The following is a 72,089-nucleotide window of genomic DNA, read 5'->3' as shown; positions in this document are numbered from 1 at the left end:
AGTCCTGCTTGGTGGATGTATTGAGTGTACTTGAGCTCTCGAACTAGCTACGAATGCTGCATGGTTCGAAAGAGACGAATCCTTTTCCCGTACGCCATTGGCCTCCTTTTATAGGCAAAAGGGGCTGCCACAGTTGCACACAGGAGGTGGAAAGCCTACAGTGTTGCGAGCTTATCGCTCGTTATTACAGGACAAGACGCATTTAATGCGTGGCTTAGGTGTCCCTTTGCTTTATCGGGGATGGGGGCGAGGCCCGTCCCATCCGTCGCCGCTCTTCCTCGCTTTGACACGCGCCCTCGCCAGCGATGCAAGCGGTGTCATGTAGGCAGGCAAGAAGCTGAGGTGGCGCGGTGGTGGAGCCTACACGAAGATCTGCATGCTGCCACGCAGGCATGTGCTGAGTTGGCCTAGAAGCCGCATGTTGCCACGCAGGTGCCTGCCCAACTGGTTGGGCTAGCAACTGCATGTGAACGGCGGTGGGGATTTGGTTGCTGGGGGCCTGGCAGCGGCCCCACTGTCGCCTCTGGCAAGGGTCTTGTCGGGTTGCCCGACAAGGGTCTTGCCGTGGCGCGCTGGCGTCCCCGGCAGGGATCTTGATGGGGGTCTTGTGGGTTTCTTTGGCGAGAACCTTGGTGAGGATTGTTGCCTCTCCATCCCCATCTGATCTCGAGTATTCTTTGTCTTCACAAAGATCTGCATGCCACCATGGAGGTGCCTCCCGAGCCCTGGTCCAACGTGGATGTTGGCGTTGGAGACCGTGGGCTCGAGGGTGGCTCGCTCCACTGGTGTGGGCGAGCTGCCCCGGCAAAGGGCTTGCCGGGGCTGCTGAGGCTGCCCCCGCAACGGTCTTGCCGGGGAAACCTGCTTCGTCCATCCGATCTCTGTGGCCTTGGGCCTTGGTGTTGCCTTGTTTGTCTTGAGCCTTCGGCTTCTCTCTGGCTTCCCTCCTTTGCTCTGCTATGTGCGGCCGTGGCGAGTGGCTCCGACTGCCCGTGCACAAGTAAACGGGTCAAAAGGAGAGCCCCTGCTTTTGTACACTGACAGGAGCCCCCAGTCCTAGGCCACACATAAGCGCGACACGTTGTTAGGCCAGGCCCAGAACGGTGCGCGGGCAGGCGAGGCGGATTTTACCGTGGTAATTGCTTCGTCCGCTGCGCTTCCCCACGAGCCACATTTGAACGCGCATCGTGCTGAAGCGTGCGTGACGTGGGAGGCATGTGTGGGACGGTTCCCGCACGCATGCATCGTATCACAGTTAATGGGAAAGGAGGCGGCCGGCGCCTTCCCCGTAAAAAGGAATAACCGCGGGCGCGCTGCTCACTTTACCCCCCTCCTTGCGCCTTCTCCAATCTTAGAACCGCCGCCCCATTTCTTCCTCCTTCTCGAGCCCCCTGCCTCCGTCCACCCTTGCTGCGTTTCTGTCATCTTCTACTCTCTTGCCTCTCGCAACCTCCATGGTGCCCAAATCCACCAAAAGCAAGGGAGTGGCTAAAGATGTCGGGGCGGCGGAGCAGCCGAAGAGCGAGCTAGTGGCGCGACGGGTGTAGTTCGCCTACTTTCCCTCGACGGTCAAGGTGCCCGAGCTCCGGTAGTTCTTCAAAGATCTGTGGGGGGTGAAGATGGGAGGAGAGAAGACGGGGCATCCAGCCAAGCACGTCGTTCCTGCCAGCGCCGGGGGCGCCCCAAATCGGTACCCCTTCTTTGTCGACTACTTCTCCTGCGGGCTCTGTCCCCCCTTTTGTGATTTCTTCAAAGACATCATGCACACCTACGGCTTCCGCCTTCTGGATTTCACCCCGAATGTCATGGCATGCATGGCTCTCTTCGCATATCTCTGCGAGGGCTTCGTCGGGGTGCACCCCAACACGGCGCTCTTCCGCCATTACTTCTCCCCTCAGATCCAAAAGGGGGGCGCCATCTATGGTTGCGTTGCCTGGATCCCGAGGGCCAAGGGGGCGTACCCGGATGGCGCCACGAAGGAGAGGTGGGAAGAATGGCGGGGCCGGTGGTGCTGGATTGAGGAGAAGGACCCGCCAGCATTCTGCAAGGTTCGCCAGGAGCCGCCGGTCCGTGGAAGCGATTAGGGCGACGTCGATGCCGACGACGCGAAGCTCACAATCTCCACCACCCAGATTCTTCGTCTCACCCAGGCCGGGCTCACCCTCGAAATGATCGGGGCGGACTTCATCCACCGCCGAATTGCTCCTGTGCACGACAAGGGGAGGCCATCCTGGCTTTTCTTGAACGCCTCTGACATCATGAGGCTCCGCTCCGGCCTCAACCACAACCTGACGGTGCTGACGCACACCCATCTTTGCCAACGGATCTTCCAGCTCAAGGTTAGTGACGAAGGGGAGGTTGAGCGGTCCGGCAAGGTCACAAGGGCTGCGGCGAAGGCCGGCAAGATTGCCAAAGAGGTCGTTTTCAAGTTGCTGGCGGGAGTGGTCCCGCTGAGCAACAAAACCCGCCGGTATGAGATCATTGCCATGATGCCGCTCTTCAACGCGCATGGTCTTGACCCGAGATGGGTCGAGCCAGACGCGCTCAAGGTGTAGGAGTTCTTTGACACCTTGCATGAGGTGTACGTCACCGCCGAGCCGTGGCTTATCCAGGACGCCTCTCCGGCGGAGCTGGACTACATCGCCGCCAAGGTGGAGGAGGCGAGGCTTGCCGAGGAGGAGGCGAAGCTCGTCGAGGAGGCCGGCAGTGCCGGTGGCGTGGAGGACAAGGCCGCGGCGGAAGCAGAGGACAAAGAGTTCGCCCAGTGGGCGGCAACTATTGGGGAGGCCAGCAACGCCGGCATCAGGGCTCCCCTCGTCGAGGATGTGGTCGAGGGGTCGTTATAAGAGGAGGGCAAGGGGGAGAAGACCGCGACCTCCGACGCTCCAATTGCCGGGAGAGGGCGAGTCCTGTGGCGGGCCACCTCCAGCCAGCCTGTCCGCCCTGACCGGGCTGCACAGCTTTGGTGGGCTTAGGAGGCTCCTGTGCGCCAGACGAGGGCAGTGGAGATGAAGAAGGCGTTGAAGGCCGTGGCGTCGAAGAAGAAGGCATCCGCTTCTTCGTCGTCGTCCATGCGCGTCGCCAGCAAACGTTGGCGTGGGGATCGCGTTTGACTTCGGGCCCCTCATCCCGGAGAGGAAAAGGAAAACAACAGAGCAGCAGGAGGAGGAAGAGTAAGCTTTGCTTTCTCCCTTCTCTTGTTTTTTTCTTGTTCCTCCAACAGTGCCGCCCATTCTGAATTATGATTATCTCGCATGGACGTGGAGACGCTGGCCCTGAGGGTTAAGAGGGCCAAGATTTCGGCGAGCGGCCAGCCACTGGCAGGCACCTCCAGCACGCCACTGGTGGTGTTGAGCAGCCCGGAGAGTAGCCCCCAGCCCAGTACCCAGCGTAAGTCCATCACCCATCCTCCTTCAACGTGCGCAATGCACGATGCTTTGGTACTGACCCTGCCGTGGATGTAGGAGGGGAGCAGCAACAAGGGGAGCCGCAGAGGGCTTCTCCTATCGTGTCGCCCCGAGGGGCGTCCCCGGCAAGGGCACCAAGCGCCGAGGCCATGCACACGGAGGAGGAGGAGGGCACGAGCACTGGCGGCTTCACCTTAACGCCAAACCTTGGTGGAGAAGGGACTTCCGCCTCTCGGCCTGGCACGGGTGAGCCACTCTCCCTCCATTTCTGCCCGCGTTCTTTCTTTCTTCTTTTCCTTACTGGCTTTTGATCTTGGTTCCGCCCCGCCCCCTTCTTGGTATTTCAGACTTCTCCTTGATGGACCCAGAGGACGTCGACACCATCATCAAGGACGTCGCCGAGGATGCCCTGGCGCAAGACAAGAAGATCGCTGCTGAGGAGAGCGCCAAGGGCGCTGCTGAGTACGCCGCCAAGGGGCCCGCCGAGGAGCCCGTCAAGGGGCTTGCCGGGGAGGCCAACAAGGCCGCTGCCGAGGAGGTGGTGGTCAACAACCAGCCCTCCTCCTCCGCTGCCTCCGGATCTGGCAGGTACTTGAGGGTGAGCGATGACCTCTTCGTCCACCTCCTACGTGCGTCGAGCACCGGGGCTCCCCTTGAGGGATAGGTGTTCGATGAGGAGGTGCTTGCCGCTGCCGGGCTCGAGATCGTTGATGAGCTGGGCGTTGGTGGCGACAGCTCCCAGGAGGAGCGTCTGCTCCAGGCCATGGGTGCCAGCTTCCGGAAGCTCCAGCCGCTCCATCGCGCTTGTTTGGACAAGGCCAAGTCCAGGACGGCGGTGGTGGAGAAGGCGGAGGCGGACTTCGAGGGTCGTGTCGCCGAGGCGCAGGACTAGTTCCGCCAGGCTCAAGACAAGCTGATGGCTGCCCAGGGCGAGCTGGCCAAGCATGACATGGAGCTCACTATGAAGTTGGCTGATGTGGAGAAGGCCCAAGAGACGGTGAAGAACTTGGCCGCCGAAGCCGAAGGCGTCCGGACCCAGCGCGAGGCCGCACTGAACTCCCAGGAGGAGGATCTTGCCATGCGCGAGGAGAAGATTGCCGCTATGCTCTGGGGCAAGGACGGAGAGGTGGACAATCTCGATGTGCAGTGGACCCAAGAGCTGGAGCAGAGGCATCAGGAGGCACTCGATGCCCAGGCTCTGATTCACGCCGGCAAGGTGAAGGAGCTGGAGGAGCAAGCTTTGAAGCTGTCCAAGGAGAAGGAAGCGCTCAACTGGCGGAGGCGCAGAGCATGGTCGTCAGCAAGGCTGGAGAACTCTCCGAAACCAACGACTCCATCAGAGACCTCAAGCTAAAGCTGGGGGATCTCGAGAAGGTGCAGTCGAAGGCCAAAGCCCGAGAGGCGATCCTGACCAAGGACCTGGAGACCAAGAAGCAGCTGCGGATGAACGAGACTGCCAACCTCAATGACCACGTGGCGGGCGAGAAACGTTGGCTCGAACGCCTGGCCGCCATCGTGAACTCGGCCGCCACGTAGCTGGGCACCATGGGGATGCCGGACATGAGGTACGCCTCGGAGACGAGCCTGAGCCCCAACGCCAACCTGACCCTGTATTTTGAAAGGGTCGTCGGCACCCTGGAGCGGCTTCACTCCAATCGAGTGGCCTACCTGGCCGAGGAGTCCCGGATGCTCTGCCGAGGTGTCATGACCAAGGTGCTTGCCAAGATAGCGCACTGGTATCCTGACCTCGACTTCGAAGCTACGCTGAAGAGCTTGCCGGAGGATGCTGACATCACGACGCTCAATGACCGTATCAAGCCCATCCTCAGCCGCATCGACAAAATCAAGAGGATGGAGGGCCAGCGCCGGGACTAGGCACCCCGTTCCTTATCGCCGTTGCAGGTTCACGACCAAGACAATTGCTATCTTTAGTTAGAACCGTGACGGCAATTTATGTAATTTAACTCTGCAATACCCTTGACATTATGCATGTTATTTTCCTATTCGATTTCCCTTTGTATGTCCACCCCACGTTAACTGGGTAGGCTTGCCAGCGCATAAACCCATGGCGGTGTTCTAAGGACGGATCCCCATTATCCTGCCAGGTGTGCTTGCTGCCGGGCAAACCACCTTATCGCCGTCAACGTGGCCGCTCGATCTGTTGAGCTTGACTCGAGTCAGAGTCGAGAGCGTTGCTGGCGGCGGAAGGCTACCCTGCCGCTCTCTACGCGGCCACTTGAACTGTTGAGTGGAATCAAAACAGAACAAGGGCATTGCCAATCGTGGGAGGACCCCTCTGCGTACAGGTTTTCCATACATAGGCGGAGTCTCCGAGGACGATAACCTTATATTAAGGAGAAAAGTTTAAAGGTTGGCATGACTTAGCTTTTTGGTCGCCGCCTTGGCACCCTCTGTGCTCGCAGGCGGCGCCACTCTCTTGGCTGCCTTCTCCAAGGGAGCCATGGCGAAGAAGAACTGCTAGGTCAACTACTAGACCAGATCCTCACAATTGCGCTCCCCTACCTGGCGCGCCAAAGATGTCGGTGGGAAACGACACCTATGGGATCACAAGAATCCATACTACGATTGCGGGGTGCGGGGTTGTGAGAAGAGCAGGATTAGTAATTGGCACAAGGATCATTTACCCAGATTCGGGCTGCGAGGATGCATAAAACCCTAGTCCTGCTTGGTGGATGTATTGAGTGTTCTTGAGCTCTCGAACTAGCTACGGGTGTTGCGTGGTTCGAAAGAGCCGAATCCTTTTCTTGTACGCCATGGGCCTCCTTTTATAGGCGAAAGGGGCTGCCACAGTGGCACACAGGAGGTGGAAAGCCTACAGTGCTGCAAGCTTATCGCTCTTTATTACAGGACAAGACGCATTTAATGCATGGCTTAGGTGTCCCTTTGCTTTATCGGGGACGGGGGTGAGGCCCATCCCGTCCATCGCTGCTCTTCCTCACTTTGACACGCGCCCTGGCAAGCAATGCATGTGGTGCCATGTAGGCAGGCAAGCAGTTGAGGTGGCACGGTGGTGGAGCTTCCATGAAGATCTGTATGCCGCCACGCAGGCGTGTGCTGAGTTGGCCTGGAAGCCGCATGTTGCCACGCAGGTGCCTGCCCAACTGGTTGGGCGGCAGCTGCATGTGAACGGCGGCGGGGATTTCGTTGGTGCGGGCCTGTCGCCTCTGGCAAGGGTCTTGTCGCCTCTGGCAAGGGTCTTGTCGGGCGTCCCGGCAAGGGTCTTGCCGTGGCACGCTGGCGTCCCCGGCAAGGATCTTGCCGGGGGTCTTATGGGTTTCTTTGGCGAGAACCTTGGTGAGGATTGTTGCCTCTCAATCCCCATCTGATCTCGAGTATTCTTTGTCTTCACAAATATCTGCATGCCACCATGGAGGTGCCTCCCGAGCCCTAGCCCAATGTTGATGTTGGCGTTGGAGATCGTGGGCTCGAGGGTGGCTCACTCCGCTGGTGTGGGCGAGCTGCCCCGGCAAGGTTCTTGCCGGGGAAACCTACTTCGTCCATCCGATCTCTGTGGCCTTGGTCCTTGGTGTTGCCTTGTTTGTCTCGAGCCTTCAGCTTCTCTCCGGCTTCCCTCCTTTGTCCTGCTATGTGCGGCCATGGCGCGTGGCTCCGACTGCCCATGCACAAGTAGAGGGGTCAAAAGGAGAGCCCCTATTTTTGTACACCAACAATAACACGTCAAGTCGCAATTTGTTTGTTTAGCCGCGGTAGACGATCCTCCCTCCACCAAGTGGATAACCAGTACACATATCAAATTACCACGTGGGCTGCCTTTTCGTACATAAATGAGCTCCACCGTGTTCTCGCGTGGGTGTGGTTGGGAAAGAGACGGGAGTACGTGCGCCGTGCGTGCACCTCTTCTCTTCGTGCACGTCGCCCACCTACGTGGGTTTGTGTGAGAGAGATACAAACCTAGACATAATGCATCGTCCATCCCCATGCCTCTGCCCAGTCCGACCACCAGTCACCACCATGCCCCACTCCTCCTCACCTTATCTCTCATCTTTCTCCCTCCATTTTTATATACAAGGGGCCACTATCAAAATTACAATTTGCAGATATACAAGGCCACTAACACGAATCGATGCAATATTAATGGTGCTTGGCTCGTGGTACTAGCAAAGGAGGACATTAATTATCCCTTGCATGCATGAAGGAGTTTGTAAAAAAATGCATCTTGATGTTCCGTGCAATGCACGAGCATCTTGCTAGTCCATGAAAACAACACATGGCAAAATTCCACGACGAACGAGGGATTTGAATCTGTTGGGAGGGGCTGTTTGGATCTTGCCCGGGGTAGCCAAAATATGGGCGACCCTTTTGTCCACCGGTTCCTTTGTCACCGATGAACGAGGAATGGCTCGGGTGCTCATGCTGTCATGCATCCTCCAGCGCGCACGTTGGAGACGAGCTCGCACGAGCTATGTTCTTTTTGTCCCACAACGCCGCCTGTGCCACCCGCAGACTGACCGGCGACCCGCAAATTACGCCATCCAACCGTAGGAGCACACATTATGACAGCAACTCAACCAACCGGACGAAATTCATGCAAACACGTAGACAAACTGATATTTCATATAAACAACGACGGAAATCATATAAAATACCGGATTTTCATACAATCATGACGGATTTCGTTACATTCAAATGAACTACGCGGTGCTAGTTCTGGACAGCACAGGTATATAATACCTGTCCTAAATGGTCGCCCGCCGATCAATTTGTGTTCCTCATGTCCGGCAGCATGATCACCGGACTGCCGGGAGCCCCGAAGGTATATGCTTCAGCGCAAAGGACGACTCGCTTCCCCACTACCCATCTGATATCACTGGCTGATGCCGAACATGATGGTGGCCGGCACCGGTTCGAGTTCATCACTGACCACTACTTTGCCATGGCCGGCACCAGCTCGAGTTCATCCTAACCTTCCCCTCTTCTGTGGTGCCCATGCGCGGTCGACGAAGGTCCTCGCAACAAAAGGATCCGGCAAGACACCTGTTGTGTACGCCGGCGTCGCCTCCGCGGTGGCCATCATGGGACCCAAGCGGCAGCGACCTCCGTGTTCTACTTCTCCTAGATGATGGTGGCAGACGCGGAGGTGCTGGCCACCAACTCGTCGCTCTCCGTGCACCCGGCTTCTGTCGCTGCTTGCATGGCACGGCCGCCAGCATGGGAGTCTCAGTCATAGAAAAGGGAGATGCAGTACGAGGCGGCGGCGGGGACGGCAGCAACGATGCCCGTGCGCTGTTCCTCGTCGAGCTAGCCTGGAGTGGCGAGTTGCTGAACCGCGCGCTGGCTTGGGGCGGCAACTGGCTCCGTGGGCGAGGGGAGGGAGGTGGATCAGCGAGCTGCATAGCTCGTATCCGGCGGGCTACCCAGTCGGCTTAGATGTGGAATAACTACTCTTCATAAGCCATTGTAAGAGTGTACAAAATGGTGAAGGAGGAGATAGGGGAGCGGCGGAGGTGTGCGATTCTTGGCTGGCATTTGGCCTCGTTTAAATAGGAGATTAAATAGACGGCAGATGGGAGGAGCTCGGCCGGCGTTGCGTTTAATGCTGGCCCAATCATGAAAGGATGTGCGTCTAGAGTGGGTTTCTTGACTTCCACACAGGCGGGTTTCATGGAGGCGTTTGAATGCAGCAAGGAGGTGTGTTCAGCCGGGCGTGCAGCGAGTGGCGCTCTCGACTCTGACCTAGGACACCGCGTCGTTCTTCCACTCACATGTGGGCTCTTTGGGTACATGGCCTGCATGTCAGTGACCCAACACATGCAGCGCACAGCAGAGGAACCTTTGGTGGGCCAGGGCTGTCAGAAGCTGGCATTTCATAAACCGATGATTTTTCATTGAGTGTGATGTCATCTTTTTCATCTAGATAAGCCTAGTATGTTGATAGCCCGTTCGATACGTTGTGATTCATAAAGACCGCTGCAAACATCAATGTTCTGCTTATCCAGATAAGATTGATTAATACCCGTAACAATACATCTCCTTAACAAAGGGTGCATGCACGTATAGGTTGAGCGTGTATCTTGTGTCATGTGTTGTGTGCAGGCAGGCGTGCGAGTGTTGCGTGCGTGCAAGGGTACGTTTCAGTGTTGCATGCATGGGTGCGTACGTGCGTGTGTTCGTGAGTGCATGTGTACGTGTCAGTGTTGCACGCCAGCACACGTGCATGTGTACGTTATGTGTATGTATCAGTGTTGCATGCCTGAATGCGTGCGTGTCTTGCGTGCGTGCATGTGTATGTGCGGGTAAGGCTACACGTTAGTTGACTGACCTTTTCATCTCTGGTCATTAGATTTTCCAGCCGGTGGATACGAAATCAAGGGCCTCTGGTTTATCATCAAACTCCACCCCCCTGAGCCACCACTGGCCGAACCGCCAGCCCCCGCCGACCGCGGCTGGCCCACGCCGCCACGCCGCCCCGCCCTTCCCGAAACCACTCCCCACCGCCGGTCCGCCGCCGCACCGGCTATACCTCTAGCCCCCCTCCCCCGTGCCGAGCTTTTTCTCCGGCGATTCCCACCCCACCGCCCAATCAAGGCCCCCCAACCGCCGTAGACTACCAACCAGAGGTCTCACGACTTCGAATACCCACTAAGCGCTAATTTATTACCATTTCTGTCCTTCACATACGCACTGACGGGTGGGCCCTATGGTAATGTGCGCTGTTGAATGTGGACCATTTGACTGGTCAATTGATCGTGTTATCAACAAATTACGGAGCTGTATGGTGAGCCAGTGACCGTATGATCACCCTAAAATGTACTCCTATTTTATTAACACAGTACAGACTCAAACTACCATTTCTTTCTTTCATATATGGGCTGACAGGTGGGCCCGACAGTTATGCACCCTGATGGTGCAACTCTAGTTGCGCCGCGTGGAACGTTTGACTGGTCAATTGATTGTGTCATCAACAAAATATGGAGTTGTACAGGTGAGCCAGTTACCGTATAATTATGACATGTATGTGTTTAACACGGTACAGACGCAAGGGCTCATATTTACGCGCAAGCACTCACCGCTATAAGCACACACACGCAAACCCTACCCCTATGAGCACCTTCGAGAGAGTGGGCCAGCATATATGATCTTGAGATTTTACGAAGTCACCGTAGGTGCCTCATAGTCGAGTGGAACGTCTCCTCCCACTCAACGCACATCACCGGAAAATACTGATATTAACACAAGATAAATGCGAGCACCGGGACTTTAACCTTTGTGGGGTCGAGAAACCACTATCCTCCTAACCATCCAACCACATGTTGGTTAGCACGACAAAATGTATGGGCTGACCGTGATGAGCTTATTCTGAAGTCCAGTGACTATATCGTGCTTTCGCTTCAAATACAATGACCGTAAGTGTCGTCAACAAAATACGGAGCACGCATCAAATGCAAAGTCCGTTAGTGTCATCAACAAAATATGGAGACGTATCATGAGCTAGATACCGTTGTACTATTGTATATGCTTATTTTCTTAGTGGCCGATTGCGTGTGTGGTGTGGTGGGCACATAATTTCTAGTTGTGGTGGGTCAACATGAAGACTCATGGGTCGGTTCCATCCTGCGCCACATATAGGTTGGACCGAGACGCGTTATACGAAGACCCATGTGGAGGACTCGGCGTAAAACACGAAGCTACCAGAGTCGCGGAGGACTCTATCCCCACTGATGATAAGCCGACTATATATGATTTGTAACCCTAGGCCCCAGTATGTTATAGAAGCTTGGGGCCTAGTTCATCGATAGTATACACACACGCACAATGCTTGGTATTCACGTGTACTTTGTACACACCCCTATCACTAATATACAGTACCAGGAGTAGGCTCTTTCTTCAACTGCAAGGGTCCGATCCGAAATAGGGTAAAACTTTGCATCGTATTACCATCCAGCCTAACAGCCAGGGATATCCTACCGAATGATATGATGAAACCATATCTGCCAACTACTAAGAGAGAGGTGTGTCTGGGGGGGCAATGTGTGCAAGAGAGGCCTAAAGATAATGTGCGTGCGGGAGACACGTAGGCACATATATGTGCGTATAGAGGACTAGTAGAGACCATGCGTGTGTATATATGCATGTGAGACAAGTAGTGTTTTCCAACTGAGATTAGTGAAAAGAGTGGTACATAGTAGTCAGAAAGAGAGAGAGACAAACAGAGAGAGCATGTGCATGAGACACCCTGAGAGAGATTGTGAGCATGTGTGAAAGAGAAATGCCGATGCATATAAAGTGTGTGCACTTATGTGTTAAATAGAGAGATATATAATGTGTTTGTGAGAACGGGCCGAGGCATAGTGCATCTACGTGTAAAAGGCGGTTCTACGCATTAAATTAAAATATAAATGACATTATTATTTTTGGATGAGATCATGAATTTTGCAAATTGCGTATGGACGAAAATCGGTCTATCAGACACCCATACTCTATTGAATTCTAGCATGTGCATGTGTTTATTTCATATTATCGATCCATAGAGTGAGAGCGGCTTGAAATACAGGCAATGGATGCTTTTGCAGTTCATATATAAACATTAATTGGCGCACTCCATGTTGTTAGTGTGAAGCACTTTATACATTTGTCACTTGCATGTATACATTCCAAATTTCTAGCTACGAAATAGAATACATGTAGAATTCAACATAAACGGGGTTTCGAAGATTCGCATTCATAGGAAGTGCATTCATCTATTTGAACCCGAGATAATGGCATTTGTAAATAATATGTAAAAGGGGGCATCAATCTTTGTTGTGAGTTTTAACATGCTATATATATTCATACGCATATCTAACTTTTTTTAGAACCAAGGAGATTATATCTGGAACCATGCATGAACTGAGGTAAGTTGCATATTTTTTAATATATACTCGTGTACAATGTATATTCAAATGTACCCCCTCCATTCCAAAATAATTGTAGCTTTAGGATTTTCAAGAGTAAAGATTTGTGAAGTTTGACAAATCCTGAAATTTCAATTCAAGAGAACCAAAAATGTTAATGCTTCTGCTCCCAAATATTGAACGAAGCGCCAAATAGGCCTTTTGTCACCCGAAACTGCGCGAGACTAATGTTTGGTGGTAGGAAATTACTGTCCTGACTCTGGCCCGTGTAGCCTATCGGCCCGATGTCCCAAGGTCTAAATCGGGGTAGGTTTGTAACTTCACCAAGACGCTAGTCTCAACTGCCTCCGAGAAGCATTCATACGCCGTGGCGCCTAAGCACCCATGCGCTCCGCCAAAATCTATCCCGCCCACATTTGGGACAGCTAACATGACTGTCCTACCCCCAACCCGCAATATGTCCGAAATTTTAGATGGGGGCAAAGTTTGTAACTTTCCCCAAATTTCAAACAAGCGCGTCTCAAACCGAAACATTGTTCCCCCTTAGTTCCCCGCCTCCCTCCATTTCCCCATTCATACTCCGTGGGCGCGAAAATGCCCTCTCCACCAGCCGCAAAACCCCAGCCTCCTCCGTCCTCCACCCCATAGCGGCCAATCCACCGTCGCCCTCCTCCATCACGCCGGAGCCGGTACCCCGACGTCGTCGTCCAACGCAACCGCAACCGCAACGCCCTCAAGGACTTAGCAGCTGAAGCCGAGGCAGAGCTGCCTCCACGACACCAACACCGACATGCCGTACCAGAACCACTCCGAGCACGCCGTCCTGCGCCTCACTGGTGCCGCTCCACTATTGCAACCGTCCACCGCACCGCAGCTGTTCCCGCTATGCTGTCGTTTGCCGCCTCAGATCTGGTTCCCCTCCGCCGACAAACGGCCACCGCACCACACTCAACAACTTGGCCATGGGTTCGTCCAAGGCTCCACTGTCCTCCACAACTTCTCGTTTCCAGCGAACCACAAGAAGATCGTTAGAAAAACAGAAGGAGGACACATCACTGCCAGCAGAAAGAGGTACTCCTCTTCCCTTATTCGTGCAAATCTTACGTCTCTTCTCACACCGTATTCATCCCACGAAATAAACTAGTTGATCGCTTCTTACTGCATCTTCTTCGTGATACTAAATGCACAAGGTTTCCTCCCTTTACTATTTCACCTTTGCTTATCCCGCCTAGATCTCAATTCAGGGTCAGTCGAACCGCAATTAAAAGAAGCAGTACCCGCTTAGGTGCACCGAGCACCTAGTCCACCTGTTCCCTGGGGAAGCGGCGCATCGGTGTCTATCATAGGGGAGTGGGGCATAGGAGCTGCTTGCGCCTGATTTGGAGGTCGGCGGGGCTTGAATGGATGGCCGGGGGGCAGTGCGAATTACGGGGTGCGGTGAGGTTAAGGGGAGGGAGCAAGCAGGGGAGGAATACTAGGCCGATGGTCGTTGGCGTTTCGAGGAAGATCGTCAACAGTAACTGGCTGGAGGTAGATGAAGGCGATCTGCCCGTTCTTTGAACATCGAACGGTGCAGAAAAAATGGATTGACCTATTTGTTTTCAGTCGACTGTTATTTTCATAGAATCCTATAGTAATTTAGTGTGCCATGCATGTTGTAATGCTATCATATCTCTCCTGTCATTTATTTCTCACCGACCTGCTATCTGCTACCTTTACACTGTACTAATTGTGCACACACTTTACCCATACTCACACTATTGTTTTTTATGCATGGGTATTACAGACTCTGACGCAGTGTTGATGAATGCAGAAAAGAATAGACAGAAGTCGCTCTAGTGTAATTCGAAGATAAGCACTAAGCGTTTCAGCGCTCTAATGGGTGAAGTGTCAACAATTGGAGACAATAAACATAGCTTTGTAGTTGATGATCTCAATTGCCACACACAACCATCCCAGGTGCTTGCTTTAACTTCGTGCTGTAAAATGTGGTTGCATGTTGCATATGGTGTCTAGCTTGTATTGCTTCCAATTTGGTTAAATTGCGTCTGCTTACTTTACACATTATTCCTTTGATAATGACATGCCTTCCTGTTTTTGATACATACTACATGTCTATTAACCATGTTCATACATCAAATTAATGCTCTTTTGTATCCCTCGTCAATCACATATGATGAGGCAGTCACCCAAGTGGGTTACTGTGAGACCCCTTGCTCGTTTAAAGAGTGCAGTGTCATCCTCCCCACAGGATTCTCAAGAAACAGCAAGGCTAAATGAAGATAGTCAACGTAGCTCTCTAGTTGATCACCGCAATTCCCCCATACCACCATCGCAGGTGCTTGCTCTTACTTGGCAGTGTGATATGTGGTTGCATGTTGCATATGGTATCTACCTTGTAATGCTTCTAATTAGGGTAAATTGCATCTGCTTAGTTAACACATTATACCTGTGAATATGACATGCCTTCCTGTTTTTGGTACATACTATGTCTTTCTATTAACCTTGTTCTTACATCAAACTACTTTTCCTGTGTATCCCTCATCAATCACTTCTGACGGTACACCTTCAAGTTGAAAGTGTAATATTGGTTGCATCTTACATATCATTTCAAACATGTATTGCCTCTAATTTGTTGAAGTGCCACTTATAATGAGACACATCTAACTTGGTAGAGTGATTTTGGTTGGATCTTTCATATGGTGTCTAGATTGCATTGCTTCCAATTTGTTTAAATGCCTTCTGCTTAGCGTTTTTCATACACATTCCATCATCCTACAATGTGGTTGCCATACATAAAAGTTGTGTTCGTCAGTATCAACGAATTTGGAAGTGCGAATTTCATTCCTTTTTCTTGTGTGTTTACTTGACAAGGAAAAATCTGAAAGGACAAAGGCACGGAATGGTGGTGGTCCTCTGGAACAACTGAAACAGATGATCTCTGCAGATTCTCCTACTACTCATACTACAGTGCTAGTTCCAAATCTCATCTCCCCTACTCCACAACCCAAGGTGCTTGCTCTAACATGCGAGTGTGATATCTGGTTGCATGTTGCATATGGTGCCTAGCTTGTATTGTTCCTAATTTGTAAATTGCATCTCCTTAGCTTACACATTATGCATGTGAATATGACACGCCTTCCTATTTTTGGTACATACTACATCTGCCTATCACACCATGTTCTTACGTCAAACTATTGTTTTTGTGTATCCTGCATCTATCGCTTATGATGAGACAGTCACACCTGTGGGTTAATATGAGACGCAATACTCTTATAAAGAATGCAATTTCATCCTCTCCACATGATTCTCAAGAAATAGCAAGCCTAAATGAAGATATTGAACGTAGCTCTGTATTTGAAGACCGCACTTCCCCTACACCACCATCACAGGTTCTTGCTCTAACTTCGCAGTGTGATATGTGGTTGCATGTTGCATACGGTGTCTATCTTGTAATGCTTCTAATTAGGGTAAATTGCATCTTCTTAGTTTACACACTATACCTGTGAATATGACATGCCTTCCTATTTTTGGTACACACTACATCTATGTGTTAACCTTGTTGTTACATGAAACCACCTCTCTTTTGTATCCTGCATCAATCACTTATGATGAGTCACCTTTATTCATTGCATATTTCATATTATTTCTAGCCTATTGCCATGTATTACTTCTAATTTGGTCAAATACAGTTGTTAGGGCACCCTTTTAATTTGGCAGAGTGATATTGGTTTCATCTTTCATATGGTTTCTAGCTTGCATTGATTCTAACAAGTTCAAGCACCTTCTGCTTAGTTTACACTTTATACATCATACATGTCAATATGTCACTCCGTCCTGTTTTTCATACATATGCCATCCTCCTATCATGCGGCTGCCTTACATGAAAGTAGTGTTCGTCAATATCATGCATCAATGAGTTCTGAAGAGCAAATTTTATTCCTTTTTCTTGTGGGTTTGACTTGACAAGGCAAAATCAAGAAAGAGGAAGGAAAAGATTAAGGAAGGCGATGATGGTGGTCCTCTGCAGCAACGTAAACGGGGCATCTGTACCGATTCTCCTTGTACTCATAGTACATTACAAGGTCCAATTCTCCGCTCCCCTACTCCACCATCCAAGGTGCTTGCGCTAACTTGGCAGTGTGATATCTGGTTGCATGTTGCACATGGTGTCTAGCTAGTATTGCTCCTAATTAGTGTAAATTGCATCTGCTTAGCTTACACATGATACATGTGAATATGAGATGCTTTCCTGTTTTTGGTACATACTATATCTGTCTATCACACCATGTTCTTACATGAAACTACTCTTCTTGTGTATCCTGCATCAGTCACTTATGATGGGACACATTTAAGTTGGCAGTGTGATATTGGTTTGCATCTTGAATATGATTTCTACCATGTATTGCTTCTAGTTTTATGAACGCCACCTATGATGAGACAATTTTAACTTGGCAGAGTTATATTGATTGCACCTTCCATATGGTGTCTAGTTTGCAGTGCTTCTAATTTGTTGAAGTGCCTTCTTCTTAGTTACCACATCATAGTTGTGACTATGTCAAGCTGTCCATTTTTTCGTACATATTCCATCCTCGTATCATGACTTTGCCTTTCATTAGAGTAGTCTTCGTCAGTATCATGCATGAATTAGTTCTGAAGAGCGAATTATATTCCTCTTTCTTGTCGGTATGACCTCACAATGCAAAATCAATAAAGCTGAAGGAAATTGGCAAGGCATTGGATGATGGTGGTCCTTCCGAGCAACTAAAATGGAGGTTCTCTATAGATTCTACCCCGCCATCCTCCCAACAAGATTCGCAAGACAACGCAAGGCTAGACAGTCAACGTAGTTGTGTAGATGATCAGCACATCTCCCCTGCTCCACCATCACAGGTGCTTTGTCTAACTTGGCACTATTATATGTGGTTGCATGTTGCGTATGATGTCTAGCTTGTATTGCTTCTAACTTTGTTGAATTACATCTTCTTACTTTACACATAATGCCTATGAATATGACATGTGTTCCTGTTTCTACATCAGACTACTGTTCTTGCATATCCCGCATTAGTCACTTATGATAAGGCACCTTTAAGTCGCCACTTTGATATTGGTTGTGTCTTGCATATTATTTCTAGCATGTACTGCTTCTGATTTGTTGAAACGCCATACAGTTTGAACTTGGCAGAGTGATATTGGTTGGATCTTTCATATGGTGTCTAGCTTGCAATGCTTCTAATTGGTTGAAATGCCTTCTGCTTAGTTACCACATCATAGGTGTGAATATGTCATGCCATCCTGTTTTTCATACATATTCGATCCCCACATCATGTGTTTGCCTTTCATCTGATTAGTGTTCATCAGTATCATGCATGAATGAGTTCTGAAGAGTGAATTTTATTCCTTTTTCTTATCGGTTTGACTTCACAATGCAAAATCATTACAGCTAAAGGAAATTAGTCCGGCAGTGGATGATGGTGGTACTTCAGAGAAACTCAAACAGGGGGTCTCTACAGATTCTACAACGCCATCCTCCCAACAAGATTCGCAAGACAACACAAGGCTTCCTATATATATTCCATCGTCCTATCCTGCACTTGCCTTACATCAAAGTAGTGTTCGTCTGTATGATGCATCAACTAGTTATGCAGAGCTAATTTTATTCATACTCCTGTGGTTTTGACTTCATAAGGCAATATCAGAAAATAGGAAGGAAAAGAGTAAGTTAGGGGATGTTGGTGGTCCTCCGCACCGACGCAAACAAAGACTCTCTAGATTTGCCACTACTACTTCTAATGAAGTTGAAGTCCCAAGTCTACATGATGAGTACTCCGCCATCGCAGATGCTAGCTCTAAATTGACAGTGTGATAATTGGTTTCATGTTGCATATGTTGTCTAGCCTGTATTTCTTCTATTTTGATTAAATTGCACCTGTTGAGTTTATACGTTATACATGTGCATATGACATGGCTTTCTGTGTCTAGAATACACTACATCTATCTATCATACCATGTTCTTACATCAAAGTACTGATGTTGTGTATCCCGCATCAGTCACTCATGATTGGATGCTTTTAACATGACAGTTTGATAGTGGTTGCATCTTGCATTGATTTCTACGTTGTAGTGCTTCCAATTTTTCGAATTGCCACTTATGACAAGACACTTTTAACTTGATAGAGTAATATTGGTTGAATCTTTCATATCGTGTCTAGCTTGCATTACTTCTATTTTCTTGAAAATCCTTCTGCTTAGTTTGCACATCGTAGCTGTGAATATGTCATGCCGTCATGTTTTTCTTACATATTCCATCCTCATACAGTTGTCTTACATCAAAGTATTGCTTGTCTGTATCAGGCATCACTAAGTTCTGAAGAGCGATTTTATTCTTTTGTGTTGTGGGTATGGCTTGACATGGCAAAGTCAAAAAAGAGCAAGGAAAATAATATAGTAGGGAGTCCTGTTACTCGTCGGGTGAAACAGAAAAGGATTTGCCGTCGAGATTCTCCTGGTACTTATAGTGCAGTAGAAGGTCCAAGTCCACCGGCAAAATCTACAAACAAAGTATCACCTGCTCCACCAGCTGCAGCATCCGCTTCAACTGTACCAACATCTCAATGAGTTACTCGTTCGTTTGCTCCAGAACTGGCCAGTTCCCAAGCTGCCTTCACACCTAACACTACTTCCGAAGCACTGCTGACACAACAGGACTTGGCAAGATCAGATGAACCTCATGAGCATCAACACCAAGACGGTACCTGACTGAGTCAAGTTGCAGTTACATGCTCCTTTATATGTACTCTCACAGTTTGATGTACACTAACACTTTCCATATTCGTTGTTGAACTAGCACCATGGTGCAAGCCGAAACAGACATCAGGGATAGTGCTTGACAGATTAACAAAATCTAAAGGAGGAAGAATGGAGATCCATTTTGAGGCAGGTTTAAAAAGGCCATGTGATGCTACAATATCAGCCAAGTTAGTATCAGAGGCAGCCGTTTCTGTTAGGTGTCATGCACGTATGCTCCCAACATGGATCCAGTACAGGAATGAGAAAGACAATACCCAGTTTAACTCCTTCATTGACCATTTATTCGTAAGTAATGTTATTCATCGCAATTAGTAATATTGTCTTGCTCTGTTCCATACTTTCTAGCTTCCTCCTAATAAGACTCACATTCTTTTTTCAACAGATGATGTTCAAGTTGGATCCGAAAAGATGATGCAACTAAACAAGCATGCACTCATGTTTTTCAGTCCGCTCTGCGATAGTATCGGTACCACCTTAGAAAATCTCACTTTGAAGGCAAGGCTAACAATGAAATCGCCCAAACATCTCAAGTGGAATATATTACAGATGAAGACTGGACAACCCTCGTTAAGCACTTGTCTGATCCAAAGTATCAGGTAGGCTATATATATTTGATAAGACCACATATTGAACTTGTATTTATGTATGTGCCTTACAAATGTATCTTCTTCTAGGCTAACTGTTTGAAGAACAAAACCAACCGTTCTAAAGTGAAATTCCAACAGACAACAGGATCTCGTAGCTCTATTGCACACTACCAGGCTCTTGTAAATAGCTGCTACTTCCTTCTTTTTTTGTGCCATATTATTGTATCTATATTGACTTGTTCCAAATACAAAGGAAAGCCCGTGAGGACCAAAAAGAACCTGAACCGAATGTTGTGCAAATCTTTAAGGATTGCCACACCAGCAAGATGAAGGGCATGAGCACACCAGTTCCAGCCGTTGTTGTAAGTTCTTACTACTCCTGCCTTGAACTGACTGGTACTGTGATGTGTTCATTTAACTACTTGGTTTGCAGCCAATGTCAGTTACTCGGTTCACTTTTATACACAGTTCTCTTAATGTATCATTTCACCTTACATGGTTTAAAACAGATGAAGGATATTCTTTTGGTCTTGATCTGTAATCTAGTTGTTATGTTCACGTGCTCACACAATGATAAAATAGCCTGTTTGTTTTATATCGGTTTGCCCATGATATGGATGATGTCATACTATGTTCATCCTACTTTAAACCATGTCTCTTTAGACAATACAGTAGGCATGCTACATGGACATATGTTCCAAAAGTGATTTTATTATGTAGTTGGCACTACAATACATGCTAATGTATTACAGTAGTTCACCAAAATAAGTTATGTATAAACGTTTAACCTACATTCTTTGTTCTTGTCTCATTAGTAACTTATCTGGTACACTAATCTACAAGTTCAAACTTTAAGGAAGCTATGGAACAAGTGATTGAACAACCACAACCACCTGAAGGTGACGAGGCTACCACAGGCACAAAGTCACCTCTTGCTGCAGGGCGTCAGTATCTCTCCACTAACAGTGCAAAAAGCAGCTTCCTGCGTAATTCTGGGTTGGTTATCAAGGTAACCTCGTCCAAATCGCCTACTGAACAAAATCTTCCTGCTAGATAGAGTGATATATATGTGCTCCAGACACAAGTCCAATCCCTATTGGATGTCGTTTCAGAAACAAGAATGGTGGTTGACAAATGTCGTCAAGATATGATTGGTTTTGAAACCAGATTATCAGACATTTGCTTCGTTGTTCAAGAGCAATGGCGAAAAATGGTGAAGATCGTGCTGCTCCATCAGATTCTACAGCCTGAAACATTAGCACGCAGGTCAAATGATCTGTGCTTATATACATCTGATGGTGCTTTTAACTGGAAGGACTGTAAACTTTATGCCAACATGCCTTTTATTGTATGGTTGGAATTTATTTTGTTGTGATACAACATTTATGATGCTGCCACAGGCTGCAGTAATTGCGACGCTATTTTTGTATAGTGTAGGTTTATCTTAGTAATGTATTCGGCCGAAATCTTCGTAGGAGCCCAACATGCCAACATTCGTCGGGCCCATTCCAATTGGGATAAAAACGATTACGGGCCGAAATTGGCATGTAGCCCACTAAAAATATCTGGGCCTAAATCAGCATAAGCTTTCATATTTTCTGGTAGGCCTGTGCCCATAGTGGGCCTTTAACAGGCTTAAACATAATTTGGGCCCTCAGTAAAAATAGGCCGTCTAAAGGTGTAAATATCTCGAGCCCATAAAAAACATGGGCCATTAATAGACCGAAAGTGAGATATGGCCCTGATTGTGCCAAATAACACACTGGTCTTAGCAAGCCGAAATGGTGGCCCATTTATGATGCGGATCTTTGATAGGCCAAAATTCCGACGGGCCGTAAATGCGCCGACCTAATACACGGGTCTTTAACAGGTCGGAACTTCGGTCGGGCTAGTTTATCATCATTTTTATACGGGCCGTTAATGGGCCCGATATAACATTGGGCCACATATGGCCCATGGTATTCGTCCGACGTTAACAAGCCGAAAATGACAACACGCCGAAAGTGGCCCAAATCTATAGTGGGCCTCTAACAGGCCGAATGTTGGACATGGCCGAATATGACCCAAATCCTTCACGGTCGTTTATGGGCCGAAAATTTTGAAGGCTGTAAATGGGCCCAAATGAAGCAGGACCTTTAACAGGCCAGAAATACACCGGGCCGTAATTCAGCCCAATTACTTAGCGGGCTGTTAACGTCCCAGAAGTGACCATGGGACGCGTTGGTGACAAGTTTAGGACACGCCGTTGACGGGCCAATTTGACAGAGAATGATCGGCCTTTAGCTGGGCCGGCCCATTATGGTCTGCAGAATCTTGTGGGCCTTTAGCTGGGCCGGCCCATTGTGGTCCACAAAATCTTGTGGGCCTTTAGCTGGGTCGGCCCGTTATGGTCTGCAAAATCATGTGGGCCTTTCGCTGGGATGGCCCATTATGGTCCGCTAAATTTTGTGGGCCTTTAGCTGGGCCAGCCCATTATGGTCTGCAAAATCTTGTGGGCCTTTAGCTGGGCCGGCCCATTATGGTCTGCTAAATCTTATGGGCGTTCGGTTGGACCGGCCCATTTAAACATTATGGGCCATTTTTGGGCTGGTCCACGTGTCAACATATCATAGGCCCATCTCGACCGTTGGATGAGTGACACCTGTGCCAACGCGGAGCTGACGCATGGATCCGTTTGCCAATGAGAATTTTACACGTGGAAAATAGGCATTGGCCGTGGCTTTAGCGGGTTATCGGATCCAAAAACCGGACCCGATAGGATAACGGCGGTTAACGCCGTCCTGTTACGGTGGATGCCACGTGTCTGTCACCCTTGACGAAAGCACTTCTATGACGCGCGATTTATCGTCATGGAAGTGTACACTTCCGTGATGATAATTTTGGTAATGTCATGGAACACTTATACGACAGCACATGTATGACTATCTTGATTCTGTCATAAAATCTTCATGGATGTACATGCATGACAGAAAACGCGACCTACTGTGACAAACATGTATCATCACGGAAGTGTATTTTTTTGTAGTGATGTCAACCTCTCGCATGTTCTGGTCAAAAGAGCAATTTAGAACCGTCATTTGGCACACAAAAGTAACATGCAAGATCACCCACAAAGTTGTACTACTAGTACTAGTACTACGTGTTAGATGAAAAGACACGATCAAGATGGCCAAAAAGATTGTCAAGAAGAGATATTATCTGGACTTGCATAATGAGGGATCCCAAAGAGGGGGGCTTGGACAGGGCGATGGCCTTGAGCTTGTCTGTGGTAGTCTCGGCGGGGTGCTTGCACTTCTTCGTACCCTGAGCCTCGATGGTTTTGGCCAGAGCCATACACATCACTTCGACCGGTGCTCCACGGTCCATCAAGAAACTGTCAAATAGAAATAAAAGAACAGAAACCATAATCACAAACCCAAAAGAAGAACATAGAGGAGTTATAGGATCAGTCTCGGGGTTTCGATCGGGGTAGTCTATCATGGAGTTGTGCACTCTAGTACGGAGTAATTTAGTGCGTGGCAAGTGGACCCCGATGTTGGTTGTCCCACACGTCCGCGAAAGTGAGTAGCAAGGTTCCCGACGACAGTTGAGGCGGATCCACACGGTAGAGCGTGTCCACTATTTCTAAAAAAATGATTACAGCAAGCGTTCCACTCTTATGAGGGAGGAGTGCGAAACACGGAAGCCACTTTAACTTACACAGTACTCCTACTACTAGGCATGTGCAGTGGTTCATACGTCAGTACTACATAATCTTGTTGCTAGTGTAGTAATATATGACGATAACAAATGATGTGGTGCGCATGTCAACTATATGAACAGTAATGTAACATACCCCTTTTTTGACTGTCCGGTCGAGAATGAACAGTCAGATCAATGTTAATAGAACTAGGTCTAGAGCGCACGGAGAGTACGGTGCTATAGTACTCCACGGAACATGAACCATATGAAGCACGAATTAGTGTTAGGCAGGGTGTATGAAGGGTGCATGGGATGGGAGCAAAAGTTCCCTTCTCGACCCACTTTTAGTTGTTTGGCACAGTCCATGAAGGGTGCATTAGTCCACACTAGTAGGTTAACACAAATACACTAGGACCATGCATGAAGAGGGGTGTTGAGATGAGCATATGCACGACGAGGGAACAACTATATTGAGATGAGAATGCAACCAAACACACCACACGCTTTGTGCTACAACGACTAATCTGCACCGTCTAAGTTTGATCCAACAATCATGTTGCACCGAGACATGGACATGCCCATGCAGAGGATGCCTAAACACCAGCGAAGTCCCTCTTCTTCTCGAGGTGCACGACATTGGTGCTGCAGGATGCCACCGCCCGCAGAGCTCACTCTCGGTCGACAGGAGCCAGCTCGTCAAAGACGGCGTCGAATGGCACGAATGGATTCTGGTGACGGAGCCCTGAGAGTATTCACACGACAACGGTGACGGTAGCCTGCAACCCCTCCTTGTACAGATCCGCCCCAACCATCGAGCGGAGACGGCTCAACTCCTCAGAGATATAGGTGACGAAGGAGACCAGGTCAGGAAGCTGCAGCTTGTTAAAGTCAAAGGGGTGGTCAAATAGGTTTAGCCCGACGGCCGGCATGGTTGCGCTGGCACGACGGTAGGAATCGCGTAGCAGCAACACGTGTGTGGCAACATGGTCCACCAAGTGGTTGAGGCGATCCTGGACCTCGTCACGATAGGCCCACTCATGCTCCAGCCGGCTCGCCTTACCGCCTATCATATCTCCCACTTCCTGCAGCAACGCTGCCGATGCCTCGAGCATCGTTGTGGTGGACGTCTGCTGCTATTGAAGCTCCGTGAACTCCAGCACATAAAGGAGGAGCATTGCACTCCTCTCCTCCTTGATCTCACGGAGCTCCACGTCGTTGACCCTGAGCTCCGCATCCTTGGCCTGGAGCTCCTGTGTCAGGCGCCTCACGTCAGACTACATGATCTGGTGCGCCGCCATGGAAACAGGTAGAAGTAATCTGGAGAGGAAGCAAAGGGGCAAAACGGCTGAAAGGCAATGCAATCTAAGGGAACGTGGAGGGCGCCAGCCGAGGAGCGGGGTGAATCTTTTGGTTTTCAGCATGGGAAAACACCACTCGACGACTTTTCACATCAGGGAGCACTGTGTTTTATAGGCAGAGTCAACATGGCTAATTGCTGCCACACCTGCTCCCATCAATCAAAAAAATAAAAATCCTACCGCGCCTACCGCACCCAAAGACCAGAGCAACGCAACTGTGGATATTTAAATTTAATTGCCAGCAAGGAGAGAAAAAAGGGGTGCAAAACAAATGTGGTGGCGGCCTAGCTTATCGGTCACACTAGCCCAACTAGCTAGCCATCATGCTTCAGTGATGTACTCAGCGGGAAAGGTGGACTTTTGTGATTTTATGAGTCATTTACTTGCTTTGGCGCTACGACCGAGGAGGACTCAGAAAACGCATGGTAGGGTGTCCCACGTCTCGGCAAGGAAGAAAATATGCGTGCACCACCCGGGTCCCGGGAGGACCCAGAAACCGTGCGGTAGGGTGTGCCACGTCTCGGCACGGAGGAGAAATGTGCGTGTAAAAATATACTGTATCAGACGTACTACCTATCGTTCGACCTCGGGACCAAGCCAGTCGGTCGAAAACATTCCACTAGCTACACAATTTCATCATGCTAACGTGGCACGGAGGATAGTTGTGGTTAGCTCTGTCTCAAACAGCCACAACATCTCTTGTTCTTGGCAATTCTTCCATTTTCCAAGCATTTTTTAGTTATAATAACACCACAGCAAGCTCTTCGGGTGTGCCTATGCGTCTAAAGGTTAGACGATGAAGAGAAGAGAGAGATCACGGACATGGGACCCACCAGTAAGTGAGTCAGCGGTCATGCACGTCTTGACGAGCCACTCCCTCTACTCTACTCAACGTAATACTGTATAAAATCAAGTTATGCGATAAAGCCAACAACCGTTGATGTTTCAGGCTACCGACTTACGCTTTGTAGTCCAGGTTGCCAGTTCAAATCTCGTCTTTCAGATTTGTTAGTTTTAGGTCCAAATTTGATCAATAACAAGTGGTACCCCCGTGTGTTGTTCCGATATTTCAGTGTATGATGGTTTTTTGCACAAACACTTTGTGTGGTTAGACAAGTAAAGGCACCAGTTACACGTATTTTTCAAGTTTGGGGACAAAAATGATAGCGGCATAGAATATCACATCCACCCCGCACCTTAGATGCTATGGTGATACGAGTTTTTACGTCGTTGGATCTGAGATCCAATGGCTTGGGGGTAGTCTTTGTAATTATGCACAATTTCCAAACTCTCCAAGGTTTTTTTGTAAATGAAACATTCAAGCCTCATGTGTACCGCTGCATCTTGGATCCAATGGCTCCCAATAGCTCATATTAGGTGCTCCCCGTAGCTTTATTAGTTGTTACGGTGATACGAGCATCTAGGTCGTATGATCTGTGATCAGGTGCCACATGCGTAGTACTTGTACTTTATGCGCAATTCCCAATCTCTTTGAGGCCTATGTTGCAAAAACATTGAAACCTCCTACTGTGATCCGTTAGATCTCCGGGACCTCGTATCACCATAGAACCTACGATGCGGGAGCACCTCTTATTCTACCATGCGAGAAAACATTAGACACTCTCGCAGCTTGGATGCTATGGTGATACGAGCTTTGAGGTCATTCGATCTAACATCCAATCGCATCTGAGCAGTCTTTGTGCTTGTAAGCAGTGGACGAACTCTTTGGGGGCTTTTCAGCAAAAAAACATTTGAACCACCAAGGAGTTGTTGGATCATAGATCCAACGGCTCTGAACAGCTTGTATCACCAAAGAATCTAAGGTGTTCTAGCACATGATATCCTTACATATATGAGAATATGAGGTCCTCCATCTTAAATGCTACGGCGATACGAGCTTCGTGGTTGTTGGATATGGGATCCAAGGGCATCTTAGTAGTTTTTGTACAAACTGTGTGCAATTCTCACACTCATTAAGGTATCCTGTAAAAATATTAAGATGTCATGTGAGCTGCTATATCTCAGATCTACAAGGTCCAAGCAACTCGTATCATCATATATAGCATCTAAGGTGTAGGGGGCACATGATATTCTCCCGGGGAGGGGGTGCACCACCAATCGGTCTTTGGGAGGGTGGGGCCAAATATAATGATCAAAAAATATAATCTAAACAATCCTAAACAGAGCTTCACAATTTTATCTAAGGTCGAGGGGTTAACCCCCAACAATCTACATAGCTCCGCTTATGCAAGAGATGTAATGCGAGCGTCTATGTGTGAGAGAGACGATGCGAAAAAGCAAGGTCAATCGAGTCATTCATAGAGGGAGAGATCGAGGGAGTGTGGCCTAGCGTACACTCGAATGTTAAAGACGATACACTAAGATATCTTGTGCGAAGCTCTAGTGAGGGCTGGAAGGAGATAGTTACTGAGAAAGTGAGCTAGATAGACTTTGTTGGTGTGCGCACGGTGAAGGTGTTTTACAAAAGAAACACATGTGTCTTGAGAGAGATAGGGAGTCTTTGTCATGGAGGGCACGACGAGGTTGTGTGTGAGAAATACATTTGTTGAGAGTGTGAGGGCAGGAATGACATAAATGGAGATCGAAATGTGAAGCGCAATAATGAGTCCTTTAATTCAAGAACTCATCGTAAATTAATTACCGTTCCTTTTGGAATGACAAGTAATTTGCAAGGAAATTTTGGGCATTGTAATACATAAAGATTCGTTTAGAAATTTAAAAATTCCTTTCGTATTCTCAAATGGTAGGACCCAACGGCGTACCAGCCAGACCCGGGCTCGTGTTGATCCTCAAAAAAACTCGGACTCGTTTCCTTCTGGTGGCGTGCGTGGTATGCACATTAGCTAACCCCAACCACTCGAGCCTCTGCGTTTCGAGTCGAAATATCTGGCGGCCAGAATTCTAGCCCTAGGAAATTCCCCTGATATCCCAGTCCATAATGAATACCGATGAATAATGGTGGGATGCTTTAGTAACTAGACAATGTTACATAATATGCCGAGCATGGTTCAATTCCCTTAGTCATCGCTACCCAAGGTCACCCGTCAACTCCATTGCCTAGTACTAATAGGAGTACTACACCAGGACGAGCACAGAATTGAGCCCCGTTTGTTCGTTCCTAGTACTTGAGTTAATATATGAGGCAATGCACTGGTACAGAGGATTATCCTTTTACTCTGCATATATAACTTGTCTGAAGTCTAACTAAGCAAAATGTTTGACCAAATCCTTTTTGAAGAAATATTAACATCTACAGCAGTAAAGATGTATCGCTTGAAAATTTATTGCATGATGGAGGTTATGTTATTGTTTTGAATCCTGGATTTTAAATTTCATAAAATCCAAAAGTAACCTGAAATTCATGAAACTGAGCATGGTCTCATGATATGGCACAAATATGATGTCGTAATTTTTTTGTTCAATCTGAGACAAGCTGCTTATGAAAAGTTGCAGAAATGAAGAGACAAGGTATTTTGGAACAAAGACCTATCACGTTAACGCGAACACTTTCATTATTCAATCCATGGGCGTTTACGTGCTGCCATGAGTCCCGCTTCTCATCGCAGGTGCCGTCCGAGCAAGCATGTGAGTCGACAGGAGGCGTGGGAGTAGGCCGCTGCACCAGCTGACCGGGAGGCGTGCAAGCAGGCCGCTGCGCAGGCTCACCGAGAGGCGAGCCCTTTAACCACGCTCTGCCGCCCACCTTTGTTCCAACTGCCCCCAATTTTTATGGCACCGATGCCGCACTATAAAATCACCCCCGCACTACCCAGTATCACTACAATCTTCTATCTTCCTATCTGATTCTCCTATCATCTACCTCCAACTAGTCTGACCTAACCGTACGCCATGCCGCATCACAATGGTCAGCCCTTTGTCTTCCAGTTTCCTAGGGAATGCACCTAGCCGGAGTCTCAAGAACGTAAGGCGCTTTGGGACGAGCTTCAACTGGCCTTGCGGGAAGACGTCGCGCCTGTCCCCGCTCCCGTTCCAGCTCCCGTTGCCCCAACTGCGCCAGCGCCCATCCTCGTGGCATTGATGGGCTGGGAGCCACACATTGTAGCCGAGCTTGATGCCACGGGGTTCCACAAGGTCCCCGCCGACTTTCACGTGCTCGTGCACCTGCGAGTGCATGCGCCTGCGCATGCACTGACGCACGCGCCCGTTCCTGTGCCCGTGCACACGAATGTCTCTGTCGCGTCGTTGCCGGTGTCTGTCCCCATGCGGGTGCCAGAGCCCCCCTCAGCGGCATGGATCACCGTTGTTGACCGCTTCCTTGCACAAATGCCAGTCGCCTCCTCCCGCTAGTTGACTCGCTCCTGCAGACCGAAGTCCAGAACATTCTGGCCTCCCTTGAAGCTAAGGCCAACGTCAAGGAGTACACCACCAACAGTGCAAGACGCCGCCGTAGCCATCGGTCAGTGGTCCGTTGACACAAAGAGCACGGCAGAGGAGCCGCTTCCCACCGCAATACGCCCCCCGCCGCCGCCGTGCAGTCTAAGTTTGCCATCAAAAATGTTCTGATTGCCATGCTAAAATCCGAGCCTTTGGGATTTATCATTTCCGTTTGTTTTAGTCTGATCGTTGTATGAATGTAAAGTCAGAGTCAGACTGAATAAAATCTATGGTTTGATCGATTGAATGTTTTGCTAGAGCCGTATCAAATTAAATATAAAATGTCATCAAGCCACATGTCTTCCTTCTCATTGCAAACATTTCATATTAAATACCACGTCAATTCCAAGTATTTTTAGGGAAGTCAATTCCAAATACTTGTAGGGCGTGACCAGTCCCCTTGTTCGAGCACTAGGCGATACATCTAGTTATCCACGCATTTAATTATTATGGAGCAGTAGATAAATAGGACTGCAACTAGCCTAACTTGTCCATCACGATCCCTTTTGTTCCTAAACTTGTTACATGTATAATACTACTAGTACGTGAAACTTGTGCCGTAAGTTGTGAACGCGTCCCGATATGGTCTACGGCAACATTGCCCGCGCGTTCTTCGTCTTTGTCCATGCGTTTAAACGTAGAAGCAGAGGAGAGACAAAGAGAGCAGACATGGGACCCACAAGTAAGTGAAGGAGAATAGTACGTGCTAACGAGTCAGTCCCACTAATGTATTGTTATCCACTAAATAGGTTGTGGTAATATAAAAACATTGTATCAACAAAGGGGGGTACAACAAACGTTGCCTATTAACGAGCGGCTTGAAGGCCCTGGTCGCATGTTCGATCCTCATCCTTTTTCATTATTAATTATTAATTTATATATAGGTCCAAATTTGTTCCATGAGAGGTGGCCCCTTAGTGTGTAGTTTGTAGTACTTCAATTTGTGGATCAAAATTTGTTCCATTACAGGTGGACTATCAATGTGTAGTGTAACGCCCCGGAACCGATGCGCCAGGTGTCTTCCATTTATTCGTCGTCATTGCCATGTCATTTGCTTGCATGTTGCACTTTGCCATGTCATCATCTACATTTCCTCTGCATGTTTTTCAAAACTTGCATCCGTTCGGGTTCCCCAGGTTCTCTCTGTTATCCGTTCTGAGCCCAACCACACTCGCACGCGCCCGTCGCACCTCTCAGACCTTGTTTCATGAGCGGGAGAAAAACGTTCTCGGAATAGACCGAGATTTGCCGAGTGGCCTTGGTATATCACCAGTAGACCGCCCGACAAATTTCATTCCATTTGGAGGTCATTTGATGCCCCAATGGTTAACCGAGCTAACCGAAACCCCCTTTTCTCTTGCAGCCGAGCACCCTTTCACACAGCCCACATAACCCATCTAAACCCCCTCCATGCTCTCCATCATTCGATCACGATCGTGTGGCGAAATCCCCTAACTCCCTCTACGTATAAAAATGCCCTCTCCCCCTCCATTTTCAGGTCCAAACCCTAGTCCACCTCCCTCCGCGCCACCGGAAATGTCCGCCGCCAACTGGACACGTCCAGCCGCGGCCCCCTCCGTGAATCGCACGCCGCCACCTGTCCTGGCCGCCGCACCCACCGCCGGCCCGTGCGAGCCCATCGCAGGCCCGCCTGAGCCCATCCGGCCGCCGCCGGCCGAGCGCCCAGGATCCCGAGCGCACCCGCTGCGCCGCTGTGCTCCGCCCGCCGGCATCCAGGCCTGCCACCGGTCATCACCTCCACGCCATCCTCTGCCGGCACAGCCCCGCCACCGCACCGGCACGGCCCCGTTTCGCCGCCCCACCGCCGGATCTGGTGTCCCCCTCGGCGGATCCGCCCGACCGCGCTCGCCGTCCCCTGGGACGGAGCCCCACGTCGGAGCCCCGCGCCGCCGCCCACCGTTCCCCGCGCCGCCCCGTCGTTCGGTCGTCGCCGGCCCGACCTCGCCCAGCCGTCGGGACGACGCCAACCCTGGACGTCCCAATCCCCGCATCCAAACACGCCCCCGAGCCATCCCGTACCCCTGCATCCGGGTTTTCTGCGAGGTGAAATTTTCTGCTAAGTCCCGAAATTCCTGCATTCTGGTGCCCACTTTGTCATGCCATAACCTCATGCATGTAGTTCCGATTCATGCATATGATATATCAAAATTCTCATTGTGAGATGCTCTTAATTTCACTCCATTATGACATGCTTGTTTGAGTTCATCTTGATGCCCTAATCATCATCGCAAGAGTGCTATATGATGTAAACCTGCTGAGACTGTTATAACTTGCTATTTTGTCATTTTCGTTGCATTTTGTGTGTGCATCCGTTGAGCATGATGCCTACATGTTTTACGAGCATATTCATGCCATCTTTACACTGGTGCAATCCATGTATTTTTGTTTGCCTTGTGGTGAGGGCATCAAGCTTGTAAAGTGGGCGACTTGTTGTTACTGTTTTGCTAGGCTGAAACTACTATATAATGTTGCTATGTTTGGTTGATGATACCATCCATTATATGCATAATCTTGATATGTTCACTAAGTATGTTTTGTTAGACATGTCATGCTCTACTCATCCATGCCCTTGGTTGAATTTATGGGTTGCTGTCAATTGTTGTTATCATGCTCCAATGTTGCTAAATAATGTTGCTGCCAGCCTGTTAACATTAAGTTCAGTTTTGCCATGAGTTTTGCTTGTGATCCATGCACCCTATGACTATGATATTGCTAGTCTTAGCTCCATATGTGTCTTCTTACTGTTGGTCACCTTTTCATGCCATGTATTTCTCTGTGGTGAGTTGTACAGGCTCACCAACATGCCTACTTATCGTTGTTCCTGCCATGTGCTGTTATTTTCACTGTCTGAATCTGTCATGTCACTTGCCATCTTTGCATGGATGCTAACATGTTTTTTGTTGATCTTTGGAATAAGTTCAGTAAGAGAGTTTTGTTTTTTGTCTTTAGTATTAGCATGCCATGCCTTTGTTTGCCATGATAAGTTCCTGTAGCATGTTGTTTGATAGCTCTAAACATTGCATCTTGATGTTCTTTCTGCCTTGCACAGTGATCTCTGCTAAGTCTGTGAAACTGTTATTGTTTGCAATCTTGTCATGTCCTTTTGGGCATGTTCTAGTCATTTCTGGAGATAGCTCAGCGTTCATGTTTTGTCGTGCTTTACCTGTACATCATGTCCATGCCTTTTTTTCATGTTGAGGTGCTATAGCATATTGTTTTGATGCTTGCTAAATGCCTAGTTGCTATTTTGGACAGTCTTTCCTTTAAACTTGTATGGTGTGTATGTGTTGAACCGTTGCTCCGCTTTGAGTGTGCTCTATAAGAAACTTGCTTAGAATTTCATGTAGTTTCATCTTGTCATGTTGAATCCGTGTTTTGAGAGTGTTTTCTTGAGGTTTGAATGCATTTTTGCATCAATACCATGTTTAACTTGTTTTGCTCATATCTTCTAGGCCGTAGCTCCGAACTAAATAAACTTTATATGTAACCTGACTAGAATTTCGTGTAGATCATCTTGCTGCATTTTAACTTGCTGTTTAACAACTTGAACATAAGTTTAATTGAGATTTGGACCTATTTCGAACTTTGCATATGAGGACTTACCGGAGTTATTATATGTTGTTTCCGGCCTCATTTATACTTGCCTTGATGTGTTATTTTTGTATGCTTCATCTCTTGACATGAGTAGCATCATATAGCCTTTGTGATGCATCATGATTGGTTGTGCATCATGTCATGTTTATGTGTTGTGTGTTTACCGTGTGCTTGCTTCTTTCCGGTTATGCTCCTTGTCATTAGTTCCTGTTTCATTGCGATCATGAGGATTTGTTCGTCTATGCTTGGTTCATCTTCGTGGCTTCATCTTCTTCATGGACTCGTTCTTCTTCCTAGCGGGATTTCAGGCAAGATGACCGTCTCCCTGGATCTCACTACTATCATCGCTATGCTAGTTGCTTCGTTCTATCGCTATGCCGCGCTACCTATCTCTTGTTGATCAAGCCTCCCAAACTACCATGTCAGCCTCTAACCTTTTCACCCTTCCTAGCAAACCGTTGCTTGGCTATGTTATGGCTTTGCTCAGCCCCTCTTATAGCATTGTTAGTTGCAGGTGAAGTTGAATATTGCTCCATGATGGACAGGATTATGTTGGGATATCACAATATCTCTTATTTAATTAATGCACCTATATACTTGGTAAACGGTGGAAGGCTCGGTCTTATGCCTGGTGTTTTGTTCCACTCTTGCCGCCCTAGTTTCTGTCATACCGGTGTTATGTTCCTTGATTTCATGTTCCTTACACGGTTGGGTGATTTATGGGACCCCCTTGACAGTTCGCTTTGAATAAAACTCCTCCAGCAAGGCCCAACCTTGGTTTTACCATTTGCCGACCTAAGCCTTTTTCCCTTGGGTTTCCGGAGCCCGAGGGTCATCTTTATTTAACCCCCAGGGCCAGTGCTCCTTTGAGTGTTGGTCCGAACCGAGCAACCTGCGGGGCCACCTCGGGGAAACTTGAGGGCTGGTTTTACTCGTAGCTTGACTTATCCGGTGTGCCTTGAGAATGAGATGCGTGCGACTCCTATTGGGATTTTCGGCACATCGGGCAGCTTTGCTGGTCTTGTTTTACCATTGTCGAAATGTCTTGTAACTGGGATTCCGAGACTGATCGGTTCTTATTGGGAGAAGGAATATCCTTCGTTGACCGTGAGAGCTTGTGATCGGCTAAGTTGGGACACCCCTGCAGGGTATAAACTTTTGAGAGCCGTGCCTGCGGTGATGTGGCAGATGGGAATTTGTTAATGTCTGGTTGTAGAGAACTTGACACCAGATTCGAATTAAAATGCATCAACCGTGTGTGTAACTGTGATGGTCTCTTTTCGGCGGAGTCCGGGAAGTGAACACGGTTTTGGGTTATGTTTGAACGTAAGTAGGTTCAAGATCACTTCTTGATCATCGCTAGCTTCACGACCGTTCCGTTGTTTCTCTTCTCGCTCTCATTTGCGTATGTTAGCCACCATGTATCCTTAGACGCCGCTGCAACCTCACCACTTATCCTTTCCATACCCATTAAGCTTTGCTAGTCTTGATACCCATGGTAATGGGATTGCTTAGTCCTCCTGGCTCACAAGTTACTACAACAACAGTTGCAGGTACAAGTTATGCGATGATCTTGACGCGAGAGCGATGTTACTTTGGAGTTCCTCTTCTACTTCTTCTTCGATCAGGGGATAGGTTCCAGGTCGGCAGCCTGGGCTAGCCGCGTGGATGTCGTTTGAGTTTCTGTTTGTGTTTTATCCGTAGTTGGATGATGCTCTTATGTTTGATGTTGTTGTATTCATGTGGCATTGTATGCCTCTTGTATGTATCCCAAATATATTATGTAATGGTACGATGTAATGATATCCACCCTGCAAAAGCGTCTCCAATATGCGCTTCTATCCTTGGTGGGACCTTCGAGTTCCTTTAGGATAGGGTCGCATATTGGGCGTGACAAGTTGGTATCAGAGCCTCGACCGACCATAGGAGCCCTCTTGATTGATCGTGTAGTTTGGCCGTTGTCGAGTCTAGAAGAAAACTGTTTTCAGAGTCTAGTTATAGCGGAGAGTAAGAATTCTTTTTACTACTCACCCCCTTCGTCTCTCTGGTCAGGAATCTTGTCATAGGTGTTTTGACTTCCTCCTCTTCCCTTTCAAACTTTCTTTTGGATCACGTAGTTGGTTTTCCGGTCGTTGGTTCTCATCTCTTTTCATCCGGTGCATTTCTCGTCAAGTCGACTCGAGCCTCTTCATCGTTGCCAAGTTCAATCCTCAGTTGTTTTCTTCTTCCCACCAGCCCACCCCTTTTTCTCCTCGGAGCCGGAGTCCGTAATCAAGTATCCATCCTACTCGTGCGAAGCATTTGCATTCTTTCAACCGGTGTTTCCTCTTGAAGTTATTCATCGGGTTTTCCCCTTCCAAGTTGCCTTTGTTTTCCCGCCCTCCCACCCTCTTCTTCCCGGAGTCTGAGTCTCTTTCGACCATCAATTTCATTCATGCGGAGCCTCTTCATTCTTTCGTCAATTGTTTGAACTGGTGAATTCTCGTTTTGTTCGACATTCTTCATCTCTTTTTCTTCTCCGGTGGACTCAATTCAAGTTTTTTTTCGGTTGATCATATTCTTTGCCTTGGGTCAAGTGTTCTCCCTGTTCGTTCGCCTCTCGCCAGTTTATCCTTCCAGAGTGCTCAAGATATCTCAGGAGATTCATCTGTGTTTGAATTAATTCAAGGTTATCACCACATTCAAATATTTCAATTGTTCCGGTGCTACATCTATCTCTTCAACAATCCTTTCCAACGGTGTTTTCTTTTAGTGGGCCCTAACCCACTGGTCTTTTCCCAGGATCTTACCTGCCTCTTCTAATTATTCCGGAGCCATTCTTAATTCTTTTCAAGTGTGATGTAAGAATGGATCCCATCAGTCACATGCCTTCTCCAAAATCTCTTTCAATATCTTTTAATTGTTGGCTCAACCTTTTCACTTTTCATTCTCCCGGTGTATCTCAGTAATTTTGGTGGTGTTCCTCGTCGTCATTTCAAGATAGAAGAAGAGTTTCTCCTCTAAATCTTGTTTGTTCTCTCGAAGACTTGCAGTTCTGGTTTCATGCTACCGTCTCGATTTATTCTATTTGTCAGATATTCTTTTCTTACCCATCCAGAGTATGTCAGAAGTTGTTTTCCCATTTCTTTTCACCAAAGGCCATCGTTCCAGAAGAATTCTTCGTCCTCACATTTCAGCTATCGTTACCCAAGTATCCCGGCGCATCTGTCAAGTATTCTTAATCAACTTATTAACTCTTCATTCTTTTGCATCTAAATCCCCTCAAGCATATTTGTTCTTCTAATTCTTCCCGGTGATTCATTCTCTTTCATTAGTCATTTTCTAATTCTTACAGTGGTTCGTTCAAGATTCTTTTTCTTTGATTATCATATTAATTCATTCGTTCTTTCCAATCCTACTAGTGGTTCATGAAGACTTTCTCAAGTTTTGTGCTATACCCCCTTAATCCTTTTCAACACGAATAAGTAGGATGCAAAATTCATTTATCGTCAATTAAGTTTGATGAAGGATAAGCATACAATAAATCTTATTCTTATTTCATCCAAGTGAGTAATCCCTTCCTTCGGAGTTTGTTCCTGATGAATAAATTCTAGTTCCAACTGTTTTCATCTTTTCTTTTCTGGAGTTAAAAATTACTCGGCCATTTCGTCGGAACCTCCATCTAAATCACCGCAAGGCTCATCTTATTCTTTCTTCCTTCATTCTATCTCATCATCCTTTTCTCACCGGAGTTCTTCATGGTGGTTCTTCATGATTTAATTCATTCTTCAAGAGTTCATCAAGATTCTTGTTGGAGGAGCTCAAGTATCTTTTCTTCTCGCGTCTCGAAGTGCAAATAATTCTCCGTTTCTCCTGAAGTGGAGTTTTGCATTTCTTCGTTCTTCTCAGCTATTCAGACATTGGGTTGTGGTATAATTTCACCTCAAGTTTTGAGTTGTTATTGATAAGTCCACAACAAGATTATTCTTTCGTTGTTGATTTTCTAAACAACTCCATTCAATCCTTCCTTCTAAGTTCTTTTTATTCCATTCTTTCAATTCTTCCGGAGGCATTGCATTGTTCATCTCGTCAAGTGCCATCCCATTGGGTGAAGTTCAGGTCTCCATTCCTTCCATTTTCAATCGGAATGCTGCCAAAATTCTATCATTCTTATTCCTTTTCTATATTGTTCTAACCGGAGTGGTTTCAGAGTCTATCTTGTTTCTCGAGCTTTTCATTCTCGTCATATTCGCCGTTCCTCTTTCTATCGAATGCTCTCGACCTTGTTCATCTTATCTCGTGCACTCTTGTTTCACCTCTTCCTCTTTCTCTTTCGTCTCATTCCTAAGATCTCGGGACGAGATCTGTTGTTAGTGGAGGAGAGTTGTAACGCCCGGGAAACCAATGCGCCCGGTGTCTTCCATTTTATTCTCCGTTGTTGCCATGTCATTTGCTTGTGTCTTGCACTTTCCATGTCATCATCTGCATTTCATCTGCATGTTTTTCAAAACTTGCATCTGTTCGGGTTCCCCCGGTTCTCTCCTTATCCGTTCTGAGCCCAACCACACTCGCACGCGCCCGTCACACCTCTCAGACCTTGTTTCATCAGCGGGAGAAAAACGTTGTCAGAATAGACCGAGATTTGCCGAGTGGCCTTGGTATATCACCGTGTCAGGACCCTGACTCAATGCCACATCGATCTAGCATGTAACACCTCATATCACCTTGCGGCCTCACGCACGGTATTCCCACGGGTGTCGTCTTACCTTAACCCGGGACCGTTTGCGCCTTTTGGCACACGTATATGATAGTGTCGCTAGCATCCATATGATAAGGAGCCCGGGCTGACATGGCTAGTCGTAAACCCAAAGTGGCACAGACTTACAGGGACAGGCATCCATGACCCAGCATCGAACGTGTCGGTCATCAGCGAGTGAATCCAGGCTGTAGCACTGGGCTAGCAGGACTCCGGTGAACCGGGCTGTAGCGGGCTAACAGGACTCCGGTATTCATCGCGTGACATTTCCCCGAAGGGACAGACACAGGAACGAAGAAGGACACATGCCGGCCAGCCTAAGTGTTCCGGAGCAGTAGCAAGCTAATAAGGCTCAATGGAAACACTAGGAGACATTTCCCGGTAAGAGAGGCTACTAAAGATAAACAACTAGATAGTCAGATCCCACACATACCAAGCATTTCAATAACATACACACAATATGCTCGATATGTGCAATACAACATGGCATCACAAAATGACTCTATGACTCAAGTATTTATTCAATAGGCTCCGAGGAGCGAGATATTACAAACAGGGCTCTCACGACCCAACATTCAGAGCATACAAGTCAAAGCACATGCGGAAGCTATCATGTCTGAGTACAGACATCTATAAATGAAAAAGGCTGAGAAGCCTTTCTATCTACCAGATCCTGCCGAGGGCACAAGATCGTAGCTGAGGTAACAAGCTAAACGTTGAAGACCACGCGGAAATACTAGTGAGACATGAAGTCTCTCTGCAAAAACATAAAATAGGCAAACGTGAGTACAAATGTACCCAGCAAGACTTACATCAGAACTATCTACATATGCATCATTATCAACAAAGGGGATGGTGGGGTTTAACTGCAGCAAACCAGCTTTGACTCGGTGGCTATCCTGAACTACGACTGCAAGTAACTCTTTTAAGGTGGCGCACACGAGTCCACATATTCACCATATCAATACACCACTATGGATCCGCTCCCGTCTCCCTACGAGAACGCCATCCATAGTACTCACGCTTATCTTGCGTATTTTAGAGTATCCACTTTCACTTGTCTATGAACTGATATAAGCAACCCAGAAGTCCTTTTCCGCGGACACGGCTATTCGAATAGATGATGTTAACCCTGCAGGGGTGTACTTCTTCACACACGCTCTCACCACTTACCGCCGTTTACACGACATGTACTCGGCAACCTTCAAGCGGAAGCCCAACGTGGGTGTCGGCCACGGCCTACCTAAACACTCAAGTCTCTAGTCCAGGTTTATCGCCTATTCGGGTTCCATCCATGAGGAGATCCGGCCGGAGTTTCGCTCACAGCCCCAAACGATGTGAACAGGGTTCCCGAGACACCAAACGGGCGCCCGGTACACCGTGCCACGTGCCTACCGCATCACAGCCCACCCCTACGGTCAGCGCTGCGCACGGCCTCCAGCATACTACAAACACCAGAAACTACTTGCAACTCCTGGACAGAGGACAAGGGTGATCAAGAAGCCGAGAGGGTCCATTGGTTTCGGGCCCAATGCGTGGTAGTAGCTGAATCATCGATCACAAACACAGAACTCAGTTCCTGAGGACGGCTGCAATGAGACAACCCACCATGTACTCCTACATGGCCTCTCACCGCTACCTTTACCAAATCGTGTTCACACACTTAGCTCACACACAGTAGGACATGTTCCCACGCCTCTGATTCATCCCCGATGAATCAGACCTGACTCAACTCTAAGCAGTAGCAGGCATGACAACAAACATAAATGAATAGGCACATCAGGGCTCAAACAACTCCTACTCATGCTAGTGGGTTTTATCTATTTACTGTGGCAATGACAGGTCATGCAAAGGATAAAGGGGTTCAGCTACCGCAGCAAGTAACAGTTGAATCGTTGTTGTCCTAATGCAGTAAAAGAGAGCAGGAGCGAGAGAGTGGGATTGTATCGGAATGAACAAGGGGGTTTTGCTTGCCTGGCACTTCTGAAGATAACATTGAGTCTTCATCAGTGTCAACGATCACATCATCGGTATCACGTCTATCGAGAGGGGACAAATACCGGCAACACAGAAGGGAACACAATCAATGCAATGCACAATATGATGCATGATCATGACATGGCAAAATGAATGTGTTTTGAGCCAATGCAACTAGCAACAGATTAAATGAAGTTGGTTTGAATACAAGATTCAAATTCAAACTCCATATGTGATTATTTAAATGCCCTTTATTTGTTTTGTGCTAAACAGCATCTATAAGTTGTTCTAACATGCATGGAAATGGTACAGATGGATTCCTTGAATTTTTCTGATAATTTTTCATATATAAATTATTTAATTTGGAGCTACGGTTGAATTTCTATGATTTATTGAAGTTTTAGCTATTTTCTGGAATTTCCTGATTATTTATAAAATAAACTAAATTCCAGAAAAGGAATATTGCGTCAGCATGACGCCGGGGTGACATCAGCAGGTCAAAGGCGTCGACCAGGTCAAACCTGACCAGTGGGGTCCACTGGTCAGTGACCCAGTCAACTAACCAGGTTAGTTAGCCCTAACTAACTTAGTTAGCCGGGCGGGGCCCGCATGTCTAATTAGCTAGGTTAATTAGCGCTAACTAATCTAACACTAATCTAGCAGGCGCCTGGGCCCACACGTCAGGGGGGTCAAACCCCGGGTCAAACCCGCCGGAGTTGACCCGCGGCTTGTCGCCGGCGATGCCAGCAACGGCGGAGGGCGTCAGAAACGCTCCTTCGGCGACCAAATCGGCGACTGAGGGGCTCTACGCGTAGCTGGGAGTCGCCCGCATCCATCTGTGCAAACGGCAGGGGCTGAGGTGGCCCGAGCTCACCGGAACGGGGCCCGCGGCGGCGACCGGAGTTCGGGCGAGCGCGGGTTCGGAGTTCTGGTGCATGGCAGGTCCAGCTGGTGGTCGGGGTCATCTCCTGGGAGCAAACCGAGTGCTATGACGCGCCCAGGCACGAGCTACGGCGTCTGTAGCCACGACGGCGACATGGCCGGCGGCGGTGAGCTTTCGGGCTCGGCGACATACGCGACTATAGAGCGCTATCGAGTGCGGTAATAGGGGGAAACAGATCATGAGCTCACAGTGGTCACGTCGAGATGGTCAACGAGCTCGGGGAAGCGATGGCGGCGACGAATCGACGATGACGGCCTTCGGTGCCCGAGGAAGAAGAAGATGATGGCGCCGGCATTGCAGGGCTTCCGGTGATGCTTGGTTTGGCGAGGATGACGCTGGAGGCGATACGGATCTCGGGAACACGGAGAGGGAGCGAGGGAGTGGCTGGCCGCGGTGTTTCTCAGCGGAGTGGCCATGGCGGCTTCGGCCATGAGGGGAAAAGGAGCAGGGGTGTGAGAGGGAGAGAGCAGGGAGGCAAGGGAGCGGACGAGGGGGTTCCAGGGGGGTGTCGTGGCATCCTTAGCCGATCCGGGGCGGGGCGGCAAGCAGGAGGTGGCTCGGGCGCGTGCGCGCGCGCTCCGGCCACGCGCCTGCGCCTACTGGCACGAGGAGGAAGATGACAAGGGGGAGGAGGTGGGCTGGGCCGGCCAGGTGGGGGAGCTGGGCCGGCTGGGCTGGACAGGTAGGTCCAGGTAAGTTTCTGTTCTGTCTTTTATTTCTGGTTTTCTATTTTGTTATGTTTTGTTTTGGTTTAGTAAAATTCTAAACCATTTTATAAAATCCTGAAAATAATTATGTGGCTAGAACTAAGATATACCAAGCCACATAAAATGTTCCAGAATTATTGGATATATATTAATTATATATAATATATATATCCAATGCAAATAGTTATTAAATTAATTCAAATGGGCAAAATAAATATTTCTGTGACTCCAAGAAATATTGGTTTGAATTTTTACCTCTTACCAATATTTCTATAGAATAACAGGAACATTTTCTTGGACTCATTTGAGAGGATTTAAATGTTGGTTATTTTTTTTGAGATTTCCTGAGGCTTTTGAAAATTCCTCAATTCAAATTTCATTTTAATTTAACCATGATACACACATGAGCTAGCCTAGAGCACTACCAGCAGCTAGGGATGTGACACACCGGTAGACCGCCCGTCAAATTTCGTTCCATTTGGAGGTCATTTGATGCCCCAATAGTTAACCGAGCTAACCGAAACCCCCTTTTCTCTTGCAGCCCAGCACCCTTTCACACAACCCACCTAGCCCATCTAACCCCCCTCCATGGTAGCCACCGTTCGATCACGATCGTGTGGGCGAAAATCGCACTCCCTTTGGACTCCCCTAGATCCCTCTACCTATAAAAACGCTCTCTCCCCCTCCATTTTTGGGTCCAAACCCTAGTCCACCTCCCTCCGCGCCGCCGGACATGTCCGCCGTCGGACGGACACGTCCAGCCGCCTCCCCCTCCGTGAATCGCACGCCACCACCTGTTCCTGGCCACAGCCTTCGCCGCCGGCCCATGCGAGCCCATCCGGCCGCCGCCGCCCTAGCGCCCCGGATCCCGAGCGCAGCCCCGGTGCCGCCGTGCTCCGCCCGCCAGCGTCCAGCCTCGCCGCCGGTCATCGCCTCCGTGACATCCTCTGCCAGCGCCGCCCTGCCACCGCACCGGCGCGGCCCCGGTTCACCGCCCCACCGCCAGATCTGGCGTCCCACTCGCTGGATCCGCCCGACCGCGCTCGCCGTCCCCTGGGCCAGAGCCCCGTGCCGCCGCCCGCTGTTCCCCGCGTCGCCCCGTCGTTCGATCGTTGCCGGCCCGACCTCGCCCAGCCGTCGGGACGACGCCAACCCTAGACGTCCCTATCCCCACGTCCAAACGCCTCCCCGAGCCATCCCGTACACCTCCATCCGGGTTTTCTGTGAGGTGAAATTTTCTGCTAAGTCCCGAAATTCTTCCATTCTGGTGCCCAATTTGTCATGCCATAACCACATGCATGTCGCTCCGATTCAAGCATATGATATATCAAAATGCTCATTGTGAGAGGCTCTTCATTGCATTCCATTGTGCCATGCTTGTTTGAGATCATCTTGATGCCCTAATCATCGTTGCAAGAGTGCTATATGATGTTAACCTGTTGAGACTATTATAACTTGCTATTTTGTCATTTTTGTTGCGTTTTGTGTATGCATCCTTTGAGCATCCTGTCTACATGTTTTAGGAGGATATTCATGCCATCTTTAAAGTGGTGCAATCATTGTATTTTTGTGTGCCTTATGGTGAGTGGATCAAGCTTGTGAAGTGGGCTACTTGTTGTTACTGTTTTGCTAGGCTGAAACTGATATATCATGTTGCTATGTTTGGTTGATGCTACCATCCATTATATGCATAATCTGGGGATGCTCACTAATATATTTTGTTATACAAGTCATTCTCTATCCATCCATGCCCTTTCTTGCATTTATGTCTTGCTGAAGATTGTTGTTATCATGCTCCAAATTTGCTAAATAATGTTGCTGCTAGCCTATTAACATTAAGTTCAGTTTTGCCATGAGTTTTACTAGTGATCCATGCACCCTATGACTATGATATTGCCATGCTTAGCTCCATAAAAGTGTCTTCTTACTGTTTGCCACCTTTTCATAGCATGTATTGCTCTGTCGTGAGTTTTACAAGCTCACCAACATGCCTACTTATTGTTGTTGCTGCCATGTGCTGTTATTTTGTCAGAATCTGTCATACACTTGCCATGTTTGCATGGATGCTACCATGTGTTCTTTTGATCTTTGGAGTAAGTTCAGTAAGAGAGTTTTGTTTTTTGCCTTTAGTATTAGCATGCCATGCCCTTATTTGCCATGATAAGTTCCTGTAGCATGTTGTTTGATAGCTCTAAACATTGCATCCTGATGTTATTTCTGCTTTGCACAGTGATCTCTGCTGTCTGTGAAACTATTATTGTTTTGAAATCTTGTCATGTCCTTTCAATCTACTTTTGTTTGCATCTTTACTTTTTGCATCTATGTTATAAAATACCAAAAATATATTTATCTTATCATACTATCTCTATCAGATCTCACTTTTGCAAGTGGCCGTGAAGGGATTGACAACCCCTTTATTGCGTTGGTTGCGAGTTCTTTGTTTGTTTGTGTAGGTGCGTGGGACTTTTGAGGATCCTCCTACTAGATTGATACCTTGGTTCTCAAAAACTGAGGGAAATACTTACGCTACTATTGCTGCATCACCCTTTCCTTTTCAAGAAAAACCAACGCAAGCTCAAGACGTAGCACTCTACGAGGAGGGCACGAGGTAGGAGGGCGTGCCTAGGGGGTAGGTGCGCCCCCACCCTCATGGGCCCCTAGTAGCTCCACCGACGTACTTCTTTCTCCTATATATACTCTTATACCCTAGAAACATCAAGGGGAGCCACGAAACCACTTTTCCAACGCCGCAACCTTCTGTACCCGTGAGATCCCATCTTGGGGCCTTTTCCGCTGATCTGCCGGAGGGGGAATCGATTGCGGAGGGCTTCTACATCAACACATTGCCTCTCCGATGAAGCGTCAGTAGTTTACCACAGACCTTCGGGTCCATAGTTATTAGCTAGATGGCTTTTTCTCTCTCTTTGATTCTCAATACAAAGTTCTCCTTGTTGTTCTTGGAGATCTATTCGATGTAATATTCTTTTGCGGTGTGTTTGCCGAGATTCGATGAATTGTGGATTTATGAACAAGATTAACTATGAATATTATTTGGTTCTTCTCTGAATTCTTATATGCATGATTTCATATCTTTGCAAGTCTATTTGAATTATCGGTTTAGTTTGGCCTACTAGATTCATCTTTATTGCAATGAGATAAGTGATTAGCTTTGGGTTCAATCTTGCGGTGTCCATTCCCGGTGACAGTAGGGGCAACAAGGCACGTATTGTATTGTTGCCATCGAGGATAAAAAGATGGGGCTTATATCATATTGCTTGAATTTATCCCTCTACATCATGTCATCTTCCTTAATGCGTTACTCCGTTCTTATGAACTTAATACTCTAGATGCATGTTATAGTGGTCGATGTGTGGAGTAATACTAGTAGATGCAGAATCGTTTCGGTCTACTTGACACGGATGTGATGCCTATGTTCCTGATCATTGAATTAGATGTCTTCATAATTATGCGCTCTTCTATCAATTGCTCGGCAGCAATTTGTTCACCCACCATTATACATGCTATTTTGAGAGAAGCCACTAGTGAAACCTATGGCCCCCCGGTCTCTTTCTTATCATATTACATCTCTTTTATTTACATCACATCTCATTTACTATTTTGCAATCTTTACTTTCCAATCTATACAACAAGAATACCAAAATTATTTACTTTACTATCTCTATTTGATCTAAATTTTGCCAGTGACCGCGAAAGGATTGACAACCCCTTTATCGTGTTGGTTGCAAGGTTCTGGATTCTTTGTGCGGGTACTAGGTGACTTGTGTGTCGTCTCCTACTAGATTGATAACTTGGTTCTCAAAATTGAGGGAAATACTTACGCTACTTTGCCGCATCACCCTTTCCTCTTCAAGGGAAACCAACACATGCTCAAGAGGTAGCAGCCCTCGTCCATCGCACTGGGTGGTCCACCGACAACGTCGGCTGGCGCAACCGACGTTCCTCACAGAAACCTACTTCCACCACATCAAGTGTACTTCACCGACGCCATCTCCCACCTTATCGGGGTGACTTCACTGAGACATCATCGCACCTCCGCCCCCGAGGCCGTTGGGGCTTCACGAATGGTCTCGTCCACCGCATAGCAGTGCTCTGCCGCTGATCAAGATATGCATTCGTGCGTGGCCAGCCAATGCTAGTGCATCACCCTCAACGGCTCTGAAGTGACCTGCACTCTAGCTACGCAAGCATGCCCAAACGCTGCCCCAAACTAGGTATCCACTACTAGGAAAACCCTTACTAGTAGCGCTGTTTTTTTGCTATTAGTAGCACTGGAAGATGTGCTACTGCTATGGCGCCACAGTTATTTTTTAGCAGTAGCGCTTGTTTGCCCCATCGCTACTGGTAACTGAAGCTAGTTGTAGCACTCTTGCCTCCAGCGCTACTGGTACTTATCTGTAGCACGTGTAGCTAGCCAATGCTACTGTTATTTGAGTGCTACTGGTAAACTTTACCCCCACGCCACTACTAACTTTTGAAAAAAAATCATTTTGGCTCTGTACACATTTGAACGGATCCACCATTTATACAATAACATGCATATTCAGTGAAATGCAAGTGAGTCATCGATGAGCCAAAGTTATTAGAAGTCTCAACATGTCTCAAGTATCTCATCATCATCAATCATGGTTGAACACATGTTACAAGTTATTAGAAGTTCCCGACAACTACATGGTGGCATACTCATGTTTCATCATCTATGTAGACTATGATATGACCACATAGAAGATAAGAGCAATCACGATGATCAAAAGCGGTATTATGTAGTAGTTTTGTGGCGCTGGTTCTGAATCCCCTGTTGCTCTATGAATCTCAAGTAACAAGCTTTGGCTTTCGGTATGCTATCAAACCCTTTCTGGCTTCCGCCCGAGAAGCCAGACACTTGGGCCTGACACTCTGGCCACTCATCGTACACACCCGAAACATGACCTACATACATGGCATACCACTTCCTCGCCATCATTGATCTATATACCTGTCAGAGATGCACATATTATATATATATATATATATATGTATATATAATGAAGCGAATTCAACGCAACAGTTATGAAATAGAAGCAACATATATAGTAAACATAGTTAACAAATTTCATCATACCAAAAGTAATTAACTAGAGTGCGACACCATTTACATCTAATAGTTTCGTCGTACTGAGACATTCGAAGTTTCATCGTAAAGAAAGTAACAACTAAATAGACACATTGTTTTTAAGTAGTGCAGTCTTCCATATGTCCATATCCGGGACGATGGACCCAAGCTTAGTGGAAGGCGTCATGTCCTAACGATGTAGCGCAATGCGGGTTCGGACGTCAGCTTGTGATATTGGGCCGCCGTAGAACATCCCATTCTCTTCGAGGACATCTTTCATGATGATGGACTCAATTTCCTGCTGGTCTGGTAGAAATCATTTCGAAGTCTATTATTCGGTACGGCTCCAAAGGGTATCGGATGAAGATTTCATGCAAAGTCATTGCACATCCCTTCTGTACTCCATCATTAGATCGATGATGTAGAATCAATCATTCTCACTTCTTGCCGGTTGCTGGATGCAACAGAAGTCAATCTTGTGGCCGAAACAGAGCCCAACCTTATTTGTTTTTTTGCATTGGATGTAGCCACCCCGCATGCTGAAGCCCAGCATAGCTCTGTCCAGAACATCATTTATGTGTGTGTATTCTTTCTTCTGTATGTTCTTCGACGGGTCCAAATATAGAGAGCGGGAGTAACGCGGGTAAAGAACGAAGAGAACAGCATGACAACCCCCGCTGCGCAAAATACACGATCAAGTTAGTCTCCATGCGTGTGAAGTAATTATTGAAATGCATGAAAGGATGTAGGTGTTATAGTGCTATACGCGGATGACTTGCCCGAGATGATAAGGTAGGAGAATCATTTCTTTGTCCTTATTGCTGACCAAGAATTCTTCGATGTACTCACTCGCATATTGGCGGTTGGCGTCATTGATTGACAAGAATCCCTCATGCATGTAGTATGGGTTTGCGACTGCAAGACCGGTGACTTGCTCTCTCCTAACGATGTAGTTCATGTGCAACGCATATAGGCAGACGAACATAAAATCGAGTGTCCTCATTGGAAACATCTGGAAGATGTAATCAAATCGCAGGAAGAAGAGGTCCGCGGGGCATGTGTGGATGTACATCTTGCAACTGCTCGACACATGAACTGTATAAAGTGGGTATCCTAGATCATCCAAGGCGAGGAGGCTTCTCTCTGTCGAAAGCACATGGACATGGAGTCTCCTGAGATCCCATGTTATGGAAGCTAGTGCATTTACCGGTACCATTGGGTCTACCGCGACATGTATTAATGGCGCATGTTTCATCGGTACACTGTCAACCTTGGTCGAAGGCAGCTAGCTACTGGAACCAACATTGCCAACTTTATTGGATTTTCTCGTTGCCGGTCTCTTCCTCTGCTTCTTCTTGGTGGGCTCAGGTGCTGGTGGGTCTGTCAGACCCTCCCTGAGGACCACCCCTAGTGTTATTGGGCTCAGCATTGCACGAGTCTGGATAATTAGTTGAGCTTGGGTGGAACCGGCATCTGGAGGCGTGTCCTACGAGGATTGCATGAACAAAGACTTCCTGCACTCCCGAGGACGTTCTGACTCTGGTACATGCATCTCATATTCATATGGTTGACTCATTGTTATTTCATTGTCATGGGCGGTATTGAAATACTGGAGAGGGTCATCCTCCACCATGTCATGATCCATATCCTCTTCCATGGGGCAGATGGCATCATCTGCCAGAACGGATGGCCCTTCTTCCTCGTGTCTCTCGATCTCAGCAAGCAGCACAGACGATGGTTGTACTTTTGTAGGTGGGGTTGTGGTCATACCTTCCTGATGTCCCATTGGTGTGCTCCCGTCCACCTCGACACGAAGAAGGTTTTTCGGCCACATGATCGGCCAATTTTTGCATTGGCCATGCTGCGTGGGGGTCTTGTCATCCTCTCCATCGGTTTGTATCGAACGAGGGAGGCCCTTAAGGCGTTATCAGGCATCTGCTGGCGGTGGAACAATCTATCCTTGGGCTTCACTATAGTACCCTTCCCCACATCCACCAACCAACACTTCATGTGGTAAAGGAGGGTGCACGGAGTGGAGTCAGCCTATGAAGACATCTACGTGCGGCGTCAGAGATCCAAAAAGAACATCAACTAAAGATTAATTAATTAGTTGAATTGATGAGGGTGCAACGCGTATTTACCATCAGGGCATCGAGCTCAGCCAATGTCGATGGCCCAACATTCAAGCCAGAGACGGAGCTAGGGTTGCTATGAGAGCTGGGTGCAGAAGCAGGTGCTGGAGTAGGTGCGGGTGCAGTTGCCATACTAGGTACGGGTATGGGTGCGGTGTTCATTGAGTTGCTCCCAGTGAAGCTGGGCATGGGAAAATCAGTTGGTGGCACATTTGGATTTTGTTTCACCTAGGTGACCGCAGTTGGAATCAAGCTTATAAAGGCAGCCACCATATCATTTCTACAGGCAGCTACCGCTTCCCGGATTACCTCAGCTTTGGTCTTAGCTTTTGTTTTCTCCATCGCCCACACCACCTTCTCATAGATAGTCACTTGATTGAACTTCTTTCTCTATCTTTTAGCCTCGGGGTCCTTGTTATAATAGTACTTCCACATGGCGTCGTCCCCGGCGACGTGCACACGTCCATATTGCGGCCGCTGGCCCGGCGGGTGTCCCATCATTATGTGCATGGCCCGTTGAAAGTATTGTCCCACTTGTACTTCGCCGACGACTGAGTCAACAAGTCGCTTTCAGCCGCAAGCTTGTGTTGCTCTCTCTGCAAAATGGAGTGTGAATCATTTACAAATGCGACTAGAATGTAGTAGACTTCATTGATCATAAGCTAATATGTAAGGTGGTAAAAGGATAATTACTATTAATCTCATGAATTTCCTAGTCGGCCCGTTGATGAAAAAATATTTTTTGGGGGTCCCATGAGAATCGGGCCCTGATGAAGTCGTGCTCCTGATGGTCGGTGAACTCAGCCAATGGCTCTGGGATCCCCTGACATTCATGTTCTTCGTCCTCCTTAGCCCACACGGGCCTCTTTCCCATGTAACCATGACTTCCAAGGCGGTGGTTCCCCATGTTCTTTGCCTGCAGCTGCTTGCCTCTCTCCGACCTGGCCTTGGCAGCTTCTTCATTGCAAGTCTCCTTAAACTTTTCAAAGTCCTCTATCATAATTTTTGGATTGTTGGCAACAATCTCGGCATAAGTTTCATGGTCTACTTCAATCACCTTTTTCACCCTAGTTTTCCAAGCGCTCAATGCGTTGCTGAACTTCCCTGGGGCTTTGTTGTTGATTTTTTTTCATGGCATCATAATCCCATGGGTCGATATCGTCATTCCGACTGGGGAACATGAATCTTGTGTGCAACCTAGTTAGGAGCAGCTTCTTCAAATGTTCATTCTTCAATATTTTCGTGGTGTTGATGTTAGCAGTATCCTATAGGATGCATGCTAGTTGGTTGCCGTAACACGTTGCCACTTCCCGCGGCTCTATTGGCTCGAACCCGCCAGGGTGCACCGCCATGACCACCAGTCTTCCGTTGCCGAGCTCATTTGGGCATTGTGTCCTCTTTTCTCTCTTTCCTTCACTGGCTTGGGAGGTCCCACCTTCCGTGCTATCGTTAGCAACATCATCAGGGCCAGTCTCAGTGCCTGTCTCGTTGGTGGCATCAGTGTCGGCGCCGGTGTCACCATCGTCACTGTCCGTCATGACAAGGGGGTCTTGGCACCCGGTTTGTCTCTCCTGATCCGCCAGAATGTCGAGGTAGGCGTATGCTCGACCCAATTAGGACTGAGAACCTCCGGCCTCATCGGTGTCGATCATGTTTCCTAGGGTTCAATGTTGTAGTCGTTTAATTATCGAGCTTTATATAATAAAGTGAATAATGACAAAAAATTGACCTTTGTTTTGCCTGAATGTCGTCTCATTCCCGTCATGACGAATCTCGAGCACTTGATATGTCCAACTTTCTAGCACAAGTCATGCCAAAATTCACGGAAAAATTTGGCATGACCTTTGCTAGAAAGTGCACTTATAGAGCGCCTGAATTTGCCGGAATGGAAATGAATCAACATTTCCGCCAAAACATAGGTCACTCGCAATTGGTTTCCCTGCAAATGACAATAAGCACTATGTGCTGAAGTAGCATTTCACTAACAATCACGGAGATGCAGCCCTCACAAGAAAATTTCACATACTCATGTGCATGTCATGTGATGTGTGTCATCACATGCACGTCAAGTGATATGTTTAGAAACAAGCACAGACATATAGTGGCAGTAACAAAGACCATTTTCAAAAACTAGAATTTTCATTTTGATTTTCATTTTAAAACAAAGCAACATAAGCTAATTTTCATTTCAATTTTCTGTCAAAGCTCATTTTTATTTTCATTTAACTACTGTTGCCTTCAAAATACTAGTCTGCTCATGTCAAAGCTCATTTTCAAAATACTACAGCTCATGTCAAAAGCTCATTTTGATTTTCATTCTCTATCTACTCTGCTCATGTCAAAGCTCATTTTCATTTTCTATATACTCTGCTCATGTCAAAGAACAAGAGGTGGGGAGGGAAGGGGGTGGCTCACCACCCATCGGGGTCGGGGTCGCCGGCATAGGGCTGAGGACGTTGGCGGCGCGGTGACCAGGGCAGAGGGGGTTGTGGGCATCCTTCTCCTCCTCGTCGATCTGTGCCTACATAGCTTCAATCTGCAGAGAGACCAGTCAGAGAGAGAGAGAGAGAGATAGAGAGAGAGAGAGAGATAAGAGGGAGGGATGGCGCACTGCTAAGTCTCGAGCTTGCGTTGGTTTTCCCCGAGGATGATGCAGCACAGTAGCGTAAGTATTCCTCAGTTTTTGAGAACCAAGGTATCAATCAAGTAGGAGGTCACGCGCAAGTCCCTCGTACCTGCACAACACGATAGCTACTCGCAACCAACGCGATTAGGGGTTGTCAATCCCTTCACGGTCACTTACGAGAGTGAGATCTGATAGAGATAATATTTTTTGTATTTTTGGTATAAAGATGCAATGTAAAAAGTAAAATCAAAGCAAGTAAATAAAGTGATGGAGATAGATATGATGAGAATAGACCCGGGGGCCATAGGTTTCACTAGTGGCTTCTCTCAAGAGCATAAGTATTGTACGGTTGGTGAACAAATTACTGTTGAGCAATTGACAAAATTGAGCATAGTTATGAGGTTATCTAGGTATGATCATGTATATAGGCATCACGTCCGTGACAAGTAGATCGAAATGATTATGCATCTACTACTATTACTCCACTCATCGACCGCTATCCAGCATGCATCTAGAGTATTAAGTTAAAAACAGAGTAACGCCTTAAGCAAGATGACATGATGTAGAGGAATAAATTCATGCAATATGATAAATATCCCATCTTGTTATCCTTGATGGCAACAATACAATACGTGCCTCACAACCCTTTCTGTCACTGGGTAAGGACACCGCAAGATTGAACCCAAAGCCATGCACTTCTCCCATTGCAAGAACTTCCAATCTAGTTGGCCAAACCAAACGGATAATTCCAAGACACTTGCAAAGATAACTCTATCATACATAAAAGAATTCAGAGAAGATTCAAATATTATTCGTAGATAAGCTGGATCATAAACCCATAATTCATCGGTCTCAACAAACACACCACGAAAAGAAGATTACATCGAATAGATCTCCACGAGAGAGGGGGAGAACATTGTATTGAGATCCAAGAAGATAGGAGAAGCCATCTAGCTACTAGCTATAGACCCGAAGGTCTGAAGTAAACTACTCACACTTCATCGGAGAGGCTATGGTGTTGATGTAGAAGCCCTCCATGGTGGATGCCCCCTCCAGCGGAGCTCCGGAACAGGCCCAAGATGGGATCTCGTGGATACAGAAGGTTGCGGCGGTGGAATTAGGTTTTTTGGCTCCTTTTGATCGTTCGGGGATACATAGGTATATATAGGATGAAGGAGTGGGTTGGTGGAGCGTCAGTGGGCCCACGAGGTAGGGGGGAGCGCCCGGGGGGGGGCGCCCTCCACCCTCGTTACCACCTTTGGCGCTTCTTGGAGTAGGGTCCAAGTCTCCTGGGTCATGTTCGGTTGGAAAATCACGATCCCGAAGTTTCATTCTGTTTGGACTCTGTTTGATATTCTATTTCTTCGAAATAATGAAAAAGGCAAAAAACAACAATTCTGGGCTGGGCCTCCGGTTAATAGGTTAGTCCCAAAAGTAATATAAAAGTGAAAGATAAAGCCCAATATAGTCCAAAATAGTAGATAAAATAGCATGGAGCAATCAAAAATTATAAATACGTTGGAGACGTATCAGGCATCCCCAAGCTTAATTCCTACTCGTCCTCGAGTAGGTAAATGATAAAAAGAGAATTTTTGATGCAGAGTGATACTTTGGCATAATTTCAATGTAAATCTACTTAATCATGGTATGAATATTCAGATCTGAAAGATTCAAGACAAAAGTTCATATTGACATAAAAATAATAATACTTCAAGCATACTAACAAAGCAATTATGTCTTCTCAAAATAACATGGCCAAAGAAAGTTATCCCTACAAAATCATATAGTCTGGCTATGCTCCATCTTCCCCACACAAAGTATTTAAATCATGCACAACCCCGATGACAAGCCAAGCAATTGTTTCATACTTTAACATTTTCAAAACTTTTTCAATCTTCACGCAATACATGAGCGTGAGCCATGGATATAGCAATATATGTGGAATAGAACGGTGGTTGTGGAGAAGACAAAAAGAGGGAAGATAGTCTCACATCAACTAGGCGTATCAATGGGCTATAGAGATGCCCATCAATAGATATCAATGTGAGTGAGTAGGGATTGCCATGCAACGGATGCACTAGAGCTATAAGTATATGAAAGCTCAACAAAAGAAACTAAGTGGGTGTGCATCCAACTCGCTTGCTCATGAAGACCTAGGGCATTTTGAGGAAGCCCATCATTGGAATATACAAGCCAAGTTCTATAATGAAAAATTCCCACTAGTATATGAAAGTGACGAAATAAGAGACTCTCTATCATGAAGATCATGGTGCTACTTTGAGGCACAAGTGTGGTAAAAGGATAGTAGCATTGTCCCTTCTCTCTTTTTCTCTCATTTTTTTTATTTGGGCCTTTTCTCTTTTTTTTATGGCCCTTTTTTCGTCCGGAGTCTCATCCCGACTTGTGGGGGAACCATAGACTCCATCATCCTTTCCTCACTTGGGACAATGCTCTAATAATGATGATCATCACACTTTTATTTTCCTTACAACTCAAAAATTACAACTCGATACTTAGAACAAAATATGACTCTATATGAATGCCTCCGGCGGTGTACCAGGATATGCAATGAAACATGAGTGACATGTATGGAAGAATTATGAAAGGTGGCTTTTGCCACAAATACGATGTCAACTACATGATCATGCTAGCAATATGACAATGATGGAGCGTGTCATAATAAACGGAACGGTGGAAAGTTGCATGGCAATATATCTCGGAATGGCTATGGAAATGCCATGATAGGTAGGTATTGTGGCTGTTTTGAGGAAGGTTTATGGTGGGTGTATGATACCGGTGAAAGGTGCGCGGTATTAGAGAGGCTAGCAACGGTGGAAGGATGGGAAAAAGTGTGTATAATCCATGGACTCAACATTAGTCATAAAGAACTCATATACTTATTGCAAAAATCTAGAAGTTATCAAAGCAAAGTATTACACACATGCTCCTAGGGGGATAGATTGGTAGGAAAAGACCGTCGCTCATCCCCAACAGCCACTCATAAGGAAGACAATCAATAAATAAATCATGCTCCGAGTTCATCACATAATGGTTCACCATACGTGCATGCTACGGGAATAACAAACTTCAACACAAGTATTCTTTAAATTCACAACTACTCAACTAGCATGACTCTAATATTATCACCTTCATATCTCAAAACAATTATCAAGCATCAAACTTATCTTAGTATTCAACGCACTCAAAAGGAAGTTTCACATATCTTGAATACTAAGTATATTAACATTAAGCAAATTACCATGCTAGTAACAAACTCTCAAAATAATCTAAGTGAAGCATGAGAGATCAAGTTTGTTTAAAACAAATCCACCACCATGCTCTAAAAGATCTAAGTGAAGCACTAGAGCAAAAAGTATCACGCTCAAAACATATAAGTGAAGCAGTATGAGCGAACTATCAAGCTCAAAAGATATAAGTGAAGCACATAGAGTATTCTAACAAATTTCAGTTCATGTATGGGTCTCTCAAAAGGTGTGTACAGCAAGGATGATTGTGGTAAACTAACAAGCAAAGACGCAAATAATACAATACACTCCAAGCAAAACACATATCATGTTGGTGAATAAAAATATAGCTCCAAGTAAATTACCGATGGAAGTGGACGAAACAGGGGATGCCTTCCGGGGCATCCCCAAGCTTTGACTTTTTGGTTTCCTTGGATTATCTCGGGTGTGCCATGGGCATCCCCAAACTTAGTCTCTTGCCACTCCTTGTTCCATAATCCATCAAAAGAGTTCACCCAAAACTTGAAAACTTCACAACACAAAACTCAACAGAAATCTCATGAGCTCTGTTAGAGAAAGAAAACAAAAGAATACTTCAAAGTACTGTAATGAACTCATTCTTTATTTATATTGGTGTTAAACCTACTGTATTCCAACTTCTCTATGGTTTATAAACTATTTTACTAGCCATAGATTCATCAAAATAAGCAAACAACACACACAAAACAGAATCTGTCAAAAACAGAACAGTCTGTAGTAATCTGTAACTAACGCAAACTTCTGGAACTCTAAAAATTCTACAAAAATAGGAAGTCCTGGACAATTTGTTTATGGATCAGCAGCAAAAATAATCAACGCAAAATCACGTTCCTGTGATTTATCATAACTAAAGTCGTGTGCGCAAAGTTTCTGTTTTTCAGCAAAATCAAATCGACTATCATCGTAGGTTATCCTATAGGTCCTACTTGGCACAAACACTAATTAAAACATAAAACCACATCCAAACAGAAGGTAGATGGATTATTTATTGAATAACATCAAAGAAAAATATTGGGTTGTCTCCCAACAAGCACTTTTCTTTAAAGCCTTTTTAGCTAGGCATTGAGATTTAAATGATGCTCACATGAAAGACAAGAATTGAAGCACAAAGAGAGCATCATGAAACACGTGACAAACACATCTAAGTCTAACATACTTCATATGCATAGGCATATTATAAGCAAACAAATTTGCAAGGCAAGCAAAAACTAGCGTATGAAAGGAAGAAGAAAGAGAGGATAGCAATCTCAACATGACGAGAGGTAATTTAATAAGATAAAAATTTATACAACCATATTTTCCTATCTCATAATAATTACATGTAGGATCATGGGCAAATTCAACAAAATAGCTATCACAAAGCATATTCTCAACATGATCCACATGCATGCAAAGTTGACACTCTTCCAAAATAGTGGGATTATCATTAACTAAAGTCATGACCTCTCCGAACCCACTTTTATCAAAAATACCGTAAGATTGAACATTCTCTAAATATGTGGGATCTAAAGTTGACACTCTTCCAAACCCACTTTCAATATTATTGCAAACAATATTATCAATCTCATATTCATCATGGGGATTAAATAAATTTTCAAGATCATAAGAAAAATCACCCCAATCATGATCATTGCCACAAATAGTGGACACAACAAAACTAGCATCCCCAAGCTTAGGGTTTTGCATATTATTAGCATAATTGACATCAAGAGGATTTATAGTAAAATCATTGCAATCATGCTTTTCATCGAAGGAACTATCAAGTATGGGTGCAATAGCGACGATCTCATCTTTAACATAAGGAACTATAGCAAATTCATCTTCATAAATATTGGCATCATGGCCACAAGGATAGAAAGCATCATGTTCATCAAGGGATATTTAAATCAAATCATCGGAATCATTATTATCTATAGATTCATGCATATCATTTTTCCTTCCAAAGCAGCGGTCATTCTCTCAATAAATTCTTTGACACAGACATTGTGAGCATAATTTTCATAGCAATATTTAAGTATGGTAAAAAATTTCAGATTCGTGGAGAGTAATATCATACTTTTCAATCAAAGAAGCATCTTCATAAGCACCCTTAAAAGCAACAAATTCTTCAATTTGTTCGATATCATAGTAACTGTATACACCCTTTGCATAAGAAGATAAGATTTCATTTTCATTAAACTCACATTGGTAGGGAAGGTGTTTTTTATGGTTTTCAGAACAACAAGTAAAATCATATTCCCAACATAAATTCCAAGCATAGCATTGCAAACATTGAATTTGACTCCATAATAGTTTCCCTTTTTCAGATATACGGTGTTGCACATAACAAGCATGCTCATCTAAAGATTTGCCCTCAACTAAGCTAGTTGGGGTTTCAGCACGAGCACATAGAGATCGAAGATGATCCAAGTAGAACACTTTAAGTGGATCCATATCAATATATTTTCAGCGAGGGAAGATGCAAGCATATAGAAGGCACAAGGAAACACAAACAAAGATACATACGGGAAGAAGGCGAACGAAAACGAGAGGGCGAATAAAACGGCAAGGGTGAAGTGGGGGAGAGGAAAACGAGAGGAAAATGGCAAATAATGTAATGCGCGAGATAGGGATTGTGATGGGTACTTGGTATGTTGACTTTTGCGTAAGCCTCCCTGGCAACGGCGCCAGAAATCCTTCTTGCTACGTCTCGAGCTTGCACTGGTTTTCCCCGAAGAGGAGAGCATGGTGCAGCACAGTAGCGTAAGTATTTCCCTCAGTTTTTGAGAACCAAGGTATCAATCCAGTAGGAGGTCACGCGCAAGTCCCTCGTACCTGCACAAAACGATTGCTACTCGCAACCAACGCGATTAGGGGTTGTCAATCCCTTCACGGTCACTTACGAGAGTGAGATCTGATAGAGATAATATTTTTGGTATTTTTGGTATAAAGATGCAAAGTAAAAAGTAAAAGCACAGCAAGTAAATAAAGTGATGGAGATTGATATGATAAGAATAGACCCAGGGGCCATAGGTTTCACTAGTGGCTTCTCTCAAGAGCATAAGTATTCTACGGTGGGTGAACAAATTACTGTTGAGCAATTGACAAAATTGAGCATAGTTATGAGGTTATCTAGGTATGATCATGTATATAGTCATCACGTCCGTGACAAGTAGATCGAAACGATTATGCATCTACTACTATTACTCCACTCATCGACCTCTATCCAGCATGCATCTAGAGTATTAAGTTAAAAACAGAGTAACGCCTTAAGCAAGATGACATGATGCAGAGGAATAAATTCATGCAATATGATAAATACCCCATCTTGTTATACTTGATGGCAACAATACAATACGTGCCTCGCAACCCTTTCTGTCACTGGGTAAGGACACCGCAAGATTGAACCCAAAGCCATGCACTTCTCCCATTGCAAGAACTAGCAATCTAGTTGGCCAAACCAAACGGATAATTCCAAGACACTTGCAAAGATAACTCAATCATACATAAAAGAATTCAGAGAAGATTCAAATATTATTCATTGATAAGCTAGATAGTAAACCCACAATTCATCGGTCTCAACAAACACACCGCAAAAAGAAGATTACATCGAATAGATCTCCACGAGAGAGTGGGGGAACATTGTATTGAGATCCAAAAAGAGAGAAGAAGCCATCTAGCTACTAGCTATGGACCCGAAGGTCTGAAGTAAACTACTCACACTTCATCGGCGGGGCTATGGTGTTGATGTAGAAGCCCTCCGTGGTGGATGCCCCCTCCGGCGGAGCTCCGGAACAGGCCCCAAGATGGGATCTCGTGGATACAGAAGGTTGCGGCGGTGGAATTAGGTTTTTTGGCTCCTTCTGATCGTTCGGGGATACATAGGTATATATAGGAGGAAGGAGTACGTCGGTGGAGCGTCAGTGGTCCCACGAGGTAGGGGGTGCGCCCAGGGGGGGTGCCCTCCACCCTCGTGACCGCCTCTGGCGCTTCTTGGAGTAGGGTCCAAGTCTCCTGGGTCACGTTCGGTTGGAAAATCACGATCCCGAAGGTTTCATTCCGTTTGGAATTCGTTTGATATTCTGTTTGTTCGAAATACTGAAAAAGGCAAAAAACAGCAATTCTGGACTGGGCGTCCGGTTAATAGGTTAGTCCCAAAAGTAATATAAAAGTGAAAGATAAAGCCCAATATAGTCCAAAACAGTAGATAAAGTAGCATGGAGCAATCAAAAATTATAGATACGTTGGAGACGTATCACGCACCCCAGTGTTGGGGATGGCCGGGGTCAGGGTCGTCGGAGGAAGTGGGGGTTGGGCATCCTTCTCGGGGGAGGGCCAGGCCGGGGGGTGGACCTAGGGCAGGGGCCGGGCAGGGGGGTCGACGGCGACGGTGTTGGGGTCAGGTGCGGCGTCAATGGCGGCGTGAGCTCAGAGAGAAAGGGGATCAAGAGTGAGAGAGAGGAAACAGATACAAACTTTCAGATCGGTGTTGTAGGCAACTTATCTATAGCGCGTCTTGGCAAAATGTGCTATCACTAAGTTAGCTATAGCGCTGCCCAGAACAAACCGCGCTACTGCTAACTTTTTATTTTTATTTTTATTTTATTTCATTTCATTTTCCACAAACTTCCTTGCTTTTTTTTCATTTCATTTTCCACAACTTATTCCTTCCTTTTTCTTTATCTTTCATTTGCACTTTTCTTTTTCTTATCTTTCATTTGCGTTTGTACAAGTTTGTATAGCAGGGGTATATATAGCTCTAGCTAGCAAGGGTTTTATTTGGTCTATCGTTGAAGCAATACCACTGTTTACCCTCTGGATAATAATTAGTATAACATATATTACATCATTTGACCGCTAATGGCAGTATACAAAATAGATACACACTAAATTTGTGGATTAGTTTGTCAGCTTGGGCGACGACGACACTTCAGACTGATCTTCTTCCCTCTTTTGTTCATTGTCGAATAATTGAGCCCATGGTCATGACTTTTCCTTTTCCAGGGATTACGATCTATTGACGTATGTTTCATCATCATCAGCAGCAGCATGTCCCCTCATCGGATCACCATACTAGTCGTAGTCTTCCTTGTTGACGACTCCATCCATTCCAACAATGCTCCTTTTTCCTCTTCTCGCGACAACACGGTTGGGATTGCTCGGGTCGGTTATGAAGAAACATTGTGTCACATATTTAGCGTGTAGCCATGCCTCATTTTTGGCCATGGCGTTGACGGTACTGCTATCGGAGTCGGGTATACACATGGTAGTGAAATGTAGGTTTTCTCTTTGTACATTCTTAGCTCATCTGACACAGAACATCGTCACGCTTTGCAATCCAGAGTAGTTGAGCGCCCATATCTCTTCGACCCTTTTGTAATATCTTTCAATTACATTCCCGGCCATGGCTTCCATCGTCGCCCTTGAGTTTTGGCCCTCACTGTTTATATCTTTCTCCTCAGCGTAGAATGTGTATCCATTGATATCGTATGCTTGATTAGTCGCGAGGTTGCTCGACGAGCCATGTGCTAAGGCGTATATGAGTGTTCCATTCGGACAACCCTCTTCCGGGGGATTAGCCATAACTCGCTCTTGGAACCAATGCAAGAAAGTGGAGTTGTGATCTCTAAATAACTTTAGCGTCCGTCATGTGCACCCCACGGTCACGATACTTCTTTGCGATGTTCTCTTTTTGTAGTGTCACGAAATCTTATAGCACATCTAGGTGTTGTAGCACTACTAAATTTTCCCTGTCAAAGTTGTTTGGTCGGCCCGAGCATAATACATTCACATCCCTATGACCGTTGGTGTGACCTTCGCCTTCGAGCCTTCCATAGTGCTTGTTCACGGGCAAACCAACAATAGTGTCTCTGGTGCCTACTAGATAACTCTCCCAGAAAGAGATGCACTCTTTGGTCAGATATCCCTGGGCTATGCTTCCATCTAGATAGGACATGGTACGAACGAATCCTGTGATGACCCCATTCATCCTCTCGAATGGCATCATGTTGTGCAGGAATGTTGGCCCTAGGTTGGTGATGTCGTCCACGATGTGGACACATAGCTGCACCATGACATCAAAGAACGCGGGTGGGAAGTACATCTCTATCCCATTCAGTATGACAACGATCTCTTCCTGTAGCCTATGGAGTTGCTTCACATTGATCCACTTTTGAGAGATAGCATCAAAAAAGTGTCATAGGTCAATAAGTGTCTCACGCACATGTGTGTCCATAATTCCCTCTAAGTGCAACCGGAAGTAACCGTGTCATCATCACATGACAGTCATGAGACTTCATCCCGCTGAACCTTTTTTTCTAAGTGTCCAGATATCTGCTTATCTTCTCACAGTACCCGGAACTAACTTTGATTCTGGCAAGGCACTTGAACAATTGGTCGACCTCCTTCGGATATAAGGTGAAGCAAGAGGGGGGCAATATTGTTGTTCCTTCTTGTTTACTTTTTCCCCCTATCTTCCTTCTCCGTCTCCGTCTCGGTCTCCTCTGACGACTTTTTACCGGGCATTTGGAGATCTTTCCTCATATTCAAAAATTCCAAGTCTTTTCTTGCCTTCGACCCATCCTTGGTACTCTCAAGCATGTTCATCAATGTTCCAAGCAAACTCTCGAGGATATTTTTTGTGATATGCATTTGGTCAAGGCTATGAGGAGTGTCAACTTTGGGCCAGTATTCCATGTCCCAGAAAACAGATCTCGTCTTCCATAACTTCAGTAGCGGCTCCGGTGCCTTTTTCTTCGTCTTTCCGGTGAGGGGCACTCTTCCTAGTTCTTCAATAACTCATTATTTCTGCACCGCTATGCTTACGTGGAGGACCTCGATGCTCAGCCTTATCATTGAATAGATGTCCATGCTTTCTCCACGGGTCCTCCTTCTCGAGCCATCTTCAATGCCCAATGTACATGATTTTCGAAGACCCGCCATATTTCGAAAGCTTCTGAGAAGTTGTATCATCCATGCAGCTCGTGCATCCGCAATATCCGTGGCACACCTGGCCGGAGAGATAGTCGTAACCGAGATAGTCCTGCACCGTCGTGATCAGCGCGGCTCTCATGTAGAAATACTCTCCTTTGCTTGCATCCCATGTCTTGGTCAGCGTTGTCCATAAGGTCTGTAACTCCTCTTTCAGTAACCTGAGATACATATTTATATCATTTCCTGGTTGTCTTGGCCCTTGAATAGGAATAGCCATGTGTATGTATTTTTCCTTCATGCACAACCAGGGGGAGGTTGTACATCCATACAAACACGGGCCATGTGCTATGATTGGTGCTCTGGTTGCCAAACGGATTCATGCCATCACTACTAGCGTCAAGCACGATGTTCCTTGGATCATTTGCGAAAAAAACAAATTCAGCGTTTAATGCTCTCCACTGGATAGCATCTGCGAGGTGTCTCGGCTTCATATCATCTCCGTCATCTGGCTTCACCCTCTCCACATGCCAGCGCATAAGCTTTTCTTCCTTAGGATCTACGAAATACCGATGCAGACACGGAGTGATCGAAAAGTACCATACAACTTTCTGTGGAGCTTTCTTTCCGGCCTTTTTATATCGTGAAGCATTACACTTTGGAAAGATGGTTTTCTCCGTGTGCTCATTCCGATATATGATGCTATCATTGATGCATGTGTGATATCTAATGTGTGGCAGATCAAGAGGGCAGACAATTTTCTTTGCCTCCTCAACACTAGTAGGACACAAGCTTCCCGCGGGAAGAACCTTCTTTAGACACTTCAGAAGCTCATCCAGGCGTGCATTCGTCCATTTGTTTTTTGCCTTCGTATTTAGAAGTTCTACTGTGAAACTCAAGCGGGTCACCTCGAGATCACAACCATCATACAAAGGAGTCATCGAGTCTACCTCCAGTTGCGCCAGTTTGGCCTCCTCTCTAGAAGCAGCTCTGTCGCTGGTCGTCTTCTTGCGAAGCAAGTCTCGAACATGCGGGTCCCGCATGACTGAACTTAGTAGCGACGAAGACGGTGTCGTGTCTGCGTCTTCTCTGCCTTGAAGTGCCTCTTCGCTATGGACATTTACAAGGCCGTCTTCCTCTTTGGGCACATAATACGTCATCTCTTTGTCTGGTGCCCCATGTCGTTATTACCTGCCCCGTCGACGTCCTCACCATCTCTTCACTTATCCACCGAGTATGGCCATCCATGAAACCATGCATGAGCAGGTGTGCCTTGAATTTACCATCCTCAAAGGGTTCGAGCCTGACTATTCCTTTGCATTTTCGACATGGGCATACAACACCCTTCAGTCTTTTTTCATACATGTCGTCCACCGTAGATTGCCAGTATCTTTCCACCATCCTTCCATTAACCTTCATGATCACCTGCGCGCGGAGCAAATATTATAACCACGTATGCATGCATGGATCAAATTCATACGAAAATTCAGCATGACCTTCCCTAAACATAGGACATACTGAGTTTGCCTGAAATTCGCCGAAACGGAATTGAATCGTCATTTCGGCAAAACAAAGGCAACTCATGTCAACCACATTATTTCAACAAATACACAATGTAGGCAACTCAAATTATTCCACACACAGTTCGGTATATTCTCATATCGCCCTTTGAGGGAGCCCTGGACTAGGGGGTGTCCGGATAGCCGAACTATCATCATCGGCCGGACTCCGAGACTATGAAGATACAAGATTGAAGACTTCATCCCGTGTCCGGATGGGACTTTCCTTGGCGTGGAAGGCAAGCTTGGCAATATGGATATGTAGATCTCCTACCATTGTAACCGACTCTGTGTAACCCTAGCCCTCTCCGGTGTCTATATAAACCGGATGGCTTTAGTCCATAGGACGAACAACAATCATACCATAGGCTAGCTTCTAGGGTTTAGCCTCCTTGATCTCGTGGTAGATCTACTCTTGTAATACCCACATCATCAATATCAATCAAGCAGGACGTAGGGTTTTACCTCCATCAAGAGGGCCCGAACCTGGGTAAAACATCGTGTCCCTTGTCTCCTGTAGACGCACAGTTCGGGACCCCCTACCCGAGATCCGCCGGTTTTGACACCGACATTGGTGCTTTCATTGAGAGTTCCTCTGTGTCGTCACCGATAGGCTCGATGGCTTCTTCGATCAACAACAACGACGCAGTCCAGGGTGAGACCTTTCTCCCCGGACAGATCTTCGTATTCGGCGGCTTTGCACTGCAGGCCAATCCGCTTGGCCATCTGGAGCAGATCGAAAGCTACGCCCCTGGCCGTCAGGCCGCGGACTTGATCTTCGATGGATTCGAGCCACAGCCGAGCGCGCCGCACTGTCACAATGGGCATGATTTAGCTCTGCAGCCGGATAGTACCCTGGAGGCCGCACACGAGTCCACTCCGACCCTCAATTCGGTGCCGGCTGCGCAGATCGAGGACGGGTGGCTAGACACTGCCTCGGGGGCTGCAACCTCTACGACGATAGAGCTGAACACTGACCTTGTCCCTCATGAAGCTCATGACTCCGAGGTGTCGGACTCCTCGCCGGACTCCGAACCTCCCGCGCCACCTCCAATTGAATCCGATTGGGCGCCGATCGTGGAGTTCACCGTTGCGGACATCTTTCAACACTCACCTTTCGGGGACATCTTGAGTTCGCTAAAGTATCTCTCGTTATCAGGAGAGCCCTGGCCGGATTGCGGTCAGGACGGTTGGGATGCGGACGACGAAGAAATTCAAAGCCCACCCACCACCCACTTAGTAGCCACTGTCGACGATCTAACCGACATGCTAGACTTCGACTCCGAAGACATCGACGGTATGGACGACGATGCCGGAGACGACCAAGAACCAGCGCCTACTGGGCACTGGAAAGCCACCTCATCATATGACATATACATGGTGGATATCCCAAAGGATGGGAATGGCGAAGGAACAGCGGAGGATGACCCCTCCAAGAAACAGCCCAAGCACCGGCGTCAGCGGCGCCGCTCTAAATCTCGCGAGAGCAACAATGGAGATTCTGGCACCAGAGATAAGAACACCCCTGACAGTGCCGATGACAACCCCCTCCAGCAAGATTCAGCACAGGAGGACGGAGACGCCAGCCTTCATGAGAGAACGGCAGACGAAGATGTAGAGGATTACATGCCTCCCTCCGGAGACGAGGCAAGCCTCGACGACGACGAATTCGTCGTGCCTGAGGATCCCGTCGAACAAGAGCGTTTTAAACACAGGCTTATGGCCACGGCAAACAGCATCAAGAAAAAGCAGTAGTAGCTTATAGCTGATCAAGATCTGCTAGCCGACAGATGGACTGAAGTCCTCGCGGATGAAGAGCATGAGCTCGAACGCCCCTCCAAAAGCTACCCTAAACGCAAGCTGCTCCCCCGATTAGAGGAGGAGGCATATGAACCTGCATCACCAGCAGACAATACGGCTGACCGACCACCCCGTGGCCGCGACAGAGAGGCCTCTAGGCCCTCCACTAGAACCGTACCCCGGCATCGCTCGAAAAGCACAAGGCCACAAGGGAACGCTCTGGACTTGCGAGATATATTGGAGGATAAGGCAAGACAATCAAGATCGATCTATGGATCGCGTGGGCGCCCCATGATACGTGATGACAACCATCACGCCGGACACAGTAAGTCCGGCCGGGCCGAACATAGTAGACAAAGATCTCTTGAACTTCGTCGTGATATCGCCCAATACAGAGGCGCCGCACACCCGCTATGCTTCACCGATGAAGTAAGGGATCATCACATCCCCGAAGGGTTTAAACCCGTGAACATTGAATTCTATGATGGCACAACAGACCCCGCAGTTTGGATCGAGGACTATCTCCTTCATATCCACATGGCCCGCGGTGATGATCTCCACGCCATCAAATACCTCCCACTCAAGCTTAAAGGACCAGCCCGGCATTGGCTTAACAGCTTGCCAGCAGAGTCAATAGGGAGTTGGGAAGACCTGGAAGCCGCATTCCTCGATAACTTCCAAGGCACGTACGTGCGACCACCAGACGTTGATGACCTAAGCCATATCATTCAGCAGCCAGACGAATCGGCCAGACAATTCTGGACACGGTTCCTAACTAAGAAAAATCAAATCGTCGACTGTCCGGATGCGGAGGCCCTTGCGGCCTTCAAACATAACATCCGCGATGAGTGGCTTGCCCGGCACCTGGGACAGGAAAAGCCGAAATCAATGGCAGCCCTCACATCACTCATGGCCCGCTTCTGCGCGGGTGAGGACAGCTGGCTAGCACGCAGCAACAACCTAAGCAAAAATTCTGGCAGTCCGGATATCAAGGACCGCAATGGCAGGTCGCGTCGCAACAAAAACAAATGCCGCATTAACGGCGACGATAGTGAGGATACGGCAGTCAATGCCGGATTCAGAGGCTCAACCCGGTCAGCGGAAAAAGCCATTCAAAAGAACTACTCCGGGTCCGTCCAATTTGGACCGAATACTCGACCGCTCATGCCAGATACACGACACCCCCGAAAAGCCAGCTAACCACACCAACAGGGACTATTGGGTATTCAAGAAGGCAGGCAAGTTAATTGCCGAAAACAACGACAAGGGACTGCACAGCGATGACGAGGAAGAGACCCGACCGCCGAACAATAGAGGACAGAAGGGTTTCCCCCCACAAGTGCGGACAGTGAACATGATATACGCAACCCACATACCCAAAAGGGAGCAGAAGCGTGCACTCAGGGATGTATACGCGATGGAGCCAGTTGCCCCGAAGTTCAATCCATGGTCCTCCTGCCCGATCACTTTTGACCGAAGGGACCACCCCACCAGCATCCGCCACGGCAGATTCGCCGCATTGGTTTTAGACCCAATCGTCAATGGATTTCACCTCACCAGAGTCCTGATGGACGGCGGCAGCAGCCTGAACCTGCTTTATCAGGATATAGTGCACAAAATGGGCATAGACCCCTCAAGGATTAAACCTACCAAGACGACCTTTAAAGGCGTCATACCAGGCGTAGAAGCCAATTGTACAGGCTCAGTTACACTGGAAGTGGTCTTCGGATCCCCGGATAACTTCCGAAGCGAGGAGTTAATCTTCGACATAGTTCCGTTCCGCAGCGGCTATCATGCTCTGCTCGGACGTACCGCGTTTGCAAATTTCAACGTGGTTCCGCACTACGCATACCTCAAGCTCAAGATGCCAGGCCCTCGAGGAGTCATCACGTTCAACGGAAACACTGAACGCTCTCTCCGAACGGAGGAACATACAGCGGCTCTCGCGGCAGAAGTATAGAGCAGCCTCCTAAGGCAATTCTCGAGTCCGGCCGTTAAGCGACCGGACATGGCTAAACGCGCCCGGAGTAACCTACAACAAGACCACCTGGAACGTTCCGAGCACGCGTAGCAGTGCGGCCCCAACCCCAGCCCCTGACAGGTGCTTCGTGTACATCATTACGCTCTGGAGATACCATGGGCATGGGGGGAGGGGCACGACCACGATAGGCCCAGAATGCGGCTTAACCACACCATGGGCTCTCAAGTGTGTCGTTCTTTTTTTTTCTTTCTCTCTTTTTCTTATTTTACCCACAGGACTCCGTTCATCAGAGGCCCTGTCCGGCAGCAGACCTGCCGAACTCACGATGCAACAGCCAGGGAAGGATAAAGGCTACGACGAATATCCAGGTGGTCTCCATTACGAGCATTAAATCCGTTTTATACACTATTCCGCAGCCTACCCCTGGTGGGGGACATGTTTAATAGTCCCATCCCTTGCTTATCGCACCATTTGTATCGTTCTGCATTCACAGCAGTATTTCTTGAATAAACAATGCAGCACCCTTTTGCTCATAATTGCATTTCTTTCTTATACATATTTTCATTTATGACATGTTGCATCCGTACACTTTGGTACGGCTAAATACACCAGGGGCTTATGTTTCCCGCATCATGGTGTGATAAGTTCGAACACTTGCACAAGTGCGGCACCCCGAACTTATAGCATTATATGCATCGGCTCCTTGGACTTATCAACTCCCCAAAGCTTAGACCTCGCTTGTCCTCCAGCAAAAAACGAAATTGAAAAACATGTCCACATGCTTAGAGAGAGAGAGAGAGAGGTATTGATAAAAACAAAAATATAGACATAGCAGCACCATGTGACTTATTATAACAGCAACAAACTTTAATATAAAACTTTTATTATGGAACTCTTATCATAGACTTCTCATGAACAAGTGACAATTCATCACAACAATGAAGTATAAATCATAAAATCTATGGGAAACCAACAAACTATTTTCTCAGTCAACTTTGCAACTACAATTCATCATCTTTTCAGGAAGGGTCATGTCTCGGAGCCTTTAGGCAAGTCCAAATACTCAACCATCATTTTGTCTTCTATGATTGCTAACACTCGCCGCGTACACATGAGCAAAACGTTTCAACCGGACACAAAGAAAGATAAGGGCTTATAGGTTCTCCTCCCAACACACTCACCTCAAGGGTGATGTCAACAATAATAACTTATGCCACCCATATTGAACTGGACATATGTGCCTATTTCTTTCCTCACACATGATGCTTGCCAAAGGAGAAAAATAAATGGAATAGAGAGAAAAACTTTGACTCTTGCATAAAAGTAAATACATGAAAGTAAAAGATAGGCCCTTCGCAGAGGGAAGCAGAGGTTGCCATGCGCTTTTTGTTTGTATGCTCAACCCCTTAGTGCAAGAGAACGTCACGTTATATTGCCCCTTGTGATGGCAACCTTTGTTTTGTAGTCTGTCGCTTTTATTCTTCACCATCACAAGTTCATACAATGCTCAATTTTCCCCTACACTAAATGATCTCACACTTTTATAAGCAATTTTTATTGCCCTTTTTTTGCACTGATGACAACTTACTTGAAGGATCTTACTCAATCCATAGGTAGGTATGGTGGACTCTCAAACAAGATAGGGTTTAAGGCTTTTGGATGCACAAGTAGTATATCTACTTAGTACGGAATTTTTGGCTAGCAAAGATAGGGGAGAACACCATATGTTGAAGGATCTATGACAATATGACTTCTATGTGAATTGAACAAACATAAATCATTAAGTTGTCTTCCTTGTCCAATGTCAACAATTTTGGCATATAATATTTTGGTGGGTGCTCACAATCACAAAAGATTACGATAATAGTATATTTATATGTGAATATTCTATTCCCTTATTAATTCTTTCATGTGTTGCATCATTGACCAATGCTATGTTTGTCAATCTACAAAAAATATTCTACTTATACTTTTTCTTATGTAATGTCATCACTTACCATAAGATTAGCATATTATCTTTCTTTTTATTGCAGCAAGAAAGTAAAGAAGGCAAAACTCAAACTAAACTTTATTATATCTCGCACACGATTACAAGGATTGATCACTAAGCAAACTCACAAAAAGAAAGGATTGAACTAAACTTTTATTCATCTAATAGCAAAAGATAACCATTGATCGAACTAAGAAAATAAAGGCAAAAGATAGTGCACATTGATACGATACCAGGGCACCTCCCCCAAGCTTGGCAAAAGCCAAGGGGAGTGCCCATAACCAATACTCAATTTTCTCTTGGTGGTGATGAAGTAGAACCAATTTTGTCCAATATATCGCTCAGCATATCCCTTAAGATGTGAATCTCTCGAAGAGCTTGATGGAGCAGCTCAGTGTTCTTCTCTATTTCAGCCATATATGCTTATTTTCCGGACCCCAAGAGTTTGTCCCTGCATCACTTTGTCTTGGACGAGATATGTCCCAATTGGACGGTATATGCACACGCAGAGTGTTTTCGAACCTATAATTATGAATCAAATTGTGAAAATTGTTTCGATATAACATGTGTAGGGGCCTCCTTGTAGGGAGTACTTCCGGATCTCCTACGCTCTCTTGATTGTCTAGGGACCTCATGGCTTGGTGGGGGTTAGGATGAGTGGAGATACCAGCCAGGGTCCCTCTCTCAGAAGTCGGAGGGTGAATTCCGAAAGAGTCCCCTCATCTTCCTCCATAGCGGTCTCCTCAAATTCCTCTCCTCTGGATTATACCTGAAGCAACCAATCTTTGCCTTCTTAAGTGTTGGAGGAGGGAGAAAACATGATGCTTGGCTCAACAGATCTGACAAAAGATAGCAAGAAAAGAAAACAGGAGATTTCTCCACAATATGGAGGTTAACAGGTTTGGGAAGTATTTATAGAATTTTTTATCTCGGGGAACTAGCAAAACGAAAGAAAAACAGAGATTGGAAAGTACCCGACGTGGGCACAACCCACCTGGGCGCGCCAGACAAGTGTATCGTGCCCACCAGGGTCACTTTCTTGGAAGTTTATCATTTACCTAATTTTCTAAATATTCCAAAACTCACAAAAATATTTTTGCGGACTTTTCGGAGTCCGTTTACTTACCGTATCACGTACCTCCTTATTTCCATGATTCTGGAGTGTTTCGGAAGGACAATTTTATGCGTTCTTCCAGTTTCAAAGTTTGAATAACATTGCTTTCTACATTAATGGGCGTACTTGAGAGATAGTGTTTTATTCGTTGACCATTGACAACCCTTGAGGTTAGTCCCTTCGGCGTTATTTATTTTGATAGCTCCAGATTGATAGACCTCCTCGATGACATATGGTCCTTCCTATTTGGAGAGGAGTTTTCCTGCAAAGAACCTGAAACAAGAGTTGTACAAAAGATCATATTCTCCTACTTTGAACTCCCGCTTTTGGATTATTTTGTCATGCCATCTTTTAACTTTTTCTTTAAATAACTTAGCATTTTCATAAGCATGGGTTCTCCATTCGTCTAATGAGCTAATATCAAATAACCTCTTTTCTCCAGCAAGCTTGAAATCATAATTGAGTTCTTTTATTGCCCAAAATGCTTTATGTTCTAACTCAAGAGGTAAATGACAAGCTTTTCCATATACCATTTTATATGCAGACATACCCATAGGATTTTTGTAAGCTGTTCTGTAAGCCCAAAGTGCATCATCTAATTTCTTAGACCAATTCTTCCGGGACCTATTAACAGTCTTTTGTAAGATTACTTTTATTTCTCTATTGCTAAGTTCAACTTGACCACTAGACTAAGGATGATAAGGTGACACAATTCTCTGGTTAACATCATACTTAGCAAGCATCTTACGGAAAGCACCATGAATAAAGTGTGACCAACCATCAGTCATTAAATATCTAGGGACTCCAAACCTTGGGAAAATAACTTCCTTAAGCATTTTAATAGTGGTGTTGTGATCAGCACTACTGGTTGGAATAGCTTCTACCCACTTAGTAACATAATCTACAACAACCAAAATAGGTGTATACCCATTAGAGGAAGGAAAATGTCCCATAAAGTCAAATCCCCAAACATCAAATGGTTCAACAGCAAGTGAATAATTCATAGGCATTTCTTGACGCTTACCGATATTACTTATTCTTTGGCATTCATAGCAAGATGAGACAAACTTACGGGCATCCTTGAAGAGAGTATGCCAATAAAAACTAGATTGCAATACCTTATGAGTGGTTTTGTCTCCCGCGTGATGTCCTCCGTAAGCTTCGGAGTAACATTTCTGTAGGATTTGTTCCTGTTCATGCTCAGGTACACAACGTCTAATAATACCAGCTACTCCTTATTTATAAAGATGTGGGTCATCCCAAAAGTAATGCCTTAAATCATAAAATAATTTTTTCTTTAGTTGGTATGTGAAGCTACGTGGTATGTATTTAGCAACAATATAATTAGCATAGTCAGCATACCAAGGTGTACTATGAGAAACATTTATTGTAGCTAGTTGTTCATCAGGGAAGCTATCAGTTATAGGTTGTGGGTCATCAAGAATATTTTCAAGTCTAGACAAGTTATCAGCTACGGGGTTCTCTGCTCCTTTCCTATCAGTAATATGCAAATCAAATTCTTGTAGCAGAAGAACCCACTTAATGAGTCTAGGTTTAGCATCTTTCTTTTCCATCAGATATTTTATAGCAGCATGATCAGTGTGAACAATTGCTTTAGAATCAACAATGTATGATCTGAATTTATCACAAGCAAACACCACTACTAAGAATTCTTTTTCAGTAGTAGCATAGTTTCATTGAGAAATGTCTAGAGTTTTACTAGCATAATGAATAACATTTAGTTTCTTATCAACTCTTTGTCCTAGAACAGCACCAGCAGCGTAGTCACTAGCATCACACATAATCTCAAAAGGCAAGTTCCAATCGGGTGGTTGAACAACAGGTCCAGTGGTTAAGGCTTTCTTTAGTGTTTCAAAGGCTTCCATACAATCATCATCACACACAAAGGGAATATCCTTTTGCAAAAGATTGGTAAGAGGCCTAGAAATTTTAGAAAAGTCTTTGATGAACCTCCTATAGAAACCATCATGACCAAGGAAACTACGGATACCTTTGATATCTTTAGGACAGGGCATTTTCTCAATTGCATCAACCTTGGCTTTGTCCACCTCAATGCCTCTTTCAGAAATTTTATGGTCCAAGACAATACCTTTATTAACCATAAAGTGGCACTTCTCCCAATTCAAGACAAGATTTGTTTGTTCACATCTCTGCAAAACTCGATCAAGTTTGCTTAAACAATCATCAAAAGACTTCCCATAAACAGAAAAGTCATCCATGAAAACTCCAACAATCTTTTCACAAAAATCAGAGAATATAGCATTCATACATCTTTGAAAGGTAGCAGGTGCATTACATAAACCGAAAGGTATACATCTATAAGAAAATGTTCCAAAAGGACAAGTAAAAGTGGCATTTTCTTGATCAGATTGTAAAACCGGTATTTGTGAAAAGCTAGAGTATCCATCAAGGAAGCAAAAATATGTGTGCTTAGATAGTAATTCTAACATTTGA

Source organism: Triticum dicoccoides, chromosome 1B (assembly GCF_002162155.2).
Source record: "Triticum dicoccoides isolate Atlit2015 ecotype Zavitan chromosome 1B, WEW_v2.0, whole genome shotgun sequence".
In the NCBI taxonomy this organism is placed as follows: Eukaryota; Viridiplantae; Streptophyta; class Magnoliopsida; order Poales; family Poaceae; genus Triticum; species Triticum dicoccoides.
This window is presented reverse-complemented; position numbering follows the sequence as displayed.